General features: G+C 32.6%; 1 protein-coding gene and 1 long non-coding RNA gene across 2 annotated transcripts; both read right to left on the bottom strand.

Moving 5' to 3' along the window:
- Positions 1–16,608: 16,608 nt before the first annotated feature.
- On the bottom strand, positions 16,609–44,581 carry LOC115887574 (nuclear RNA export factor 1-like). The gene is made up of 10 exons (XM_030907034.1): positions 44,375–44,581; positions 44,002–44,285; positions 43,859–43,945; positions 43,361–43,801; positions 32,605–32,714; positions 30,662–30,698; positions 27,511–27,927; positions 27,273–27,446; positions 20,228–20,418; positions 16,609–17,157 (listed from the first exon to the last, which is right to left on the bottom strand). Exons 1-10 carry the CDS (start codon positions 44,418–44,420, stop codon positions 17,058–17,060), a joined length of 1,887 nt encoding a protein of 628 aa, XP_030762894.1. The 5' UTR covers positions 44,421–44,581; the 3' UTR covers positions 16,609–17,057.
- A 25,960-nt stretch (positions 44,582–70,541) lies between these two features.
- On the bottom strand, positions 70,542–71,345 carry LOC115887632. The gene is made up of 2 exons (XR_004051120.1): positions 70,646–71,345; positions 70,542–70,579 (listed from the first exon to the last, which is right to left on the bottom strand). It is a non-coding gene; the product is annotated as an uncharacterized LOC115887632 (long non-coding RNA).
- Positions 71,346–72,089: the final 744 nt, after the last annotated feature.

Genomic DNA, 72,089 nt, shown 5'->3' with positions numbered 1-72,089 from the left:
TATTAATTACAAAAGAAAAGTAGATACATGTCAGAGATATGGAAGTGGGAGAATGAGCTTCGACGAGTGCGCATCCAAATTTTTGTCGACGGCAAGATGGCAGACATCTTCCAGGTCTCGCTGTCACTGCCCCTCTTTAATTGACATCTGTTCTGTGATTGACATCTGTTTGTTTTGTTTTTTTTTTCGTTTGTCTAGTTAAAATTCTCTAGTTATCTAATCTAGTTAAAATTTATTATTATCTCAATTATTCTAAACACTAATTCAAAAAGGCTTGTTGTATATTGTCATAGTCATTCTAAGAAAGCTAATACGCCGGGAAAAATGATTAGTTTTCATGTGTAAGTTTATACAACATAATCGTGTTTACAGATGATCCAAAACTGTTTATTTTTAGTTTTCCTAAAGGCGATTTGTAAAAATCGTGATTGTAATTGGGAATGGTCAAAAATAAGTGTATGATGTGGCCATTTAAAGAGGATGTTTTTATTATGTGTGGAGGAAGAAGATACTTGGAATCAATGTTCGTGCTTCTGGAAAACAGTGCACTCTTATAGTGTCCATGAAAGCACAAGTTCAAGTGTACCCAAATAGTGTTTAATAGTATAAGTCTTTTATCTATGAGTGTACCAGAAATATGTCAAATAAGATTGGTCCTTACTTGACAAGAAGATTATTTGGAGGAAAAGAAAACATAAGATAGGGTATTTTAATCGAACAGCGAAAATTTAACATTTTTATTGTAAAGTTTGTTGTAGGTAGTTGTAGTTTTGTGCTACATATTTCTAACATTAGCAACAGTGTTCAGAGTGTCAAGAGGAGGAGAATTCAGTTAATTAGATTTATGCACAGTTACAGGTATGAAGGCTTTTTCAAACATAGTATCGAGTTCTATAGTCAACATTTTTAGTATTCCTACAACTGTAAAAACAAGGAACATTGGACTGAAAAAATGGCAAGGTTTATATAGGAAGAAAGGATATTATGCCAATAAGAAAATTAAATCTGTAGGCAGAAGTTTCTTATTTAAAAACTGTTATGGGGCATATATTAATTTGTATCAGTACAAATCACTGAGAAAAATCATATAATATTCATAATTGTTAACGAGATGATATTTAAAAAGTGTTAAAAATGAAACTATTAGTCATGAAGCTTACAATGTTACTTTGTTTCAATATTACACTTTTATTCTTGTAAAATCTATGATGAAGTTCAAAAGCATTTTGCAATGGCCTTAAATTGTGAGCCAGGATTTATAGCAAAGATATTTGATGCAATGAAACTTAATCAGTACCTTTCAGTATGTATTTTAGTAAGGGGATTGTCAATCCCATGTTTTTAAATAGATAAAATACAGGCCAAAGTTGACAATATTACAGTTGAGAAGAAACTATTTTATCTTAAAAAATTTTCTTAAAATTCTGAGATCATATAATCTAATTTTCTTAATAATAAATTAGGTATATGTATGTTGTACATACAGAATTTTGTTATCGACAAATAAGGATCAACAAGCTTCTTTTGTGCAAAAAATAAATGATTTTTTCTAGTATTAAGACAAACCATAATGTGTTTTACAAACTTACCGGTAACAGTTTTTTTTTATAATAAAATATTTAGGAATTATTTGGGTTGTTTATCAATATATTAATGACTTGAATTTTGACAAATTGAATTTGTATCAAATTAATTTTACGAAATATAAAATTGATGTTCTATTACAAGATTGAGTTTTTATTGTCGACAAAAACCAGGATAAATACTAAAAATAATACAATAATACCCTTAATAAAATTAATGATGTTTATGTATTATGAAAATATTTGTTAGAGGACATCACAGAATATACTAACGAAAAAGAAGCCCAAGTTCCTTGTAATAAATCGGTTCCATTTTCGTAACGCCATCTCTCGACATAGCTGACATTATAGGTTAGCAAAAGGGGTGCGGGGCCGGGGGGAATTGTAAAATACACTTTTTTATTTTAATTATTTTTATTCGCTATTTGCAATTTTATTTTTAAAACATATTATGTGAAACAATCACATAATATGTCTTAAAAATAAAATTACAAACGGAAACAAAAGGAATTAAATAATCTGAAGTTTATTGATAAAAAAGATAGGCTATGCAAATTCATAAGTATATTAAGTATAACCTCTTTGGTATAACATTGTTAAACAAACATTAACAAATCATAACATATCAGATCATAGAACTAAAAAAAGTACTATTACATAAAAACAGGTGATACAATACTTCAAAATTAATTTTAACATAATATCAAAACCGAGAAATCAAACTGCAAACACAACCACACTTATCACAACAGAAATTAACACACACTTCCGCGGCAAATGTCCAAGAAAGACTGATCATTCTGATTGGTCCTGGTCCGGTCGTAGCTCAAGTCGTATTGTCGGTAAGCAAAATCCCTGTCCAAAAATTTTGACGATCAGCGCCATCATCCGTCATAATTGGGAAACTTTTGCTGGAACCATTTTTAATATTTCACTTACATGGCCCTGGAGGACATGTTATGTAGAGCATATGTAGAGATACTACGCAAGCGCACATCGTCGATGTTGCCAAATTGCAGTTTATTTTCGAATTATTTGCAGTTGAAATTTTTTTTTGCGTGTTAATCAATAATAATACAAATTCTATAATTAATTTTATAATTTCAGATTTATCTTGATATCCAAAATTAAGGTAAGAAGAATAATGAAGATTGTGAAATGAAAGTATTATGAATATATAAAATTGTAATAATAATAACATTTATTTATATATTTACATTAGAATTAAAATTTATCATTTACTTACAAGTTATTTAATTTCTAGTTATTTACAGGCAACAATAGTTTTGATTATATGTACCTATTGATGTTTTGAAGTACTACCATGACGGGTCTTATTATAGAACAATAAACGTCAATCGGAGATAGAGGTAACATTTTACCTATTATATAATGTTACTAATATAATATACTTTGATTATAATTAATGTTTTTATCATAATTTCTTAAAAATATCAAGTTAGTGGATTTTATCGAAGAGTGTGTTGATAAGCAGTGGCGGATACAGGAGGGCCCATGGGGCCCGCCCCCTAAAGTCTGTGAATTGTGTAAAATATTAGGCTTTTGTGTTAAAAATGGCGCCCTAAAAACCATATTCTACATTGCTTTTCATTTTGCCCCCCCCCTAAAATAAATTCCTGTATCCGCCCCTGTTGATAAGACTAAAATAAGCTTTATGTTTTATCTTTTTCTTTTTAGAAGGGTTTGTATCGTAGAATACATTACAGTATTTAATATCGTGTACTTTGATATTCTTTTCTTAATTTACTGTAATTTCTTGTTTCCTATAATGCCAAATCTTGACAATTTGGTGAAGGTTGAGTTTTGATCTTATTAGTTTTATAAGAATAATAATAATAATGATAATAATAAGAAATACAAGACTAAATTAAGACTTAGTTTGTGATTTATATTAAGATCTTTCTTATAATATTTGTTATGTCTTCATCTTAATACTATATTATGCTTGGTCTGGAAAATAAATGTTAAAATATCTTAATTTTGCATATCCTATTCATCCTTCCATTAGGAAAAATATAGTTTATAAATCATATATGCTAAGAAAATCACATAAATTAGGTGTAAGAATAGAGAAATTTTAATGTAGCAGAAAAATTAATGCAATATATGTATAAGCAGAATTAAACAAGGTAACTGTTAATGTTGCTGAAGCTGATTCTACAATTTTAATTACGGAGGCTAAAAGGCCATTTAAGGCCTCCGTAGTTTTGATGGAATGTTAAAAAAAATCTATTATGAACATGACATGGAGCTACAGCATTTAAAAATTTTAAAAAAAAAGAAAAAACTTGGACACATCCCTTTTAATTTCCCAAATTTTTAATAAAGCACTTTTTAAACGTAGCATAATAATCTAGATAGGAATCTAGAGTTTTATTTCTATATAATTTTATTGACTATAAAAATACATAATAAGCGTTCACGTGTTGTGCGAAATATTAAAATAATATACCGTTAGTTATAGTGCTATGATAGCGTCAGCAATGACTATGAAATGAAGATCGCTGTCATTTTATGAAAATGTCCTCAATCGTCATTTCCCAGCCAACTGGACGCCGTTTTTTCGATCATACGGTATATATTGACAAAAAAAACACTGAAAAGCACATATTTCTTTTCTACTGAAAATAATTCCAAAATAATTCACAATCTGGCAACATCGAAGATGTGCGCATGCGTAGTGTCAGTGACTATATGCAGCAAAACCTCGTTTCAAGGTCAGCCACCGGATCCACACCCACACCATTACCAAAAATTGTTTTATGTACCTATTTCTTAATTTCCTTTCAGCAGATGCAGAAATGATTTCCACACAACAGCCACCCCCCATGACCCCATCTGCTTCATGACTAATAAAATTCCCATGTCACAGTTTTACTTACCTTTCTCATCCGAAATGGCTTGACCCGCTTGACCGATTTTGATGAAATTTTATATGTATAGAAGACGGGGTGAAAAGTAGATCTGAGAATAGGTTGTTATCTATTTTTTTATACCTTAAGTGATTAGGGTTGCTCATCCCAATTTTTTTTTGAAAAAAAAATATTTTAATTTTTTTATGATTTGACAATAAAAAAACATACAACCCTAAATCTTTAAACTTCTATCATCAACCACTATTTTTTAATAGTTTTTTAAGAGTTTTAATTACCATACTTCTCCAAAACGGTTTAACCGATTCAGTATAGTAGGTCTGAGAATAGGTTGTTATCTATTTTTTATATCCTTAAGTGATAAGGGTGGCCCACCCCAATTTTTTTCTTAATTTTTTTGAAAAAAAATATGACTTGGCATTAAAAAATACATACAACTCTAAACTTTCACCTTTCATCATCCCCTATTTTTCAAACTTCATCATCCCCAATTTTTTAATAGGGGTTGTTTTTTTAAATTATGTATGGTATGGGCGCCAAAATCTTATTAGCCTAGGGCGCAAATATGTCTTAATCCGCCACTGGGTTTTTGTAGAGAATTAAATTTAAAATATTTTACTTTACATAATTTTTTCTGTAAAGTAAATATTAATGGAGATAGAGCTATTTTTTAGTTAATATATTTGAGATTTTCCACCCCTTTTATCAAACCTGTCAACTATAATAAGGTATTTATTTTAAACGTTTCAATTTTTTTTTTCAAAATTTTCAATAGAGACAAACCAAGTATAAAATTATAAGCACTAAAAACAAAAAATAAGGATTGTTTAAAAAAATTGTTGTTATACATACAATAAAATCGGCTATGGCGTCATCATGAGCGTCATTTCACTGATCACAGTTCGAAGAACATTTAAGACCATCTATTCTTCATCGGCGTGACGACAGAACCCCTTTGCAAATGCAACAAATAATTTTAGTTGATCGGCAGGCACAACATCTGTTAATTGGATAGATACATTTTTGGACCTTCTTCCACCCATGTTGCAAAGGATCTAGCTTGTTACCAATCCATTCTTAAATCTAAAAAACACAATTTATCACATTTGCAATAATTCGTTGCATCTTTACCGTTAACTGAAAACATGTTCTGAGTAGATGGAGTTGGGCAGGATCCTCAGCTGGAGGCTAAGTAGCTAAATTATAGGTAGACTTGTCTCGATGAAATTCTGTTATATAGAGTGTATCTCAGATGACTAATACTGCTATACGGCTTGAGCAGTGACAAAAGACAAAATGGGACATTATGAAAATCACATATTGTTTGTGAAATCTTGAGAAAATAATACTGACGAAGATATGTTTCAGTTAGTATTATGTTGTATGTTAAGTCTACCTATAATTTAGCTGTTTATCCTCCAGCTGCCTACCTTGCACAACTCTTCCTACTCAGGACATATTTTCAGTTAATGGTAAAGATACAATGAATTATTGGAAATGTGATATGTTGTGATTTGTAGATCCAAGAATGGATTGGTAACAAGTTAAATCCTGTGCTGTATGGGTGGAAAATATTCCAAATGGTTTTTATTTTTTTTCCAAAAGGTATCTATCCAGTCAACAGATGTTGCACCTGCTATCTAACTAAGATTCTTTTTTTGCACTTGCAAGGAGATTCTGCATGTGCTTTAACCGCTGTTGAAGAAAACTGAGTCTCAAAGAGTCAAATTTACTTACTTAGTACATAAGTGTGGTCAGTGTTGTGGCATCAGTTGCAGAAAATTATGTTTTTTAATCGAGAACGAAAATGACGCTCACGAGGACGTCATCGCAGATTTTATGGTATGGATAAGAACATATTTTTTTAAACAACCCCTATTTTTTATTTTGTAATCCCTAAATTTATACTTGGGGATATAATATTAATACATACGATTTTACATTATCTACAGATTCCGGCTGAGATTGTGAGATTGGTTGGTAACTATTTTTTTTCCACCTTTACATAATATAATACTCAGCTAATTGTACATAGTTTAAACTAAATTAAACTATCTACCGAATTTATTTTGGAAATTATACTTTATATTTTTTAAATATTAGAAGCTAAAAAGGGGTTAAATATATCATTATTTTAATTAATAATCAGTTAAATAACAGTCAAATAAAAGACGTAACAGGTACATTTTTATTACATATATTTTGAAATAAAAGGTATTAATATATTTTACAATAGTTAAATTTTTGAGCTTCTTTTAGCTTTATAAACATTTTTAATTATTAAATTAACATTTAAATTTAAACAACATTGAAATCAACTTGTATAAAATTTACAACAAACTTTTAATTATGAATTAATTATAAATATCGGTAATATTTTTGCTCAAGCTATCCCCGGTACATAAATACAATTAATAAAAATGAATTACAACAAAAATTACCAACACAACAACAACAAATGACTAAATCGTAAAGAACGTAAGATTTTTTATTTTTAAAAAACGGTAATTTAAAATTTTAAAGATGTTACGATAATAGAGCGTATATAGAACGAAAATTGTTGACGGTTTTTGTTAGGTAATTAACCGTTTATAGGTAAATATATTCATTCAAAATATAATAAATATAATATCTGATCAATATCACATCAAAATTATTCTTCGAAATTTTAAAACCAAACGGTGAAATATACCAAATACCAACACTGCGAAAGATATAAAGAAATACAGTAATGTATGGATAATCCGAACATAAACTGGGTAGAATCCGTTCAGTTTGCCAAAACTTATGAATTATAAAAGTCATAATAAATGATATTTATAATCCAAATACGTTCGGTTTACAGATTCCTTTCTTGACCGTACAAATATGTACTTTCCTGCCACAAGAAATACATATATGTACTCAGTGGCTATAAAAACTTTTATTTATATATTGTAGGTAATACAATAAAAAAAACTTAAAATACAATAAAACAAAAATAAAATATACAAAAAAGTAACAGGTTAAAAAAAATAAAAACAACAACTAAAAACTATTAAAAAAAAGAACTAAACTATAAAATATTAAACGGCAAAAAAAACAATGCTATGAACGTATCTGTTAGATTTTAAATTTACAAATACAATATATACAATAAAACAAAAATAAAATATACAAAAAATTTAACAGGTTAAAAAAATAATTAAAAACAACAACTACAAACTATTTAAAAAAACGAACTAAACTAGAAAATACTAAACGGAAAAAAAAGCTATGAACGTATCTGATTTTAAATTTACAAATACAATATATACAATAAAACAAAAATAAAATAGAAACCACGACGACTTATGTGTATTTTGTGTTGTGTTGATATTGTGTACTGGTGTATTGTACAATTTTCGTGGTCGATTTATTGGAGATGTTAAAATTTCGTCGTCTGATATATCTGTAGGAACTGGTTTGGTTGTCGTTAAAAATTTGACCTTCGTAGATGGCGTTTAATGCGTCGCTAATTTCTTGCGCATCTTTATGGCAGCAACTTCAAACAAAATTTTAATAACAACGTTACGCGTTAGTATGGCGTTAGTTTAACTCCACCTGGACACCGAACATTAAACGCCCCTTGAATAGAGCTATTGTCTATGTTAATACGTAATTGTTCTGGTGCTCCAACCCGAGATAAAGCGGCATACCGTTGTCCATGGTCAAAGCCCGGGGTAGGAAGATGTAACCCTACCCGTTTTAAAGTTTGCCCTTGACTTTTGTTGATGGTCATAGCAAAAGCCAAACGAATTGGAAACTGCAGTCGCTTATTTATATCTCTGGGTAACGATGGGACTGTTGCGCGTATCAATACGCGCGGCAATAATTAATGGTCAATAATTCCAAAACGTTTTATGGCAGGCGGTGACAATAAATCGGCACCCATTGCACAAACCAATACTCAGATACAAATTACGTACTAACATCACAACAGCTCCTATTTTTAATCTCAGCTCGTGCGGTGGTAAATTTGACGTTTTTATGGAATTAATCAAATCAATGGGAACATGGAAATCGTCCTCGTCTTCTCCTAGATATTCGTCACAGGAATAAGAGAACATCTCACCGGGTAACTTATCTAAAATCATGTTGTTAATATAATCTACGCCAACATTTGTTGGGCACAGTAAAGCCCTATTAACCAGTTCGAGATGTTCATCTATAAGTCTGTGGCGATGGCTTAAAGTATGAATGTTGTATAAAAAAATTATCACGTCGACTAGGTCGTTGACGATAATGTTCCCATTGATTTTAATTAAGTCTAAGGGGGCGTTTGCTGAACGAATTAAAACTATTGTCAACAGGGTCAATTGCCTACAATTCAAATTGTAGGCAATTGACCTTGGCCCAATCTCAATAATCAATCGGCGTAAGATTGGGTGCGATCAGATCCACTGCCCGGTGGTTTCTTGTGTTAATGCTATATAATTTACCTAACGCCACTAAGGCGAGGCTGCCTAAAGCCCTAAAGGTGGTAATGTCTGTCTGAAGTCACCGCCGAATAATACGACTTTGCCGCTGAATGATAGATGAATAATACGATAGATTAGTAATTGTACCTGTCGACTGCTTATATGGCATATTTAGATGCCATTTTAATTTTTGATTTCGATTTTTTAGATGCCATACTAATTTCCTCCCAAACGATCAATCGCACACGAGAAATCGTGTGCGATTTAACCTATTCGGCGGGCCAGCCAACAGTTCTTCATTCAATGTTTAACGGCAAACGAAAGGCTCTTTGACTTGTTTTGCCGTTAATCAATAAAGAAGCAGCGATTCCGGTCCAAGCAACAGCTAAAACCGGAATCGATACGGGACATGACTGAAATTTGGATAGAATTGCATTGAAAAGAAATGTTTTTCCGGTTCCGCCCGGACCATCTACGAAAGTCAAATTTTTTTTCAACTAATTTACTGGATTCAGTTTGGATTAGGTTTTTAAAATAAGTGATTATGTTTGAATTAGAAGCCGTGAATAATTCTGGTAATTGTGCCCCATATGTATCAACATATGAGACATAATAAAGTAAAGAATCGCCGTAGGTGATATGGAGGCATATGAAGAGCCGCATCTGACATAGTCGATCTATATACCGAGCCGTCGTTGAGGAGTCGCAATTTGCTCGTCATTCTCCTGAAAGGTGTTCCATGGAATTCCATCGACAGTTATTAACGATTCGTAACTGACAGCACCTCGGAAGTGCTGCAGTAGAATCAAATAAAATGGATAAATAAATTCCATTTAAGGATTCTAACTGTTCGGAATTTATAGGAGACACCTCGCAGAGTGATCCCACCACTTTAATTCTACGGTCTGGGGGGTTTCCAAGAAGCATCTCGGGTTTGCCATTTAAAATGTTCAGGTATTTCAATATATTTTAAATTGTGCGCCACTACCGATGTTTTATTTAGTTCAAAATAATCGATCCATCAAAATAATCGAAAGCCATCGATTTCAATTGACGACTTAAATATTGTCCGTCCATTTCATCTAAGTCTGGATCAAAAATGATATCTTGCTCCAGAGGTAGATGAACTGGAAGACACAACCGAATGTGATCTTTTCATTAAAGGAAACTCGAATAGTCTCAAGAACGTAAGATTTTTTCATTTTTAAAAAACGGTAATTTAAAATTTTAAAGATGTTACGATAATAGAGCGTATATAGAACGAAAATTGTGATCGGTTTTTATTAGGTAATTAATCGTTTATAGGTAAATATATTAATTTAAAATATAATATCTGATGAAAATCACATCAAAATTATTATTCCAAATTTTAAAACCAAACGGTGAAATATATACCAAATACCAACACTGCGAGAGATACAAAGATAATCCGAACAGAAAGTTGGTAGAATCCGTTCGGTTGCAGTTCAAAATATCCGAATTATAGAAGTCACAATAAATGATATTTATAATCCGAATACATTCGGTTTACAGATTCCTTTCTTGACCGTACAAATATGTACTTTCCTGCCACAAGAAATACATATAAGTACTCAGTGGCTATAAAAACTTTTATTTATACAGGGTGGCGCACCTCATTCGCCTCGGTTGATTATACGAAAACGGAAAGATGTAGAAACAAAATATTTTATGGGTGTATGTGGGGAGGCAATGTGCACAATTTAAAATTATTTTGAAATATACAGGGTGTTTCAGAACTAAGATACATACCAAAGTTATATTTTTTCTTATGGAACAACCGGTATTTTATTTCAATTTTGGATTCTTGTGCCCCAAAAAAGTTATTTATTATAAGGGTTAAATATGTTTAAAATCTTTGGTTTTTGAGATATTTAACGATATTTAAATTTGCATGCTACATTAGAATAGATTATTAACACCCTGTACATTACTTTTCAGAATTAATTCTTGTGCTGAATTTAAAGGTAAAGAAATAAACTTTACTGAAAAATCGTATTGCTTCCTTAAATTTATACAGGGGTATCAAAAATTGCTGATCTATTTTAAGGATTTATTTTATACAAAAATTTCGTTATTTCAAATACAACACCCTGTATTTTTTTAAATAAACCGAAGCAGATTCAAATGATCTTTCAAACTATATTAGGGTTTCCTATACCTATCCAGCTCAGATTTTGAATAAAAAGCGATTTTAAATAAAATTGCAATCAAGATGGCTGGTGTCGCCATGGCAATTTTTTAGTGACAGTTAGTAACTATTTTCGGGCGGAGGAAATTTCGACACTAAGCAGGTAGCGACTAAAATTTAATGGCAATTTTCGACACCAGCCCCAAGTTCCGTTTTTATCTGACAGGTATATTCGACACCAAATAAATATAGCTGCGAAATAAATAAAATATCATAATTAATTTATATATTTATTTTAATAAAAATAATGTACATTTTATATTTTAAAATTAATAATATCTGAATACAATACTTATTAATAATATCTGAATACAATACAATTTATTTGGTATTATAGGAATGGTAAGACATAGCTTTTATAAAATCTAACCTACATATTTGTTGGGATCGTAGTTTATCCACCATTTTCTCCATAAATACCAATTTAGCCTTAACGGTATTATCTTTGACTTTTGCTGGTATTTTTAAACTATTTATTTTGACATAAGTCTCTACTTGAAATTCTTTTAACTTTTCAATAAAAATAAAAATAGAAGGATGCGTTGAATAAAAAGAAGTATTAAATCTTGAATGAAAGGATTCACAGGCATTCGTAGTCCTCGCAATAGACGGATTCTGATTAGACCATATGTGCGGTGGAAATAGAGCGCTATCGATTATGTAATTTTCCAGTAAATAGTCTGCATATAAATCAAGTGACGCGTTTTTAGGTTTATATGACATAAGATCATAAACAAAGCAATCTTCAACATCTACTGGATTTAAATAAGTTAAACCAAACGTATGTCTTAACCATTTTCCAATTTCTGAATTTGTATCCTTATATTCTTGTACCAAACCCAAAGATTGAATTTTTTTAAACCAGTTCTGATGTAAGTGAAAACGGCATCCACTAATTTTTACATTTGGCCACATAGACAATAAAGCACAGTGAATTGCTTTTTCAAAGTCCACAAATATTTCAGTTGGCTCTAATGATAACTCAAATGTTTCAAAAATCTTTGACTTTAATAAAGAAAATAAATGTTTGTATGTCATTGACAATTTGTCCTTTAACAAACAGTATGCTAAAGGTACATAATGTCCATTTTCAAAGCCATGTATTGTAAATAATTGGAGAAAAAATTTGGTACTGTATGAAAATGTACCATCCATATACAAAGTTTGTAGTTTACACAACAAACGAATATTTGTCTCGCATGAAAATACAATTACATTAAATTCAGGATGATTTAAAAACAAAAAACTTTCATTGCGACAGGTTTTAGGAGAATAATTACTAACCGCGTTATGAACTTCTGATATGCTTCTAGGTAACGGACCTGGTAACAGTTTACGACGACAGTTGTAAATGTTTTTTCTTATGCAAGCTATGTCAGGAACCGTTAGCAAATTGGCATCACACTCAGTAACAGCAGTTCTTGTAATTTTTGCAGGCTTTTCTGATATATCCTCTTCGGCTTTTCTTTTACATGCATTGGTAACCATCTTTACTTGAAGCTTTTTCGGATCGGCTTCATGATTATGTACCAAATCACGTCTTGTGATGGTGAGGTCATTACAGCCTATTGTAAACACTTTTGCGGAACACTTAGTGTTTCTTTGAATGCAGCGCCAAAATATCTCGCCGCTTTTTAACACTTTCTGTTTTGAGAACGAATGATTCTCCACCACTAATAAATCTCGACCACGGGAACTTTTTATCAAACTCATGTTTAAAATATCTATAAGTGCACTAGTCAACGTCAAACAATAAACTGCAACTGAATAATTTTCGTGTAAATTTAGTCACAAGTACAGAAGTGACAATAAATATTGGGGAAACCCAATTAATTACCTACCTACCTGCTTTAGGGCGCGGTGTCGAAATTTCCTATAATAAAATTTGACCCCTCGATTACCCCAGGTACAAACACAATTTGGTGTCGAAAGTTCGCCCGCGCCTATTTTCAAAGTAGACATTAGTTTTTGGACATTATTATTCATAATTTATAACAGTTTAACTTATAGTATAATAATATTATAAATATGTATAATATATATATATATATATATATATATATATATATATATATATATATATATATATATATATATATATATATATATATATATATATATATATATATATATATATATATATATATATATATATATATATATATATATATATATATATATATATATATATATATATATATATATATATATATATATATATATATATATATATATATATATATATATATATATATATATATATATATATATATATATATATATATATATATATATATATATATATATATATATATATATATATATATATATATATATAATATATATATATATATATATATATATTATATAACAATATATATATAACAATTAATAATTATATTATATAATTAATTAAGTATAACTTATAGTTACCTAAAATATTTTAATAAGGAAGTATTCATTATTTTATCAAGAAAAATAATAGTGATTTTATTTTGTGAGGAAAATTGCTTCTTGGCCCCAAAAGCTTATGCTCAAAAGTATCCAAAAATAGTAATCTTCCTGATAAGCGTTCCTTTGAAAAACTACTTGTCCTATTTCGCAGAGCTGGTAGTGTGATTTATAAAAAAAACCTGTTAGGCAGAAACCTGTCGTTGGAAGTGAAGAAAATGAATTTGCCGTAATTGTCTCTTTTATAGAAAATCCATATATCTACAAGTCATCGTAAAATAAATCAAAGAACTACTTAGGTAAATTAAATAAAAGTAAACTGGTATAAATTTAAATAAGCCCAGAAACTAATTTCGATTTTGAAAATAGCTACTAACTGTCAGTAGAATCTTTCCATGACGACACTAGCCCTCTTGGTTGCCATTTTATTTAAAATATGCTATTTATTCAAAATCTGAGCTAGATAGGTATAGGAAACCCTAATAGAGTATGAAAGAGCATTTGAATCCGCTTCGATTTATTATAAAAAATACAGGGTATTGTGTTTGAAATAACGAAGTTTTTATGTAAAATAAATCTTTAAAATAGATCAGCAATTTTTGATACCCCTGTATAAATTTAAAGAAGCAATAACATTTTCCAGTAAAGTTTATTTCTCTACCTTTAAATTCAGCACTAGAATTAATTCTGAAAATTAATGTACAGGGTGTTAAGAATCTATTCTACAGTAGCAAGCAAATTTAAATATCTTTAAATATCTCAAAAACCAGTGATTTTAAAATATTTAACACTTATAATAAATGCCTTTTTTTGGACCCAGGAATCCAAAAATAAAATAAAATACCGGGTGTTCCATAAGAAAAAATATAACTTTGGTATGTATCTTAGTTCTGAAACACCCTGTATATTTCAAAATAATTTTAAATTTAATAAATATACCCATAAAATATTTTGTTTCTACATCTTTCCGTTTTCGTATAATCAACCGAGGCGAATGAGGTGCGCCACCCTGCATATTGTAGGTAATATAATAAAAACAAACTTAAAATACAATATATACAATAAAACAAAAATAAAATACACAAAAAATGTAACAGGTTAAAAAAAAGAATTAAACCAATTAAGAAAAACTAAACTATAAAATACTAAACGGCAAAAAAACAAAGCTATGAACGTATCTGTTATTTTAAATTTACAAATACAATATATACAATAAAACAAAAATAAAATATACAAAAAATGTAACAGATATAATCAAACCAATTAAAAAAAGAACTAAACTATAAAATACTAAACAGCAAAAAAAACAAAGCTATGAACGTATCGCAATCCTTATTGGCGGATTTCGTTCCATTTGGCGACGGCGGGTACCATTATGTATTTTTACTGTCACGCTATCTACACCCTTATGAACATATTTAAATAAATACTTAATTGATGTTAATATACCGCATATTTCAGAATTAATACTACGATATACAGACGTGATTGACGTGATTTCGTACAATGAATAAATGTAAATGACGTGATTTCGCACAAAAGCTTAGGTAGAAATTCGAGCACACGCCCTCCCGCATACAACTTGCACCTGAATTCTCTCGACCGCAGATACGGTGGATATAATTGTCCGCTACGATCCCGTATAATATCGGCTCTAGTACCGGATCTGGTAATTGAGCCGATATTATTCGATCGACACGGACTACTGTATCGATTTTATCTTCCGGTCGAAAAGAAACCATAATGTGCGCATGAAGAAGGCCGCTTTTTTGAAATTCTACCACATAGAAATCAGCTATCAGATTTTTTTCATTTTTTTTTTGTTTGTAATCCAAATTGAGACGATATGACCCAATTTGGATTACATGTGAACGTTATAAATACGTCTAGTATCCTATACTTGGCAACTATGGTCAGTTAGGTTTTCCATACTTGGCAACTATGGTAGTTAACATGGCATCCATATAGAGTCGGTTTTGGCTACGAGCCGATCCAGGATAAGAAGGAATTCTATTATTAATTCAATTATTCTACCCACTTGGCAGTTTTATTCTTGGGCGCGGTGTCGGATCACGAATAGGATCGATATATAAGAGGCCGATCTTTGATATTGTTAATCGATCAGCCGTGATAACACCAAGAGGAATATCGTTCGCATGCTGATATATTTGACCACATACATTAAAGCACCAGTGAGCTAGTTCACCTTGTGCATTTGCTGTATGTGGTAGCGATGTTTGGAGGGAGAACGCATCAATATGCGCGAGTTCTCAATAGAATTGAACAGAGAATTTACAAAACGGATATTTTCTCTGAACAGAGAATATCCGTCTTGTGTTATGGATAAATGTGTATGAAACCACCTCACCGATGATTCATCTCTATTTGAATACTGTTTTATGCGTGTGTTCTTATATAGGCGGTGTCAAGGCCGCTTACTTTGTATTAGGGCATGATGGCGTCGTAGACGATTCACAACCGTTTGAATATGTCGCTCTTCTATCGTAACATCGTTAAGAAGTTTTAACTGTTTGAAACTCTAGCAAATTGATTCTCTCTAACGGTATGATTAAACCTTGGCTTATGGCTAATTGAGAATCAATTTGTTTGAGAGGTATCTGTTCTAAATTAGGTTTATCATTAACACCAATAGACTTGTTATTTGGCGGGTTGGAAGGTATATTTGTATTAACGAGTTTATTTAAAATTTGTTGTGTTGTAATATGTTTATTAGTAATTATGTCGAATTTCGGGTAAATCGATTCTCTCTAGTGGTACGACTAAATAGTATAAAATAAACTAGTCTGTTTACAATATTACATAAAATTTTAAGTTGCATTAAACAAAAACCTAAGTGGGCATATACAATATTGATTGGTCATAATACCGTTAATACCGTGATCATAATACCAATACCGTTAAAGGTTAGTTTTACATCTTTTTCCACAACATAAAAAGTTTGACTCCAATGCAGCTATGATGTTTACTAAAGCTTAAAGTTACCAGTTTCAAGATAATAAAAATAGAATTACTAAGCTCAACTTTTTTAATAAAACTTAAATACTACAAACAAAAACAGATTTACAAATATACATATAAGTTAATGAAATAAAATTAGTTATATAAGTATCTTTTACAAAAGTATATTTCTTGAGTTTTTTGAGCCTATAAAAACGATTTATACAAAATATAATATTAAACTATGATCGTAAGCCTAATGCAAAATGTATTTATTACCTAAAAACGTGTACAGCTACATAATATAGATTATCATTCTAGTTTTATTTTGTAACTCCATTTTTCTTATAAAAAATAAAATACATTACATTCTTTATCAGAGCTGCCGGAGAACGTCATTACTCTTAATATACAACATATTATATCAACAAAATACAATCTGACTATATAATTTGACAATGGAAATACGTTATCAAAAGTAAAATCATCCTAGCATATGGGGTAAAACGTAATCCTCAAATAATCATTTTACAAATGCGTCTACGGGAATACGTCCTTGGCTTTGAAGATTCTCAAAAACTCCGACAGCCCTTACGAAGTCCCAATCGTTTCCTTCTAGACACCTGTAATTAATAAATATTTTAAAACAAATATAACACTAGCAAATAATAATACAGCTACAGAAAACACACAGCTAAAGATACTCTGACTCCTTTTCAAATTCACCATTCATTAACAATATTAACAGTGAATTGAAGCGTCAATTAACATAAGTAACAAACAGGTGGTTACCATACCATTCATGGTAGTATGGTATGGCAATAATAAGCTGCCCGCCTCAGCTTCAAGGTGGCAGCCCTAGCAGTGCAATTTGCTAGGAAGGCTACAGGAAGTGAACGAAACTAATTGGATACGTCAATCAATCCTGACTTATGTCATATATACCGACATACCGACTCTTATTTTTTTTTATCTGAAAAAATAAAAATGTTCAACATTATAGGTGACGAAACTTCATTCAAAAAATTTCATTTCAACTGTTCACGTCATTCCGTTGCCGATTTAGTTTCTACTTAGTATCCTTTTCGAGTGTTTTGTTTACTTATTATATTTTCCAAGAAAAATATCGAAAATTATGGCGGCTTGGTATTTTATAGAAGCTTATCCTCAAATCTATTATTTTCTTTAATATTGAAAGTTTTGTTTTGCGCATTTTACAAAGAAAATAATAATACCGTTTATTAGGAACATATTGGGGTTAACTAAAGATCTGAACCAAAAATCCTGGAACAGGGCAGCACATGTCACTGCGAGGCTCTGGATCGCAAGCGACACTTACTATTTGAGGCTAGAAGCGGAAGAACTATGCTCCCTTCCTATCAAGGACCTGCACAAGTTGGCGCAGGGTACAGGAATAGGAAAGTTGGTGAAGACATAAAAAAGGAACAAACACAACGGGCCTTAGAGGTCGCAGTGTTTCCGCCACAGGACGACTTCTTAATATTGAGAAAAAAAGGCTATTAACTACCTTAATAACAAACACATGTTCTTTCATTTTTCATAAAAAAAATTGCATGTTCTAAAAGGTTAATCCCCTTTACACTTTTCCAAATTTCCATACCGTTTTGGAAAAAATTAAAAAAAAGCATGAATATATATATTGTTGAAGTCTAAAAATGAAAACGCGTTTCTATGGTAATAAAATTTCGTTTTCACTTTCATATGGTAATCGCAAAACAATTTTCGATGCACGTGATCAACTTTGAGAGACAAGCGATGGCGACAGCGCTCCCAGATTGTGATGGATTTATGAGATGAATCTTAATTTAAAAGTGACAAACATATTTATTATATCATTTTTTAAAGATTTTTAAGTTTAAGCAAAGAATATCTTAATACCCTAGAAGTCTCGTCTCGCATCAAAATCTGACCTGTCGATGGGGCCTCGCTTTGGCGAGCGAGGCCCCAACTTCGTGGGGCCTCGCTATTTTGCTCGGAATTGAACGAATAGACGCGCGGCGTTGCCTTGTTTTGTGTGTACTTTCTTGAATAGTTTTAAACACCATAAGTGGTAATAACAAGTAAGAGGGTGCTATAGTAAACGCCACGAATGTTTGGGAGTGATTCATCGGTCGCTACCATGTGAACTAATCTGTTCAAGGTCACATAAAACTAAATTCCAGTGCCGTGGTGTTTCAAGTCATATAATAATCAATACATAATCTGTTGTAATTTGTTGTTTTAACTGTCAAAGTCTTGTCAAAACATATATTTGGTTATAAATATAAAATGGAATGCCCCATTGGTCGCACTGCAAGCACACCAATGGACTGACGCACAAAAACGAATCAATCAAAGAAACGCGATATAGTATCGTCTTTGTCAATCACGCTAACATTTTAGAATAAGTAGGAGGAGGGCAGGCAGATGATTAGACCGGGCCTTTAAAAACCTACGTATGCGGTAAAAATTTACGTTTTTAATGTAAAAACGATAGCGCGCGTGTCGATTCTAACTTCATCAAACAAAGAATCACTCCCAAACATTCGTGGCGTTTACTATATTAATGCATAAACTAATAATCACAGAATTTAATAAAAACTAACGTAGAAATAACTTTGAAAGTGTGCTTATCAATCAAACTTACTTCTCTGACTGCAGTTCATGGTAATAAAGGACCTTTATTGTCACGTTCTCGTTCAAAATAGTTTATCAGGGAAGCTACAAGCTGTTTGCTGCGGCTATTTAAATGCGTCGGCATATTTTTATCACACAATTTCAAGAAATGCGATACAAAAACTCGAAAATTTAGTTGTTAAAGGAACTGTTTAAAAGGACAATTTTTAAAAGTCTATGAAAATAAGTCAAAAAACGAGAATTACTCACAAAGATTCAACAACAACCTGAAAACGGCGCAATGTGACCAACATAGCTATAATAAAATTCGGTTTAAACTAATTATTGCAGCTTTAATCTAAATAAAATATGTTACAATCATTTGCTCTATAAAGTAAAATAAAAAGCTGCTCGGTATCTTAAAATATACAACAAATTTAAACATTTTTGCCAAAATTTCATTTAGTCGGGTTTATAGACTTTAGTGTCAATGTCGATATGATTGATGACGTGCATCGGAAAATGAATAGGTTAGAATTTTAATTAACGTCATATTTTTTGCTTTTTAAAATGGTAAAGAAACATAAAATTTATTTAATTTAATACTACAGAAAGGGTGATAATAGTTATCGGAAAATGTGATACTTTAACACAGCAAAAAAAGATCGTAGATCTTCCTTGTCAGTCTCGCTCCTTCCTTGCCTCCAAATAAACCATATGCGAAAATGCCAAAAGTTGCCATATGATATGGTATTCTATCCAGAGTGTCATTTTTTATCGAATAAAGTAACAAAATACCGAGGGTGTCGTTTAAAAATCAAAAGGAGTAATTTCTGGTGAAACAGGAAGGGACAAAAATAACTGAATACATCAATCAATCCTAATTTATTTCATATACTAGCATAGCAAATCTCGTTGAAGAATTAAGAGTTATAGGGGTGAGCCACTTTTGAGACGCACACGGTATATAGATGGTATTTTTAGAATAACTTGAAGCCCAGTTATTTTTTAAAATAGCTTACTTGGAGAAATTAATCCTTATCACACGACATATTCATAAAATTACATAAAACTTACTTCAGTGACCACTCCCAGTTCATTCCTGTTTTCAAAGCAATTTGTTTGACCATTTCTTCTTTTGTAGATTTATCAAGTATAGGTGATACTGCCACTGAAACAGGAGGAATAATAGGGGATGCTTCTGGCGTAGATGGAGGGGCTGCTGTACCAGATGGAGGTGTTGGTAAAGATGGCGTTTTAAAAGCCTCCTGAAACAATATATGTATTGTAAGCCAAAACACCTTGGCTATCAGGTTCAGGGCTTAACCATCATTAAGCTAGTCTGATGAAACTTTTGTGTTGACAAACATATTACAAAAAAATATTGTTCTAAGTAATCACAGTACCTATGCTTATATTTTCATAAGCCAATAAAACAACAGAAAATGTCATACATATATCTCTCATATGAAGTTGATCTATATAGAATATATACATATTTATATGTTACCGGCAAAGTTTGAAATCCGACAGTGTATAGAATTTACATAGAATTATATAAAATTTCTAAAACTATCAGATATTGTATGAAATAAATTGTATTATACATGGTGGTCCGAACTGTATTCAGGAAACTTCGATAGCATATTATGCAGATAAAAATAAGTAAAAAAGTTTGTATAAATGTATGTCCTAAAATGCTTATTTTCGGAAATACAGGGTGTAGAAGTTTCATTTTTGTTTCGATTTTTTTCCAAATAATTTATGAAGAAACGTCAATATTTGAATGAAAACTGTTTTCTAGGAGTTTTTTGACATGACAAATTTGATTTTGTTGTCAATATGACTCCTACTTGTAGAGGGCGCCACATACATATTTTTTAACTGGTTTGAACAGTAATAACTTTTTGTCCGCACCTATATAAAACTAGAGTAAAAAAATATACATTTACGATGTTTTTTTACGTAAAAAAAGGCCTCTTGTTAAAAATCGCTACGAGTAATGGTTCTCGAGAAATTTAGAATCTAAATTATCCATACCTGTCATCATTGACATAAATTAAACATGATGACTAAATAGTTATTAGACTGAAATCATAAATTTGAAATGTTTTGTGCCAAAAGTTTAACAGAAACTGTTTATAGTCATTATTTCCAAGAAAAATTTATGATTAATTTAAAAAAAATAAAAAGTTCCCAAATTTATCATTTCAGTCAAATAATCTATCTACTCAACATGTTTATTTTTTGTCAATAATATGTGTTGACTATTTACATTCTAAATAGCTTGAGAACCGTTGCTCGTAGTGATTTTTACCAAGGAACATTTTTTACGTAAAAAATCGCGAAAATGTATATTTTTCCTCGCAGTAGTGTTATACAGATATGGGCAAAAAGTTGGCGCCCCCTACAAACAGGAGTCATATTGACATCAAAATCAAATTTCACCTGTCAAAAAACTCCCAGACATTAATTTTCATCCAAATATTGACGTTACTTCTGAAATTATTTGGAAAAAATCGAAATAAAAATGAAACTTCTACACCCTGTACCTCCGAAACGAAGCATTTTAGGACATCATTTATACGAACTTTTTTACTTATTTTTATCTGCAGAATATACTGCCGAAGTTTCCGGAATTCTAGGCATTTTATAGAATACCGATTTGATCATGAGCAATGTATGGAATATTATACATACAATTTGGGCACTACCGGATAAAGCCTGCCGTTTGACTCAGGGTTGTTTTGCTGAAGGGAAATTCACGTACTGCGTCACAATTCCTCTTCGATGCTCGTGCACCTTACGTCAAGGCAAAATCGTATTTTTAGAAAACACAATCACGAAGAAACAGTTTCAAACAAACCCAATCAAAACTCATTAATGTAACTAAAACTGCGGCTACATTTCAAGGTACGCGACAACCCAACCCAACCCAACCACACCATTTATAACTCAAGAACGGCTGGACCGGTTTTAATAATCTTTGATTTGTTGGATTCGTCTAATAGCAGATAACTATTAAAATATCAATTTTTATGAAAGCCATCTCATGATTTTTTGTCTTATATTTTACTAGTGAAAGAGCCATAATGTAAAGGTGCGTCCACATTGCTCGTGATCCTGCTCGCGCTCTTGCTTCTGATTGTGCTTGCGTTGCTTGCGCTTCCTGTTTGTCGTGTTTCTCAAGATCTTTCGGCTCACAAGTAACGGCGTCCACATGTAATGTAGTGCTTGCGTTCGTGCTGTTCGGACATGATGATACCGAAGTATTTTTAATAGCGGCTGCTAGTGCGATCATTATTGCAAAACGAAGGAGAAAAAGAGGAAAAAAACGGTGTTGGATGTCTAGTAATTTCAAAAGTAGATCCCAGAACAGTGAAAGAAAACATCTACCCGATTTACAAACAGACAGAATGTTTTTTTAATATTTTTATCGCATGTCCGCTACTAATTTTGAAAGAGTTATTAACTTAGTTGGGGCCCCCGTACAGAAAGGAAAAATACGACTTTTAGGAAGTGTATTCCGGTTAAAGAAAGAGTTAAATAAAAATTGGCCATAACATTAAGATTCTTTGCAACTAGAGGCTCACATACCAGTTGGGTTATTTATTCAAGTTTCCAAGCAAAGCATTTCAAAAATAATACCAGGCGTATGCCAGAATATAAAGTTCTCAATGATCAGATTAAGATAAATAGGCAATATAAATATATATAGCTAAGTATTAATAAAGTTAAATTCACTCCAGGTTTTAACCACTTCGCAGATATTTTGTTTTTAACAAAAGTTTTAGTAAATAAGAAATATATTGACAACACCGCATAGTGCTTCAAATAAAAATATTGTTTTATATGCACAATTTTATGCTGAGCTCAATTCTGTACCAAAAAGGGGAACCTAGAAATTCAGGGGTGAACGCACCATCGCCCAGAGTCCAAAACCAAAAGAACCCCAAAATGCAATTCAGGGTATTTTATATAAGCATATGCGGAGAAAACCGTAGCTGCATTGTCAAATTTAATGCCGAAAAAAAGGGGTCCGAGAGCGTCTGAAAGACGCATTTTAGCAAGCGTTATACACTCACAAATATTGTATGCAGCACGGGCAAGGCATACAGCTACTAAATGTCAAAACAGACTGGTGAAACTAAGGAGATTACAGAGGGCTCTGTGCATTAGAGTTTGCAGCGCCTACCAAACTATATCATGGGAGGGCGTTGGTGTTATTGCCGGAATTCCTCCGATTGATCTCCTGATACAAGAGAGGTATGAAATCTACAATGGTTCGACAAAAAACGAAGCGAGAGCGCAACTCATGGAAAAAAATGACAGGAAAAATAGACAGGCGGAAGCCATGGAAGGTGAATGAGATTTGGCTATTTTAAAAAATATATAACAATTAGAAAGAAAATCGACACTCCGAACTACGATTACTGTCAAGCTGAAGACGACGCCGAACACACTCTTTTCAATTGTTGTAGATGACAGAAACAATAGATAGACTTGAGTTCACACTTTATAAGTTATTACAGAGATACTTCTGACCGAAACGTTTTGTAAGCAAAATAAATAAAGACAATGGAAGTCCGAAACTCTTTTAGTTTTAAGCTCAGACCAATTATAACATACCATAAAGTACCTATATGATATAGTCAGTACATTTTACACTGTTTTCTTTGTACACGTTTAATTTTATTACGTGTTCTGGATAACTTTTCTATCAGCTATTGTTTGATAACATTTACTCTATATTATGTTACATAATATGGGAGGGAACTAAAGCGGCCCATACATTATCAAACAAATTGCGCAACGCAGGCTGTTGCGCAACGAGTTGCCAATGTATGATAGTGTTTGATGCGTTGCGCAATTGTTTGATGAGTTTCAAGAATATTTGAATTCTTTTGTGCAACAGGACTGTTTGCGCAACGCGTTGTGTAGTGTATGTGTGTGTTGCGCTTCGTTGTGCAATATTTTAGTTCTTTCATCCAAATTCTTTGTTTTCTTTTTCGTTTTTTGGTATCATCGATATCATCTAGGGTATATACGATAATAATTGACGCAATGACATGATTGTTTCTCAAACAATGCACACCTTTTAATAAAAAGTTTGATCAAAATTTTACTAATTGCATGGGTGAGGCAGTTGTGCAACGGAACGTTGCGCATCGCTTTGTTGCGCAACTTTTTTGATAGTGTATAGACCGCTGAATCAGTTGTGCAACGCAACGTTGCGCATCGCTTCGTTGCGCAATTTGTTTGATAATGTACGGGCCGCTTAAGAATTAACACTTTCTTATTATTTTATATCTATCAGTATAATTCAACTGAAACCAATCAAATTACTTAACTGAAACCAATAACAAAAAGAAGATTGAAGAAAGATTGAGTTTAGAGAATGTCAAAGCTATTTTGTGGTGCCGTAACTCTAAATTAGAAAAACGTAAATGGCAGAATAATGTTTGTGGTAATAGCAGAATTGTGTCAGTATTCAACTTTGCCATATCCTTCTTTTGACTTAAAAATATACAAGTACGTAAGGTGTTCCATTAAGAATAGCTCTCGGCTATATCTCGGAAAGCGGAAAGCATTAACCCCTTACCCCCGGTGTTTTCAGGTACGGATAGCGTGTTATAATCTGCCAGATATATTTTATTTGACAGATAGCAGAAAAACGCGTATCTTCACCTATAGATAACAGTATCTATTAGATAAATTAAACTTATCTCCCAGATAACCTATCTGGTGTCCTAACTGCCAAATAGTGCTTTATTTGTCGGATAAAAATTTGACGCATGAGCAAAGGCATGAGGAGATATTGATTTTATTTGATATTTGACAAAATTGCTTAACATAACCAAGACATTGTTATTATTGAAGATTTCGTTTATTCTAATAAATTCGTTTTTAGATTATTTGGAAAAGACTTACCTATTCTGAGTATGTAGGCTATAATCATTTTAGATCGTATGGGGTATAAACACCAATAAACACATTGAAATGGCGCAAAAAACTATTGTTGCTAGTGCCGGACTTTATAAGGACTGTTACAAAATTAAGAGAGTCTCTGTTCTGTTAGAGCATCAGAACGAAGAGAATGCATTAAGTTAGGATAATAGTGATAAAACAGTAATTTATAAATTATTTTATTTAATTCCTTTCAATTATAAACCATTACTACATATTATATAAAATGCTAATGTTTATCTGTGTCGTCTCTACTGAAGTAACGACTTGCTCTAGAAAGTTGCTTTTTTTACTAAAAGATAGTTAATTGGCTCGTCTAAAAACTGTCGTCGCCGGATTTTTTGTTTTTCATTTAATTAAAAAAAATAAAAAGTATTTTTTTTTCCTGATGTCGTGGCGGATGCGCTAGGCTTTAACTAGTTTTTAATAAAGCTCTAAAGTAGGTAAAAAATAAATAAAACTTTTTAAATCAAACTACATATTTATTTCATTTTCAATTCGCATATCTTAATTTATTAATATTATAACAGGAACCTTATAAAACCAGTTATTCAACTCACATTTGCTTTTATTTCTTTTGTGTTACAATTTTAGTTTAATTTTTTGCACTATGTACCTTATACCGTATGATCGAAAACAAAACGGCGTCCAGTTGGCTGGGAAATGATGATCGATGATATTTCCCATATAAATTTACATATGAAATGACAGCAATCTTTATTTCATAGCCATTGCTGACGCCGTTTTTTTCGATCATACGGTACATCTCTTCTCCATGCTGTTTTTTAAGTAACTCTCTAGCTAAACCTTGCTAAAACATCTGTATTGTGGTCCTTTGAATTCCAGTTAGTTCAACTTTGTTTAGACAAGATTTTTCCTTTATTTTTTGAAGTTCCATCACTTTGAGTTCTTAAAAATAAAAGTAATATGACAAAATTGTTTTTATTTAATTTTTTTTATTAAATAATTTGTACATATAATGTGTAAATGTAACAATTATTATAGGTACTATTCATTTATTATTATTAAGACAAAAGTATAAGTGCGTTTATCTATTTTATAAAATAAAAACTCACCTTAATTACTATTGTTGATGCTATCCTACCTATTTTTTTACTATGAGAAGCCCTAGAACAACATTTGTTATTACTAACAGTCTTATGCTATTTTTAATTTTCAATATTAATAACTTATCAGATGGTGGTTTTAGGATTGGTTTATAAATCTCTGCTTGCACTTCACCAGCTTCTTCATATTTTCTATTATCAATTGTACTAAAATGTTAATATAATAAATATAACAGTAATATCATGTAATTAAACTATAAATTACTTACAGATTATTTTTTCTTGTTTTAATTTCTTATAAATCGCATTCCATCAATAGATCTATTGCACCACCACCACTGCTGAAATTGAATTATCTTTCCCTTTTTCCATAAAAGTAAATTTAAATAGCCTATACCATAATAGGACTAGTTGGAGTTGAACTAATATATATTTTAGTTGAATTTTATTGTTTTTATTTTCATTTTGACGATCTTTTGACAACTGAACAATAACCTCACTTTTTAATCTAACGATTTGAAATTCCGAGTTTCTGTCTCTGTCTGTTGTATCGACTTTTCATATATAACCATCTCAATTTCATATATCTTATATTGGCAATACTTTCTCTACAGAGTGTCTACCGGTCCGTAGGCGGCCGTCCTCCAAATTGTTATCTATTGGATTATTTTGTATGAAAATACCCAAATGTTATATCCTATAGATATCAGGCTCTAGATTGTTTATCTTTTAGATGGTTATTTGTTAGATAAAAGTTATTTATTTATAACTGAAGAGACCGCGCCTTAGTATTATAAATTATTAGATCAACATTTTGATAGTCTTAGTAGCGTTTTTATCCTCTCTAACTGCCGTTCTACAAACTTAAAAATAATTTTCAGCAATTTCTTATAGCCTCTTTAGTTAAAAATATTTTTTTCCGTAGGCCCTATGGCTAATACTTTCCGAGATACAGCCGAGAGCTATTCTTCTATCCGTGTACAAAATGGTTAAAATAATAGTTGAAACAAAAAACCCGGAATTTTCTGAAGATTATGATGCCATTATTAAATTACATGATTTAAAACAAATGTTCATTAGATATTTACCTTTGCTTGATCTGGAGTGGCATTACTAACATGAAGTAGATCATTGGCGATACAAAATCCTGTTCCTGCAGGTACTATAACCAGAGTTCTGAAGAAAAATCTGGTTGGCGGTATTTTATGTCCACTTTTCAGTTCTTTATACATGCCAGATATGGTTAAGGAAATCATGTGTGGCTGAAAAAGAAAATAAAAAAAGTAATGCAATTAATTGGGCAATAAGAAATATATTTCAACTTACTGTAAAAATTGTCAAATCAACAGTAAAACTATGAATGTCATGCTTTGTCTGCGGCATTTCTTGCAAATAAGATACTACTGAAAGATGTCCCTGTCTCAACAATTTAAATCTTCTGTCCCCATCAGTGAGTTTTAATATATTTCTATTGTCTGTATTGTACCAGTTCAGCCAAGATACATTCTTTTCTTTTCCATATCCATAGGGGTATGCCATTGTTAATGAAAATACAGCATGTTCATGATATGCTTGTAAAAGCGGTTGCCTATTTTCAGTATCATAGATTTGAAAATATTGCTCCAAAAACTGTCGCACAATTACTTCCCCTTCAGAGTTGCAGAGGAAAGTTTGTTGCCCATCAGGTAGATGCGTTTCTTCTGAGATGTCAAAACTTATCGGTGGAGGCAGGTCAATTCCATCCTGACAAAATAATACTATACTTAATATACAAGGTGATACCGTATGATAGTCCAGTTGGTTTGGCGTCCAGTTGGCTTGGAAATGACGATCGATGACATTTCCAATATAATTTAACATATAAAATGACAGCGATCTTCATTTCACAGCCATCGCTGACGCCGTTTTTATTCGATCATACGGTATTTAGGTACATTATTATTATTATTTTAAGTACATTTTATTATTAGCTAAACTTCAGGAGGTGATTTTAAGATAAAAATTATATATGTTACAGTGAGTCGGAGATTCAGTGATTGTTAACTTTCTAGGAAGTTTCTAACTAGGAAATGCTAACAATTACGCATTTGACCAATGAATGTCGTTTTTTAAAAAGAATTGTCTGCTTTTACTAGTAATTTCTACCATTCATTAGTGAAAGCAACATTAACTAAAGGTTGCCAATAAAAGATTTTCTATTGTACAGGGTGAGTCAACAATGCATTAATGTTCATTATCTCATTTGTTTTTCGAGTTAATTAATTAAATTAATTAATCATTTGTTTTTCGAGTGCTAAAAATAAATACAGAAGTTTCAGACGGTGTTAAAGTGCATAATTTAAATTATTTTTAATTGTATCGAGTGCTCCAAAATGTGTGGCAAACATAAGTTTTATTTTAAAATAACGTTGTCAAGGATTATTATCTTTCCATATAGTGATTAAGCGCAAAGATGGGAAAAAGGGCTTACAACTATCAATTGCAGGTATATTTGCTATTGATCTGATTGCTTTCTTTTGCTTAATACACTGTTTAAGAAAAGTGCAAAATAGTATGCAATACGACTTCAGAGATATGTTATTATTGTCACCTGTTGCCTTACCGTAAAGCCAATTTTCCTAATTGCAAACAAAGCCGACGAAGGTCGTTCATTTGATTTTATTTTATTATGTGTTCTTGCCAATCAAGTGAGGTGTCGATTACAGAGTGCAGAGATGAGGAGAAATATCTCTTATACGACTTTATTTGAAAAAGTGGTCACAAAAATGGGAAGAATAAGGGTTCACCAAATAGCCACAGTGGCGCTAACGACGGGTAAATCTAAAAAATGAAAAGTAACCATAGATAAGAGAATAAAAGTAACATAACCAAACATTACCCAAAAAAACTTTGTTTTTATTTTTTAGAATATAAAACAATTATTTTTATATATTAGAGGCCCAGTCTATTGCTGCTGAATAAAAATCGATAATTTATTTCATGTAACATGAAAATAAAATTTGTATTTTTTTGAAACCCGCGCCTTCACGTCAAATATTTATCTCTTTTGAATCATTTCCTGTTCTAAAAATTTTCGGCGCACATTTTAAATTTTAGGTTTTTGCTACAGCAGCGCCATATTAAGTCTTCCTTTTTTATGACCATTTTTTAATGCACGAAGATATTTATCCTTACGACTCCATAGTGTCGATATAATCACCTAGAATTTTTTTTCAAACCAGATAACTTACAAGGCAAATACGACGAAGCACGTCTTTATCTCACTTCTGTTAAAATAATTAAAAAATCCTTGAAGGCCAGGTTTTCAACAAAATGGAAACTATCTCGCAATGGATGTCTTTTTATAATACCACTTATAAGTTATTTCATACAGAGTCAAAAGGCATGCGAGGCATCTTGGACACTTAAGAGCATATATCAAATTTCGGAATATTTTCATTTTCTCGGCATATACTGGATCAACTTTTAAATTTAACTTACAACTGGGAACAGAAAATGTAGCGCAAATTATCTTCATTTCCCTATATTATAGATATTATACATAGATAACAAGTACAAATTATTTAATCCACAAAATTTTCGTTTGAAGCATTGGTTTACTTATTTACGAAATATATTTGATTTTTAAAAGATTCAATTATGTTTACAGTGTATTTTTTTTAATTTTTCCTGGAGAATATAATTTAGGATATTTTTGACAAATCTATAGAAGAAAATCATAATTTATTTGTCATATTGTGATATAATTTTGTATTTTTGTATCTCTCTCGCATAACTTGAAAACGAATTCGTATAAATTATGCAAAATAATTTGCTTCATTTTAAGTTTTTAAAACTGTTTTTTATTTCTAAGTACTTGAAAAAAGTTTCAAATAAGCCTTTTTCCAAAATAAAACTTCTATTGTTCATTTTTAAAATTTACATGGATTTCCCATGTTCACGTGGGCGATGCAGCACATCCAGAAAATTACGAGAAACCAATTACTTTTTTAAAGTTTGACAACCATTATTGGAAATAAAGTATTCCTGCATCAATATTTATATCGCTCAAAGAATCACCTCCTCAGGTTTGTCTATATACAATATGAACGAAAAAAAAACAGCATAACCGTAAAATTATATGGTGAAACACCGATCGTCATTTTCGCCGCGCCGCGCTGCCCACGTTTTCTTTCGATCATACTGTACTTAAATAACACTCCGTAAAGTGTTAAGTATGTAGCAAAATTTTTCAATATTGTAATTTATATATTAAAAGTAAATTAATTCTATGCTTCAAATATAGTCTTAGTTTTTAAAAGGTAGTTAAAAAATTCTAATTACATGTCCCTATGAGTTACATTTCGTGTAAATATTAATGTTATTTTCCAATTTAAACAAATTAATTGAGGTAGGCTACAATTTTAAAAATAGTATTTCATTAAATTTGAAATAGGTCCTAAAAACTATAATATGCTATTACTAGTTGTATGCTTACCAATTTTATACATTTGGGAAACCTTTTACGGACTTCACTGCAAATAGAAAACGGTGAGCCAAATAAGGCTCAACAATAGCGATTAGATGGTCAATAGAAACCTGCAACACTCGCTCAGAGCATAGATTATATCAACAAAATATAACAATTAAGTTCTATTGCTGCGTCTCCAAATCCAAACGCATTTTTACTATCTATACTATCCAAACACATTTGTACTAGATCTTTTATCAAAATCTAACAATAATCTTATTAATAATTCAAATATAAGTTATAAAACAAAATGAAAAGAACTTTATTGCATTTTACAAAAATACACTTTAGGAATACAACCATTGTTGTCATAACAAAAATTATCCGTTTTAAGTTTTACATCTAGAACACTCTTATTGTCACTCAGAACTATATCTATAGTTTGTCTAGTTAATAAATATATGAGAGTGACTTTTTTCTGTAATTTTTAGTAGAGTATTTTTTTCTGAGAGTTTTTTGATATTTGTCAAAACTATCATATATTCTTTTACTGGACAGACTATAATCCTAAAGGCTGTATAATCATCTGCTTGTAGATTTATTAACTTGTACTTTACTACACTAGAATGACATAAAAGAGTTCTAGTATATCATTTATTTTGTTTATTAATCAAATTTTATTTGATTACTCATCCATATTTAAGAATATAAGAGATAACAAATGCTGAAAACTTTTATATAATAATAAAGTAACTTTGGATAATATTATCGAATGAAAATTGTTAAATTTGCATGTGGTAATTTTAAAAAATGACAACTTTTGAAGTTACATATATAAAGCCTTTTGGAGAAAATATGGAGCTTTAAATATCAAATATAATATTAATAAAACCCCATACTATATAATATATGCAGGCTGAGTCTCTACTGCAAGTGATCATATATCATATATATTAAATATTTTTATTTTTTGAGCACTGTCTACCTTAATCATTCATATATTACCTTACCAGATAGATAATATATGAAATAAAATCAAATAGCAAAAACCTTGTACTTCAAAATGCAATAATAATTTCATGTAATTCAACTATTTAAAAAATAAAAATATATATAAATATATTTTATATTATACATACATTTCTTACACTTCTTTTTCATTTTTTTATATATACAAAAAATTGCATAACCAAACTTCTTTTTAGGACTTTTAGGAAGTAGTGGAAGGGAAATCATATATTTTCTGGCCATGCTTTATTTCAACAGTGAAACATATTGGTACATTTTTATTCCAACTCCATACCTCAACAAAAGGTTATAAGGAGTTTTTCTGGAGCAGTTCCAGTATTGCCTTATTTTCATATAAAAAATATATATTTTTTATGTGATAGTGCAAAGGCAAACGTAACCACTGTACATAAAAATATGTTGTGTACACTGTCTACTAAAAGCTTTGAGCCTGTACTGGTGTATTTTTTTTTAATTTATAAATATAAGAAGTCTGGTATACATATATATTTTCAGTTCTTCAATGTAATTATATGACTACTATGATGTTTCACTTATGAATACATGAAATTAAAAGCAGACTTTCAATTAATAACCTTTGCAAAAAATAGTACATCTTAAAATGTTCTCATGTTATGTCCAACAAAATATATTACTTTATTACATATTTAGTTAATATTGAAATGAATAATCAAAACATTTGAGTTTACAAGTAACAAGTAGCAGATTTTATTTAGATATGTAGATACTTGTTTTGTTTCATAGACAACAAACAGTATGCAAATTCTTCACATTTTGATTTCTTGATATATAACAGTTTTATATTTTAAATGTAGTAATTAAAGTATCTAGAACATGAATATGTTTGGACAGACCTTTTTTATAAAAATAAATTAATTAATATCTTAAATTTGTCAAGAATAATTAAAAATCTAATAAATCAAAAAACCTGAAACACATACCTTATATAAGTATCTTTATCTCTGAACTTATTACATAACGGGTTCCCATCTAAAACAAGATCTATTACTGGTAGCTTCATTAGAGCATCCAAATTTGCAACATCTCTTATCTGAAAAATTATAGATTAAAATTACCATAATGAGTATAGTAAAGACCATAATAAACGAAAATATGGCGTCGCACCTATGCGATTCTTGAAATGAATATTGATTATTGTTACGTACGGGTCCGCAACATTATTATTTTTGACCCCTCATGTGATTTATTTAATTGAAAAAAATGTAAAAATATGTCAATCTATTAACAGATAAAAATATTTCTTGGATAGAAGCATTTTCGGGCGGGTCCATAATAAAAAATAAGTGAGGGGTTCTTGCAGTATCAACATGTAATATTTAAATAAAAATGTTTCTTGCCTTGTAACTGCTGTTTTGTAAAATTTTCAGCTTCCAAAAATAATGAAAAACGGAAAATAACAAAAAATTATGTTTGTTTGCCGTTATGGGGAAACCAACCACCCTCTCGTTACCGGTTTCGGGGCCTATACCCCATCATCAGATGAGCTAACCAGGCTGGATTTCCCAGAACGGCAAACAAACAAATTACTAAGGTCCGACCGAACCTGGATTTTTAGTCTCGACCGAGACCGAGAAAAAAATAAATTCTCGGCCGAGAACGAGACCGAGACACGATGCAAATATATAATAGTTTATTATATGAAAAAAATTTGATAATAATGTAATAAAAACGTTATTTTCATGCAGAAACGGTTTTATTGGGATTTAACACTATAAAATTACTAATACTAATAAAATTACTTTTTTTTAGTCTATGTTACAGGCTAAAAAAGTAATTGTTCAGCATTGCATCCTTTCAAATTACGCAGTGTTTCATCATATTCTTTCTAAATAGTTGTTTGCTAGTGACGCTTGTTGGCGGTGCAGACTAGAAATTTATAAGCTGCTGGTTTCAGAACTCTGTACAGGGTGGCTCGAATTCGACGCTCATCATTGGGATTTCGGAAACCGTAAGAGATACAGGATCGGTTAAATGGAGGCAAAGTTGCCACAATTTGATGCTCAATAAAATGCCGTATTGCATTTTTATTATTTTTTTTTTGCATAAAATATTCTGGTTATGGAATTTTCTGTACGAAACGTCGGCAAATATCAAAGTGACTATATATAGTGTTTTAAGAGTGATGAAAGGATTTAATTAAATTGAAAAAAAAAATCAGGTCCATATTTAAAAAAATTAAGTTGATGATGGTCGCCAGAAGCCGAAACGTCAGAGACAATATTTCATCACACAGAGATATAGAGCAGAAAAAGTGGCCATAAAAATGTGTTTTTCATTTCATTATCTATTATCCTTAAAGTCACTGAACACTGAATTTATTTTTTCAAAATACAAATTCGTAAATAAATTATATTAAATAAAAAATAAAACAAAATTCAAAAAAATATTAAACAAATAAAAATATTATATTCTTCCGTATTACACGTGCGGACACAATCAATGCAAATACGTATGTGGTCCCAGTCCGCATTTTCTTTTCGAAAAATCGCATAAAAAGAGGGAGTAATTTAATTTTTCTATGAAATATATTTTTCTTCAAATGGCATCGGCGGCGGCGGTCCGTGTGTGATATCAAAGCGCGTGCCGAAGTCAAAAGGTGCCGACCAGATATAAACTAAACAAGTTATATTCGGAAGTGCACATCTAGACAATGGAAATAATTTTTGTATAATTATATTCTTCACTTTTGAAAATTTCCGAGCCGTTAGGCTTTTATATTTTCCTATAACTAAAATACTGTGTTTTGTAATATCAAACTCATTATCTTATAGGTATAAAAATGTGTGTGAAACACAAAAAAATTATATAAACAGCAGTACAGCAGTGTGAAGCAAAAAAATATAAATAATTACTATATCAATAGGTATATACCGTATGATAAAAAAAAACGGCATCCAGTTGGCTTGGAAATAAACATCAATGACATTCCCCATATAATTTTACATATAAAATGACAGCGAACTTCATTTCATAGTCATCGCTGACGCCGTTCTTTTTTCGGTCATATTGTATCTTTTAAAAGATTTAAATCTTTTTTAAAATAACTTAAGTCGTTAAAAAAAGATTTAAGTATTTTAAGTCATCTTTCGAAATAAATGAAATGACTTAAGTCATTTGATTTATCGACTTAAAATCAAATGACTTAAGTCACTAAAATGATTTAAGTCAAAAAAAGACTTAAGTTTTCTGTGAGCTTGCAGCTCTGCTAGAGATGCTTTGCCATACTGAACAACACCATAGACAAGAAAGATAAACAACACACTAAAATAGGTGCAAAAACACGAAATAAAATTTAGTATGAAGTGCAGTTTTACACGGAGCGGAGCATTCGCTCAAACCGTCCGCGCTGATCGTCCCTGTTGTGCCGTTTCACATGGAGCGGGCCGTCCGGCGTCCGCGCGGACCGTCCGTTTATTGAAGAGGTACTATGAGCTTGTATGAGTATTTTGACATGGGCGCGGATGGTCCGCCCGTATGATTTCGTCCAACAGCCATCCGTCGATCCCTTGCTTCGACGGATCATCCGCGCCTATGTGAAAGTATTCATACATTCAATACTCATGGTACTTGTTCAACCAATGGGCGATCTACAGGTGAAAGTACTCCGTCAATTCTTAAAAATACACACAATGGTCCACGATGGTCCGCACGTCCGCTCCATGTGAAACAGCACTCAATACTCAATAGTATTATAAAAACGTCCCTTCGATAGTACATAAATACGGCAGCGCGCAGAGGTAAAAAGAACCATTTTCTTATCGTCTATCGAATCTACGTATTATTTTTTAGCGCAAAAACGGGTTAATATTTTATAGCTTTTTTGCCCTGAATATTTTGTCGAACCATTTTTGCGCTGATTAATATTCGATTCACTTTTGCCCAAAGTTGTGATGTATATGCTATTTTTGATCTTAGAGAAAATTTAAACCCACTTTTGCTTTGAACAAAATTTTATCCCACTCTTACTTTCGACCTCTCATATATGGATCAGATATGATCCATTCTTTTTTTCTACTTCGGAAGAGTATTTCCACAGTATGATCCACGCATCGATAGGTGGAGTGATGCGCTCAAAAATAAGCTAATTTGACGATCGTGAGCAGTCTCGGCCGTGGCCGATAATCTCGGCCTTTTTATGCCGAGACCGAGACCGAGATCTCGGTCGGACCTTACAAATTACTATATCATCTGGCTACTTAGTTTAGTGTTGGTGTAATAACTCACCAATATATCTAATAGCGCCAGTACACAGATTTACTATTAATATATTATTTACATGTGGATGACTGCCTGAGCTTTTTACTTTTTTCATTTAAATATCCTTTTTTTTAATTTCTCGTCAAATTTAATAAACACATATACCGGGTGCGTCTCTAAAGTGGCTCACCCCTATAATTTTTTTATTTTTTCAAATAAAAAAAAACAGATTTGGTATGTTAGTACATGACATAAATTAGGATTGATTGACATATTATTCAATTGAGCGTCCGGATTGCACAACGACCTTAGTGCGTGGCAACGGGCAGCCCAGTAGGCAAGCGAGACATCGACGCTTTGCTGCGCGCCGATTTAACAAAATAAATAATTTTAAAACTGCCGTCATTCCGTTAATAGTTATCGTATCGTGCTGATTTTTGCATAGAAATACTCATGAGTCTTTAGCGCTTCCGACAAGCCTAAATAATTGGATTATTTTTTATATTTTTGATTTGTTTACATTATCCAAGCATATTATAACTTTGAGATATAAATCTCTGTTATAAATTTTAAAACTGGCAAATATGAATACTACCATTTAATTAGTTATACATTTAGTTACAACATATTCAAAATTTAGGTCTATCGGTTTATGCTAGCAGTAATAACGAGTATAAATAAAAAAAAAATGGTCAGTACGCTCGCCGTTTTTAGCGCACGTTCAGCTTTGGTTTTAGTTTTATCGCTATTTTTACAGAAAATAAATTCTGAACTTTGATCAAATGACAAGAACATTATCATTGCCAATATCTTCTGGTTATATTGTAGTTCTTTTTTCAAAATATTGCATTGTTTTAGCTTAAAAAAAACTTGAATTATGCGGCTTTTTTTGTGAGAGCTACCGGAGCTGCGTTAATAAAGAGATATTAAAGTTAATAAAGAGATATAAAAGATACTAAAATCGAAGCTAAACGTGCGCTAAAAATGGCGAGCGTTGTACTCACCATTTTTTTTATTTATACTCCTTATTACTGCTAGCATAAACCGATAGACCGAAATTTTGAATATGTTGTAACTAAATGTATAACTAATTAAATGATAGTATTCATATCTGTCAGTTTTAAAATTTATAACAGAGATTTTTATCTCAAAGTTATAATATGCTCGGGCAATGTAAACAAATCAACAATATAAAAAACAATCCAGTTATTTAGGCTTATCGGAAGCGCTAAAGACTCATGAGTATTTCTATGCAAAAATCAACACGATACGATAATTATTAACGAAATGACGGTAGGTTTAAAATTATTTATTCTGTTAAATCGGCGCGCACCAACGCGTCTCTGTCTCGCTTGCCTACTGAGCCGCCCGCGGCCACGCGCTAAGGTCGTTGTGCAATCCGGACGCTCAATTGTTTTCGGTCACTTCCGGTTTCACGGGAAATGACTACAACTTTTGATTTTTAAATGGCACCATCGATATTTTTTTACTTTATTCGATAGAAAAGGACACTCTGAATAGAATGACATATCATATGTCAATTTTTGACATTTTCGCATATGGTTTATTTGAAATTATAACATGCGGTTCATATCGACAATTTGACTTGAAATACCAAGTGTGTGGTATCAAACTATTCGTAAAAAATGCTTTTTTCAAATATTTTTCAAATATGCTAATGAGCCACCCTCGTTTCGTTTGAAAAAATTTAAATATGATTAAAAATACGATATGGGCATCTTTTAACCGGCCAGGACAAGACACTAAAAACATTATGGTACGTATACATTGGTGCGCTGCGCCGCAAACGCGCTCATCGAAAAAGCATTTTTTACGAATAATTTGGTACCACATACTTGGTATTTGGAGTAAAATTGTCGTTACGTTTATTTATGGCCATTTTTAAATTGAAAATGTCAGAAATTGACATATACATATAATATATCATTCTATTTAGAATGTCATTTTCTATCATATACTGTAAAAAAATACCGAGGGTACCATTTAAATCAAAAGTTGTTGTCATTTCCGGTGAAATAGGTAGTGACCGAAAATAAATGAAAACGTCGATCAATCCTGATTTATGTCCTATACTAACATACCATATCTCGTTTTTTATCTAAAAAATTAAAAAAGTTATAGAAGTGAACCACTTTTCAGAAACACCAGGTATATTTATTTCTAAAAATGTAATGGTAAAATTTCATTTCCGGTGTCAAACTTCCTATTAAGTAGTAATTTTTAATTTCAGAATCCAATAATAATTCCGGTTTTTAATAAAAATAATCATAAAGGTCTTTATTAACAAAAATGAAATTATATGGACGAAGTCTAGCTACATAGCTTTTTACTTTAGATTCACACTCAACCCACAATAAAATTAAAATTATAAAATCTTTTCTTTGTGTAAACAAATTAGTTGTAAATGTTTTTCACGATCCCAGTCAATAACTGCGTCTCCCATTTTCGAATACTCGGTAAAAAATAAAAATCACAGATGGACGCCCGAAATTAAATGAGACCCTTCCAAGTGTCTGGTACAATGTCCGCCGAAATGCACGCCGTTCGCTCCTTTTGATTTACCAACACCCGTCGGAAAAAGAACGCGCGCGCTCTAGCATAGGCAGACGCACGCTCTGGCGTACAAGCTAGCCGTTCGGCGCTCCTTAATAGGCCTAGGCTAGCTGTACTTGTTGGCTTTATTATTTATAAATCTACCTATCTCACAATTTTCACTTGGTATCTGTTTAATTATATATGTTCGCGAACATTTTGTTCGAGTAGCTTGGACGCGGCTTTAGACGATCAAATCTATTTTTCCAAGGCTCCTTGATTAAAAATTAGTGTTTTTAACACAACCATGGCACTCTAGATTGAAATTTAAAAAACAATTTGTTTTTGAGTGAATATGTTAAAACTTGACATATGATATGTCATTCGATTTCAAAAAATACGAAAGATGCCATTTAGAAATCAAAAGTTGTAGTCATTTCCGGTGAAACAGAAAGTGACCGAAAACAGTTGAAAACGTCAATCAATCCTAATTTGTCATATACCAAACCAAATCTCGTTTTTTTATCTGAAGAAATAAAAAAGTTATAGGGGTGAGCCACTTTTGAGACGCACCCGGTAGAGTACTATACAGGGTGAGTTTCCTACGATGTTCTCTGGAAACTACTGGAGATAGAGTCGGTTAAATGGGAAAAGAATTGCAGTTTTGTGGGGTCATAAATATGCGCCTTTCAGATTTTTGAAAAAGTTCATGGCTTACTAGATATTTCGAAAAAAACAAATTTCGGTTATTTTAAAAATTGTCCCTAATTCCATTATAAGCTATTTTAGACAAAAAGTTTTCAGATATAAGTTGTAGATAATCACATCTTTAATAAGATTGTGTCCTCCGTTTTTTTCTAAAGCCTGTCATTTTTGACATATGGCACAAACATATGTTTTTTTAAATGGAAACCATAATAGGCCACGACTTCATAAAAAGCGCCATTTTCTAAGCTTTTCAGCGATATAAGCTATAATATGTTTTCTTCGAAAAATTACTGAGTTATAGTTTGGTTATAGCCAATTCTTATCATTTTTAAACAATTTCACTTAGTTAGCCATGGAAACAAGTTTAATCGTCTTTGCTCTCAGAAATGTGAAGCTGTCACATGCAAACTTTGTAAATTAAAATAAGCAAAAATTGTAAATATGAATTTTTCAAATGAAGAAAAGCGTGTAGGATTATTGGTTCAACTTCTCTTGACCATACATTTTCGAGGATACGTTAACCGGTGAATGTTACGTTTTTTAGAGAACGGTTTTCAAGACATGTTAGAAAAGTTTAGTTATAGCCAATTCTTATCTTTCTTGACTAATTTCAATTAGATTGCATGGTATTCTTGTTCTGTTATGATTTATAACTTATAAACAGTCAGAATATATTACTAAACGGTTCCTTACAATTTACATTACACAAACTAAAACTTACATAATAAAAACTAAAACTTAACATAATATCACTGCATAGTTATTTTAGAAAATGTTCGAAAAATCCGCCCTTGTTTTGAGAGTTGCATCTTTTTAAAACTGAATTACTACCTATTCTCACAGAAGGACCGGTCGACTTAATTAAACTTCTCTCGTACCGACACTTCGAGTGCTACTCTTAATTCATAAGTTCTTTTGTAAACCTTATTGTTAACCATACGGCATAAAAAATCTAAAGTGGATAGGTCAGGTGATCGAGGAGACCCATGCAACTGGTCCACCTCTTCCTATCCCTGAGTTTGCATAATTATGATATTAATAATTTTTAACATTTCTTTCATTGTGGGGGGTCATAATGCTTTCATTATGACCCCCCCCCCCAAAATGAAAGAAATGTTAAAAATTATTTATATCATAATTATAATGTTGGAACCACTCTATTGATGCGCGAGTATCTACACGCTTTTCCTCATTTGAAAATGCATATTTACAATTTTTGTTTATTTTAATTTACAAAGTTTGGATGTGACAGCTTCACATTTCTGAGAGCAAAGGCGATTGAATTTGTTTCCATGGCTAACTAAGAGAAATTGTTTAAAAATGATAAAAATTTGCTATAACTCAGTAATTTTTCGAAGAAAACATATTATAGCTTATATCGTTGAAAAGCTTAAAAAATGGCGCATTTTATGAAGTCATGGCCAACTATAGTTTCCATTTAAAAAAACATATGTTTGTGTCATACGTCAAAAATGACAGGCTTTAGAAGAAAACGAAGGACACAGTCTCACTAAGGATGTGATTATCTACAACTTTTATCTAAAATAGCTTATAACGGAATTAGGGACAATTTTGGAAATAGCCGAAATTTGTTTTTTTCGAAATATCTAGTAAGCCATGAACTTTTTCAAAAATCTGAAAGGCGCATATTTATGAACCCACAAAACTGCAATTCTTTCCCCATTTAACCGACTCTCTATCTCCAGTAGTTTCCGAGGTACCCATAGAAAACATCGTAGGAAACTCACCCTGTATAATATGTATATTATCATCCACTTATTCATTTCCTTTTATCTTATCGGTTGGGTGGGTAGCAGCCACCGCTCTAAAAGACAGAGATACGCGCCCACCCAACCAATAAGATAAAAGGAAATGAATAAGTGGATGATATATATTTTTACATTACATATATATGTATATTATATATATATATATATATATATATATATATATATATATATATATATATATATATATATATATATATATATATATATTATTTTACTTTATCACAACAAAATAAAACACTAAATCACAATACACCAAAACACTTTTAGTTTTACACTGGACGCGTGTTTTGCTAAAACTAAACTCAGTTTCAGTTTTAATCATCTGCTGATGATGCTAACATGATTAGCGAAACGCGCGTCCAGTGTAAAAGTGTTTTGGTGTATTGTGGTAATTTAGTGTTTTATTTTGCTGTGTAACACAAAAGGTTCCAACCCCAAACCACGGCATATAAATCACACGGCAGGCTAACTCTCTTTGGCGGGAACGCTACGCGCATACCGTCGCGCACGCCGCCATTAGGGTTTCCATCAACAGAAAGTAACCAGTGTCGTAGTTTCTTTCATCGACTGCGCACACTTTCGGCTGATTCGAGTCAGTAGCGTACGGATTAATTTATGTTGCTTATTTCTTGAGTTATATTTTATAGTTGTTGTTTTATTTTTGTTTATTGTGTTATATATTTGGTTTTTCTAGTTTATTTTCGTTTCTTGTGTTATATAATTTATTTTTGTATTTCTGAACATTTTTAAATCTTTAATTTTTACGTGTTTTTAAAATGCCTGGGCGAAGTTGTGCAGCAAAAAACTGCCCGAGTAGAGGACTAAACTGCAATAAAAGTTTTTCTGTTTCCTAGAGATCCGATTAGGTATGTATATACATATGTGATTAATTATTTTAACATATTTTTAGTTAAAAAAAACAGTAGTATACATATTAGGACATTCAGCTAAATAGAAAGATCTAATTAAAAATATACAAGTTCAGCATCTATATTAAATGTTAACAAACTTATATACAGGGTGAGTCTTAAATAAGTGCAAATATTTTCAGGGCTGGCAGATCTCGATAAAAGAAACATATTTTCTCCTTACTTTTTCAGATAAATCCAAAATAACCGAGATATTTAAGTTTAAAAAAAAATGTTTTTTTTTTAAATGTTGAGTTGAGAGCCACCGGATTTTTTCTGTATTTGCATCCCTTTTAGTGCCGCAACCATAGAGTAAAGCCGTAACTATGGTAATATCAGAGATTAAGAAATTATACCGTGGGAAAATTTGCGGTGAACAGGCAGTTCTAAAAAGTTTTCGAAAAATATACAGGGAAGTTAAAAGAAAATGCACGATTTTCAATATCTTTTTTTAGCGAAAAAAAACTCATAAACGTGTTCCTGGGGTCGAAATATACCACCCCTGAAAATATTTGCACTTATTCAAGACTCACCCTATATGTATATAAAATATTAGCAAGATTAAAATGTTAAATATTTAGTAAAATTTAATGTTGTATCTAGACATTCAACATTAAATTTAAAAATAATTATATTATTAATTTAAATAAAATTATAAAAATAAATAAAATGAGTATATCGAAAATAACAATAGATTAGTAACAAGTTAACAATACATTTTTAGGGCAAGAACATGGGCAATTGCAGCTAATGGAGAAGACTTGATTGAAGGTATAAATAAGGCCCACAAGTACAGGTTGTGTTCTGTTCACTTTGAATTTAAAATGTTTACCAATTCACTTTGTAACCGTATAAAATACAATGCGGTACCTACTTTGTTTCCTGCCATGAAAAAAATAGAAGTTTCTCAAAAAAAATTATGGATTTATTAATTTGTGAAATTTGAATATTAATAAAATTTGCTACGCCCATTGATGGGCATAATTTGTACGTAGCCTCTTTATACTGTTCAATAAATATTTTATTGGTATTTTTTTAATTCTTGTTTGTAACTCCTGGTATGTTTTTGTTAGTTGCAGGTTTTTAATTTGAATTGTCTATTCTCTACAGTGAAATATTTAATTGATTTTTTCATTTTTACTTTTCGAGAAGTATGCGCGGTTAACAATTCATTTGTTTGGACAAAAGTATTGTAAATAAAATTCAGTTTCAGTCAATTACAGTATTTTTTTAATACGACCCTGTCGTATTTTCTGATAAATTTTTTAATACGTTTTAATCCGGCCCTGACTAGGAAACCATAATGGCGCCGACAAGGTCAAATTTTCTAGAAATTTTAAACAATGGAATCTGAGTAGAGTTGGCGTGCCGATTGTTTTATGTGCCGTGCCCAAACTGTAATCACTTTATCACAAACAAAATTGAAAACTAACTAACTGATAAGGGAACATTTAGTAACTGATAAGATTTAAAGTTTAGTTATTGTTTTGATTTTTTTTCAATCAATATTGTATATTTACCTTATTATTAGCTAGGTGTAAAATTTTCACATGAGGAGTCTTCTTAAAACCATTTTTCAAGGTCTCTAAATTCATTAGTCGATTATTATTCAGGCTAATTGCTTCCAAATCAGGAATATTTTGTGCTACAATATCCATAACTGTGCTCAGAATGATGGGTTTATACAAAGCAAAACACATATCTTGTAGCTCTGGATCTGCATGAAACTTGCTTAAATCGAGAGCTTTATTATTTGTATTATATCTTTTAGCCAATACAAGTTTTAATTTCTCTTTTGAATATTCCAGGTCCTGATAAGATATATTTGGAGATCCTGGATGAACTTTTACAATTAATCTATATCCAGTAGGCAGTTGTACTTGTTTGTCTAAACTGAGTAACTTCTCAGCTACTTTATATTCATCTACATAAAAAATCACAGTGGTTCCATTTGTCTGCCACTAAAAACATTAAATATTTTTAAAAAATACTACATCAATAAGCATCTCTAAACCTACAGCAATTGGCCAGAATGATAAAGGTGCCACCTTATCCAAAAACAATTTCTGCAAAAAACTTTTTTCTTGGTTGCCTCCATAAGGTATCTAAAATAAATATAAAAATTAAAAACGTCTTTTTAAAGAACAAAAATAGAGCTTACAGAAACTTTATACCATCCGGATTGACATTCAAGCAACTTTCTGTAATTACCAGGAGTTGGTGATCCTCGGTGCCCCTTTCCTTTTTTATAACCACCACTTCTACGAAAGTTTTTTCCAGATACGGAACCTAAATTCATGTCAATATCTTCTTCTTCGAGATGATCCCGAATGGCATTTGACAAATCCTTATTCTTGTATTTGTTATTAAAACCTCCATGACCTCTTCCTAGTTTGAAAGTAACTCTTCGCTGTTCATAATTGCCGTGAGTATCGATAGCTCGATCTCAACAAACAAATAATATTAGTCGAAAGTAAAATTAACTAAATGATAAGATTTGATGGTCAAGTGCTAAATTTATAAATACGACTTACCATCATGTTCACGCTTCCATTGCTTTTTGAAACCTGGTTTTGGCATATTTGATTCGATTAAAGATGATCGTCAAAAAAATGTTGTAAATCAACACTGGTATACCCAAAATTTGTTGATTTTGTCCGTGCTTTTAATGGACGTTTACACGACACTTCCAAAAAAGATTTGCAAATGGCGATGTGATGGCGATGGCTAAACATGGGTGGAATACAGTGTTGCCAGATGAAAATATGTAATATCCGTATTTTGTTGGTTGAAATCAGGTTGAAATCATAGGTTGAAATTAGTAGTGGGAACTATCGAATGAATACTATCGAAACATTCGATAGTTGCAATTCATGGTTGCAATTCATTTGAATAATTCGATAGCTAGTAAGAAAACATTCGTCGAAAACTATTCGAATAAATATTATCGAATAGTAATTCGGCAGCAAAAACCATTCATTTATAAAATTCATTCATTTATCAAATTCATTTATTCGTCGGGATCGATTTTAATAAAATATAAACTGGATTTTAGTTGTCGTCCGGCGACGTAGGTTTCTTTCCTAGAAACCCGACAGCGGTCGGTGGCAATGCTATGAAAGAAGCCGGCATCTTTGATTTTTTGCGGAGTCAAATAAAATAATGACACATTATTTTTTTTTTATTGAGGTGCTAAATATTTACCTTAGGTATTGGTTAATAGAAAATATATTATGAAGGGCGCTGTTTGCCATATATTTGTATTAGTTGGTATTAGCAAAGAATATTATTCTTTTTAGCATTAGTTAGTTAGGGATAGTATGTCTATATGTTTTGCATTTTTTATGGTAAGGTGTGGATCCGGTGGCTGACCTTGAAGCCCATATTTGCTGGATTTGATCATCGATATTACGCAAGCGCACATCGTCGATGTTGCCAAATTGCGGTTTATTTTCGAATTATTTGCAGTTGAAAATTTTTTTTTTGAGTGTTAATCAATAATAATACAAATTCTATAATTAATTTTATAATTTCAGATTTATCTTAATATCCAAAATTACAAAGGTAAGCAGGATAATGAAGATTGTGAAATGAAAGTAATATGAATATATAAAATTGTAATAATCACAGATGAGATATGGAAGTGGTTGAATAATAATAACATTTATTTATATATTTACACGAATTTTTTCTTATTAGAATTGTTTTATTTCTTTCCAAGTTATTTAATTTCCTAGTTATTTACAGACAGGCAACAATAGTTTTGATTATTTGTATTGATGTTTTTGAAATACTACCATGACGAGTCTTATAGAACAATACACGTCAATGGGAGATAGAGGTAACATATTTTACCTATAATGTTACTAATATAATATACTTTGATTGTAATGTTTGTATCATAATTTCTTAAAAATATCAAGTTAGTGGATTAATAGCAATTTTAGACCTGTTGACATATATTTTATCGAAGAGGTAAGGATAAGACTAAAATAAGCTTTATGTTTTATCTTTTTCTTTAGAAGGGAGATGGTTTTGTGTCGTAGAATACATTACAGTATTTTAATATCGTGTACTTTGATATTATTTTCTTAATTTACTGTAATTTCGTTTCCTATAATGCCAACTCTTGACAATATGGCGAAGGTTGAGTTTTGATTAGTTTATACCTGTGTTTATACAAGAGAAAATTAAGACTTAGTTTGTGATTTATATTAAGATCTTTCTTATAATATTTGTTATGTCTTAATCTTAATACTATATTATGCTTGGTCTGGAAAATAAATGTTAAAATATCTTAATTTTGCATATCCTATTCCATCCTTCCATTAGGAAAAATATGGCTTATAAATCATATATGCTAAGAAAATCACATAAATTAGGTGTAAGAATACAGAAATCTTAATGTAGCGGAAAAATTAATGCAATATTAAGCAGAATTAAACACGGTAACTATTGCTGAAGCTGATTCTACAATTTTAATTACAGAGGCTAAAAGGCCTTTTAAGGCCTCCGTTGTTGTGATGGAATGTTAAAAAAAACCATTATGAACATGACATGAAGCTACAGCATTAAAAATTAAAAAAAAGAAAAAAACTTGAACACATCCCTTTTAATTTCCCGAATTTTTAATAAAGCACTTTTTAAACGTAGCATAATAACACAGATAACACATGTGTTATCTGTGATAATAATCTAGATAGGAATCTAGAGTTTTATTTCTATATAATTTTATTGACTATGATAATACATATGTAATAAGCGTTCACGTGTTGTGCGAAATATTAAAATAATAATATAAATAATAATATACCGGCGTACTATGATTGAAAAAAAAAATAGCGTCAGCGATGACTATGAAATGAAGATCGCTGTCATTTTATATGGGAAATGTCCTCAATCGTCATTTCCAAGCCAACTGGACGCCGTTTTTTCGATCATACGGTATATATTGACAAAAAAACACTGAAAAGCACATACCTATTTGTTTTCTACTGAAAATAATTCCAAAATAACTAGTGCAATCTGGCAATATCGATAACTGTGCGCATGCGTAGTATGTTCAGACTATATGCAGCTTAAAACCAGGTTTCAGAATCAGCCACCGGATCCACACCATTACCTTTTTTATTAATATTCTGTTGTTACACTGCTATAATACTTTTGGTAAAGGTGTGGATCCGGTGGCTGACCTTGAAGCCTATATTTGCTGTATTTGATCAACAATACTACGCAAGCGCACATCGTCGATGTTGCCAAGTTGCAGTTTATTTTCGAATTATTTGCAGTTGAAATTTTTTTTTAGTGTTAATCAATAATCATACAAATTCTATAATTAATTTTATAATTTCAGATTTATCTTGATATCCAAAATTAAGGTAAGCAAGATAATGAAGATTGTGAACTTTGATTATTAATTTACTTTGATTATAATGTTTGTATCATAAATTTCTTAAAAAAAATATCAAGTTAGTGGATTAATAGCAATTTAGACATATATTTTATCGAAAAGTGTGTTGATAAGACTAAAATATAAAGCTTTATGTTTTATCTTTTTCTCTTTAGAAGGGAGATGGTTTGTGTCGTAGAATACACACAGTATTTGGTAATCACCAGTATTTAATATCGTACTTTGATATTCTTTTTCATAATTTACTGCAATTTCTGTTCCCTATAATGCCAAATCTTGACAATATGGTGAAGGTTGAGTTATGATCTTATTAGTTTTATACTGTGTTTATACAAGACAAATTGAGACTTAGTTAGTTTGTGATTTATATTAAGATCTGTCTTATTTTTATAATATTAGTTATGTCTTATCTTAATATTATATTATATTTTTCTGAAAATAAATGTTGTATACATCTAATTTGCATCCTTATTCCATCTCTTCCATTAGGAAAATATGGTTGATAAATCATATGCTCAGGAAAATCACATAAATTAGGTGTAAGAACACAGAAATCTTAATGTAGCAGAAAAAATTAATGCAATATAAAAGCAGAATTAAACAAGAGTAACTGTTATCAGTTGCTGAAGCTGATTCTACAATTTTAATTACGGCGGCCAAAGGCCTTTTAAGGCGTCCGTAGTTTGATGGAATGTTAAAACCTATTATGAACATGACATGAAGCACACATTTAAAAATTTAAAAAAAAACTTGACACAACCCTTTAAGCACTTTCACGAATTTTTAATAAAGCCCTTTTTAAGCTTGTAGCATACCCAGAGCAACAATTAATTATAGAAATCTAGAGTTTTATTTATATTTAATTTTATTGACTATGATAATACATATAATAGCAAACATTGTGTTGTGCGAAATATTAAAATAATAATATAAATAATATAATATACCGGGCGTACTATGATGGAAAAAAGCGTCAGCGATGACCATGAAATGAAGATCGCCGTCATTTTACTTGAAATGTCCAATCGTCATTGCCCAGCCATCTGACGCCGTTTTTTTCGATCACGGTATAGCTGACAAAACACCGCGCTGAAAGCACATATTTGTTTTCTACTGAAAATAATTCCAAAATAACTTGCAAACTGGCAACATCGAACATGTGCGCATGCGTAGTGTCAGTGACTATATGCAGCAAAAACTCGTTTCAAGGTCAGCCACCGGATCCACACCATTACCATACTTTTTATTTTGGATGTAGGAAAATGATTTTTAATGTTTTTAAGCAAAGACTGGTTTAATAAATAATAATAACAGTAATAATTTGTTATACCTATTAACAACAAAATTTACAATCATTTAATAATATAAACATTTGTTGGTAATGGTGTGGATCCGGTGGCTGACCTTGAAACGAGTTTTTGCTGCATATAGTCACAGACACTACGCATGCGCACATCTTCGATGTTGCCAGATTGCAAGTTATTTTGGAATTATTTTCAGTAGAAAACAAATATGTGCTTTTCAGTGTTTTTTTGTCAATATATACCGTATGATCGAAATAACGGCGTCCAGTTGGCTGGGAAATGATGATTGAGGACATTTCCCATATAAAATGACAGCTATCTTCATTTCATAGTCATCGCTGACGCTATTTTTTTTCAATCATAGTACGCGGTATAGTATTTATATTATTATTTTAATATTTCGCACAACACGTGAACGCTTATTATGTATTTTCATAGTCAATAAAATTAAATATAAATAAAACTCTAGATTCTTATAATTAATCTAATTGCTCTAGATTATTATGCTACGTTTAAAAAGTGCTTTATTAGAAATTCAGAAAATTAAAAGGGATATGTCCAAGTTTTTTCTTTTTTTTAAATTTTTAAATGCTGTAGCTCCATTTCATGTTCATAATAGATTTTTTTTAACACTCCATCAAAACTACGGAGGCCTTTTAGCCTCCGTAATTAAAATTGTAGAATCAGCTTCAGCAACATTAACAGTTTTACCTTGTTTAATTCTGCTTATACATATATTGCATTAATTTTTCTGCTACCTTAAGATTTTTCTATTCTTACAACTAATTTATGTGATTTTCTTAGCATATATGATTTATAAACTATATTTTTCCTAATGGAAGGATGGAATAGGATATGCAAAATTAAGATATTTTAACATTTATTTTCCAGACAAAGCATAATATAGTATTAAGATTAAGACCAAATATATCAGATCAAAACTCAACCTTCACCATATTGTCAAGATTTGGCATTATAGGAAACAAGAAATTACAGTAAATTAAGAAAAGAATATCAAAGTACACGATATTAAATACTGTAATGTATTCTACGACACAAACCATCTCCCTTCTAAAGAGAAAAAGATAAAACATAAAGCTTATTTTAGTCTTATCAACACACTCTTCAATAAACTATATGTCTAAAATAGCTATTAATCCACTAACTGGATATTTTTAAGAAATTATGATACAAACATTATAATCAAAGTATATTATATTAGTAACATTATAGGTAAAATGTTACCTCTATCTCCCATTGACGTGTATTGTTCTATAAGACCAGAGAAATAGAAGGGATAGAGAATGAGCTTCAACATGCGCAGAAGGTCTAATCAAGTTGGGCGCCATATTCCAGGTCTCCGTGTCATTTTGTATATAGGTGGTAATCTATAAGTAATCAAATATCAATTTGCTGTTTTCAACCATACGGGGGGCAATTTAAATTTAGTGAAATTCTATCGTTTATTATGGTTAGCTAACATTAATATGATTTATTTAATTATCAGTTTCAAAACTGCGTACAATATTGGTATATAATACACTACATATACGAATATTCTGACAAAAGACGCTACGGACAGATGACCTTTTCGTCGTTAAACACTCGAAATGCCATTAAATAAATATTTACAATTATTTCATGTTTACTTGTACAGAATTACGCGTTTCAATTTAAAATTTTTCCAAATTTGGTAAAAATTGTTCTAAACAACTTTTTGTTCAAGTTGTATATTCATAAAAAAACATTTGGTTCATAATTATTTTTGATGATTACTTACCTTGTATTTTTAATATAAACCTAGAAAAAATATGTTTTTGTTTTATTTTTTTTTATTCGTCCCTTCAAATTGTGTTACAAAAACTGTTACATAACATGTCCTCTAAATATTTTCATAATACATAAACATCATTGATTTTATTATGGGTATTATTATTAGTATTTATCCTGGTTTTTGTCGACAAAAAAAACTCAGTCTTGTAATAGAACATCAATTTTATATTTCGTAAAATTATTTTGATACAAATTCAATTTGTCAAAATTCAAGTCATTAATATATTAAAACAACCCAAATTATTCCTAAATATTTTATTATAAAAAACTGTCACCGGTGAAGTTTGTAAAACACATTATCGTTTGTCTTATCACTACAAAAAATAATTTATTTTTTGCACAAAAGAAGCTTGTCGATCCTTATTTGTCCATACCAAAATTGTATGTACAACATACATATACCTAATTTATTATTAAGAAAATTAGATTATATGATCTCAGAATTTTAAGAAAATTTTTTTAAGATAAAATAGTTTCTTCTCAACTGTAATATTGTCAACTTTGGCCTGTATTTTATCTATTTAAAAACATGGAATTGACAATCCCCTGATTAAGTTTCATTGCATCAAATACCTTTGCTATAAATCCTGGCTCACAATTTTAAGGCCATTGCAAAATGCTTTTGAGCTTCATCATAGATTTTACAAGAATAAAAGTGTAATATTGAAACAAATATTGTTGTAAGCTTCATGACTAATAGTCTCATTTTTAACACTCTTTAAATATCATCTCGTTAACAATTATGAATATTATATGATTTTTCTCAGTGATTTGTGGTACAGATACAAATTAATATATGCCCCATAACAGTTTTTAAATAAGAAACTTCTGCCTACAGATTTAATTTCTTATTGGCATAATACCCTTTCTTCCTATATAAATCTTGCCATTTTTTCAGTCCAATGTTCCTTGTTTTTACAGTTGTAGTGAATACTAAAATGTTGACTATAGAACTCGATACTATAAGTTTGAAAAGCCTTCATACCTGTAATTGTGCATAAATCTAATTAACTGAATTTTCCTCCTCTTGACACTCTGAACACGGCTGCTGCTAATGTTAGAAATATTTAGCACAAAACTACAACTACCTACAACAAACTTTTACAATAAAAGTGTTAAATTTTCGCTGTTCGATTAAATGCCCTCATCTTATGTTTTTCCTCCAAATAATCTTCTTGTCAAGTAAGGACTAATCTTATTTGATATATTTCTGGTCACTTGAACTTGTGCTTTCATGGACACTATAAGAGTGCACTGTTTTATAGAAGCACGAACATTGATTCCAAGTATCTTCTTCCTCCACACGTAATAAAAACATCCTCTTTAAATGGCCACATCATACACTTATTTTTGACCATTCCCAATTACAATCACGATTTTTACAAATCGCCTTTAGGAAAACTAAAAATAAACTGTTTTGAATCATCTGTAAACACGATTATGTTGTATAAACTTACACATGAAAACTAATCATTATTCCCGGCGTATTAGCTTTCTTAGAATAGCGGCGGGTGTTTTTGCGATGTAGATAGAAATAGACTATGAATATACAACAAGCCTTTTTGAATTAGTGTTTAGAATAATTGAGATAATAATAAATTTTAACTAGATAACAACACAAACGAAAAACAAAACAAAACAAACAGATGTCAATTAAAGAGGGGAAGTGACAGCGACACCTGGAAGATGTCTGCCATCTTGCCGTCGACAAAAATTTGGATGCGCCAAAGACATTATAAATATAGACCGAACATCTCATTCATAAATACTCGTTGGTAGTGTACCATAGTAGTGTATCAAACATTCCAATGTGTCAGACAAGGACAGAAGAGACAGAGAAGTCTAAAATTTCCGACCCCGGCAACTAGGCCCATTTGGATTGAGCCAGTGATCATGGCCAGTGGCGTATCGTTTTTTGGCACGAATTTAATTAGTGAAGTAAAAGTAAAGTAATTAGTAAAATTTTTACTCCATATTAATATACTACATTAACACTTTTTCGTCAGATGAGTTTTGTTATAAGGTCTAATATAATAATATAATTAATATCCCACATATACTTATGTTGAAACGTTAGTAGGTAGTTTTCGAAAATTCTATAAAAATAAATCTAAATATATAAATCTAATATTCTAAATAAATATAATTCTATATAAACTTTCAGTTACTTTTGAATATTTACAGGGTGACTCAGGCTTCCGAAACAGTTCTATATTAGTTTTGTGGTTGGTGACTTTTCTTTCAATTTTTTCTTCAGATAATGGAGGCAATAGTAAAGCACATTTTAGACATTTTTGTAAACATAGGTGGCCGGAACATATTTTCAAACTAAAGTTGTAGATTTGCCATTAAATTTCCATTCCAGAAATACCTAGGGTTGCCACCTGTCCTTTTTTGAAAAGGACAGTCCTTTTTTGGAATAACTTGTATTTTTGACTTTTTTTTGACTTAAAAAGTCATTTTTATTTACGTATTTTCCCTGAGAAAATTACCAAGGCAATGTTTAGAATAGGCAACATTATTTAGAACTTCCCGTTTAATCCGAAATGATAGTTTAGGTTTTAGTTTTACCATTTTTGATCTTAAAAAGAACTTCAAAATTAGTAATTAGTAACGATTTAGTTAGTTCGCAATCGATAGCTTCATGTGAAGTACTGTGTAATAGTTGTTTAATCTTGTATTATTAATAACTTCCTATACCTAAAATCAATATTTAATGAGAAAATTGAAAATTGATTCATTAAAAGTATCAAACCTAAAGGGCTACAGTATGGGATTTCTGTCGCATAATAATGAATTACACGTTTGCTTTATCTACGTTACCGTAGATGGAGCTCAAGGCTTGGTAGGATTTGTATAAATAAACAAAATACAAGAAGCAAAAAATTATTAAGGCCTAACCCCTACATATATGCTATATTCTCTGCATTAAGTTCATCAGACTGAAGGGAACAGCCATTCGACGACCGGTTTCGGAGATTTATCTCCATCGTCAGGCCGACTTTGCTGTAACCCTCAATTCGACAAACGAAAAGCATAAAAGCAGAAAATAGCATTTGAGTACAAAACGTACTACTATGGCGAGTGCTAGATGGCGAGAGAAGCTAGTAGTAATAGGTAAAAAGCTTTTTTGGAGGCCTGGGTCACTCTGTATATAGATATGTATAAAACTAGTAGCCTAAGAATTATTTACTGTTCGTCCCATTCTAAAAAAAAAAGGTAAACACACCGTACAAATAACTCTAGGAAGAGGTATTTGTACAGTGGTAAAAAATTGTCTAAACAACGCCGAAGGGGCAGATATAATAAAGCAATAAAATGTAAAAAAGGTCGGGTAACACCTTTGTTTATTTGTTGATCAAAATTCCTTTAGAATATCGTATAGAGTAATGACCAGAAATGACACAATTTTTAAGAAAAAAAATGTCACTTTCTGGCTTATAATAAAATTTCAAATGCAACGTTTATATTCAAATTTGTTATGATCTACAACAGTTAGGTAGTCATTGAGATTTGAATTATAATTCAATTACTGACACATGTTCTTGTTTTAATAGATTAATTACAAATATAATTAGAAATTATTTTGATTGTGAGAGGCTCCCTTATGGGACGCCTATGTACAATGACGAAAACAATACCTACCTGTGAAAAGACAAATTCGGGTAATTTGAGATTATTTTTCCACACACTTGACACTGTCGTACCATACTGAATTCGCAGATTCAAAAGTACGTTAAACAAAAACAAAAACCACCGAAAAAACACTGAAAGTTCACTTTCGTCTTGATTCCGACTTCAAACACACCGCAAGCTAAACGTAGTACGCTATAACGGACCAATGGCCGTCGCGAGGGGTGGTGGGACGGACGGCTCATTTCATTCTGGAAGACTAGCAGCGACGTTGCCAATAGTTCGAATTCGAAATAATAATAAGGTAAAGGCAAAGAGTAGATAAGACAAGAGGCGACAGTTCGCGCGGTACCTTTCATGTTTGAGTGGTGGGGAGAGTGACCTCGTCTCGCTTGTCCCTTTAAATTTTCGTAATTTTTTCGCGGGAAATTTGAAATAGACTATTATAAAAACTTGCCTGTATAGCTTATCAATAATTACTGTATGGGTAAAGAAATAAATAGAAACAAAAAAAATGAGTTTTCTAAATATTATATAAAATAAATTATAATTAGAAACATATTTGTCGGGGAATAAAGATAATAAAAGCAATATTTTGTATATCGTTGGTAAACAAGAGAAAGTGACCAAGTCGATTTGTAAGAAATGTTTTATTTACGTGCATTTTTTTTACATATGGACTTGAACAAGTGTAATATCACAATGTGGAATTTATGTACAAAAAAATAGAGTTGCTCAATTTTTATTTAATAAATCCTCGCGATTACAAGCTTCTAACCATGTCTTCGATCTATGGATTACATTTAGTTTAATAACATAATTATATACCTAGTATATTTCTATAAAAATACTTTTTCAGGATCCTTTTGGAAAGGAGGAAATATTATGTTTGTCGAAGAACAAGACCTATTTTTTGCAGTCTTTATAAGCACACACATTGCCACCATCTCGTCTTTTTCCTGCTACTGGTGTCCTGTTCAGTATTCATATTTAACAATAATTACAAATTAGTACGCAATAAAAACGATACTAAAATTAAACCTTAAAACTCTCAAAACGGTAATATATCGAAAAACTCTGAAAACACACTTTAAAAAGGCAAAATGCAAGAAAACAACTAATCAGATTTGTTTATGTTTAAGCCTGATTAGCACAGCTGATTAGCGTCCTAAAATCATAGGTTAGAATAAATAAAATACGCCGTTGTCAGATTTTCAGATTTTATCTGTTTATCTTTGAAATCGATCAACTTAAGTGTGCGAACACAGTGCAAGCAGGTTTGCCGCTTACTGGTAGTCAGCGCCAATCTGGGCACCTATTCTTGACATCGTTCGCAACTTTGCGTATACGCATCACGTGTATTGTTATAAACAGGGTATCCCAGAAATAAGTGCAAGTATTTTAAAGGGTGGTAGATCTCGATAAAAGAAACATATTTTCTCTTTTATCGTTTTTCAAATAAGTCCAAAATAATGGAGTTATTTTACTTTTTGAAAATTTCCAAAAAAAATTATTTTTTGCTAAAATTTTGAGAACCTTCTTCTTCATGTGCCTTCTCCTCATCGGAGGTTGGCGACCATCAATTGGAATTCCTCCCTGTCTTGAGCCAAACGGATAATTGCACTGGCCTCTCCTATATTAAACCACTGGCGCAAATTCCGCAACCAGGAAAAACTGTTTACGCCTCGATGCCTCGTCGTCCTTCAATCTTTCCCTCAACGATCAGCTGTAGGAAACTATATTTGTTATTTCGAAAAATATGACCAAAATATGCTGCTTTCCGTCGTTTTATTGTAGTCAATAGTTCTTGGTCCTTACACATTCTTTCCAATACTTCGAGATTTAACCACTGGATCTTTTCTGGATTTTATTTCTTGTAAATTTAATCTACTACCTATGTTGCCATATTATCAAGAAATTATTTTTTAAATAAAACTAAAAAATTGCAAAAAATTCAAAAAAAAATATTTTCAAAAAATTCCGAATTTTTAAAAAAAAAAATATTTAGAAAAAAACCTCATAGGCGTGTTTCTGGGGTTGAACCATACTACCAGTTGCTAAAATACTTTGCACTTATTTCTGGGACACCCTGTATATGATTACATAGTAGCGCCGCGCCACCTGCCTCGCGCTTATAACCTTGAAAATTAAAGCGTGTTATCAAATCGGCTAGTTCACAGTGAAAGCAGGCAGGCACCGTCAACCAGCATTCATCGGCGTTCTCGCTTTTACTGGAACGAAAATTTATTTATTTCATTTTTGCATCGCGCCGACGGCGCACAGGGGGTATTAAGAACTAAAAAGTTGGCCAAAAATTATGTTTTATGATTTTTTGCTTTTTTGCTAGTAATATTATTATTAATTAGAGGAGAGGTTGCTAATATGGAACCCCATTTTGTTTTTCCTACCAATATTTTTTCCTCTACTCTGAAACCCTTTCCACCGATCAAATAGGGCCATTCTGTGCAAAACCAAGCAATTGGATGAGGATGCTAGAACAAGAAAGTAATTTGTATATTATAAACGATATTTGAGCCAGGATGGGTGTTAATAGGGTAAAGACTATTTCCTTTGAGAATCTATTTAAATTAATGTTTTTTTTGGAAGTGGCAAATATTGGCAAAATTTTTGTGCATATTCCAATGCTGGAGACTTTAAGCATTGAACGGATACTAATTTCCATGCGGAATATTGCCGAATAGTCTTACACCTTATAAAAATGCCACTGATTTTTTAAATATAAAACATAAAAAAATAGAATAGAAGGAAACGTTTCAAAATAAAAATATGGCATAAAACAGAACAGAGCAAACAAACAAAGCTGGCTCTGTATCCATCATGACAGTTATTATGAACAATTTGCACACAAAAAAGCACTACAAACAATTCCACTATTTTTATAATCTTAGAAATATTCAGAATACACTCAAGATAATTCATACTTTTAACTGAAATATATTATTTATTTGATAGTCAACTTACGACTTAAAAAAAGCTAATAAACGTGCTTACATTTAGTATTTATAGATTTGTATTTGTGTTAAGATAAAAATGAAAATAAAAAATATCACTTTTTGGCCAGGTTTTATAAACCAAATACATCTATGTGCGGCCCCGGCGAGGCGGGGCGCGGCATTTGAATATGGTTTGGTTAGGTTAGGTTAGTTAATCAGGTAAATTTCCTCTTAGTTATCTACTTCCTCGTATCCTTCTCGCATCTCCGAAATAGCCATATACAATACACGTGATGCATATACGCAAAGTTACGCATCTGTGTATTGTTATATGGCTTTTTAGGAGATGCGAGATGCGAGCGATATTTGAAGATGCGAGTGGTCAAGAATAGGTCCCCAGAGACGGCGATGGTTGCCGGAAAGCAGAAACCTGCCTCCACTATGTTCGTACCCTAAGGGTACGAACGAATGTATTGTATATGGCTATTTCGGAGATGCGAGAAGGATTCGGAAGTAGATAATTAAGAGGAAATTTACCTAATTAACTAACCTAACCTAACTAAACCATATTCAAACGCCGCGCCCGCCTCGCCGGGGCCGCACATAGATGTATTTGGTCTATAAACCTTGCCAAAAGTGATATTTTTTTATTTTCATTTTTTATCTTAACTGAACACAAATCTATAAATACTAAATGTAAGCACGTTTATTAGTTATTAGCTTTTTAAGTCGTAAGTTGACTATCAAATAAATAATATATTTCAGTTAAAAGTATGAATTATCTTGAGTGTATTCTGAATATTTCTAAGATTATAAAATAGTGGAATTGTTTGTAGTGCTTTTTTGCAAATTGTTCATAATAACTGTCATGATGGATACAGAGCCAACTTTGTTTGTTGGCTCTGTTCTGTTTTATGCCATATTTTTATTTTGAAACGTATCCTTCTATTCTATTTTTTTATAATGTTTTATATTTAAAAAATCAGTGGAATTTTTATAAGGTGTAAGACTATTCGGCAATATTCCGCATGGAAATTAGTATCCGTTCAATGCTTAAAGTCTCCAGCATTGGAATATGCACAAAAATATTGCCAATATTTGCCACTGCAAAAAAAACATTGATTTAAATGGATTTTTAAAGGAAATAGTCTTTACCCTATTAACACCCATTCTCGCTCAAATATCGTCTATAATATACAAATTACTTTCTTGTTCTAGCATCCTCATCCAATTGCTTGGTTTTGCACAGAATGGCCCTATTTGATCGGTGGAAAGGGTTTCAGAGTAGAGGAAAAATATTGTGTAGGAAAACAAACAAATGAGGTTCCATATTAGCAACCTCCTCTAATTAATGAGGTTCCATATTAGCAACCTCCCAATTCATACCAAAATTTTATATAAAAACATAATTTTGGCCAACTTTTTTAGTTCTATTTCTTCTGCAGCCGTCGGCGCGTGCAAAAGCAGAAATAAATAAATTTCGTTCCGGTAAAGCGAGAACGCCGATGGTGAACGCTGGTTGACGGTGCCTGCCTGCTTTCACTGTGAACTAGCCGATTTGATAACACGCTTTAATTTTTCAAGGTTATAAGCGCGAGGCGGCGCGGCGCGGCGCTACTATGTAACCATATACAGGGTGTCCCAGAAATAAGTGCAAGTATTTTAACTTAACTGGTAGTATAGTTCAACCCCAGAAACACGTCTATGAGGTTTTTTTCTAAATAATTTTTTTTTGAAAATTCCGAATTTTTGGAAAATATTTTTGGAATTTTTTTGCAATTTTTTTTAGTTTTTATTTAAAAAAAATAGTTTCTTGATAATATGGCAACATAGGTAGTAGATTAAATTTACAAGAAAGAAAATCCAGAAAAGATCCAGTGGTTCTCAAACAAATCTCAAAGTATTGGAAAGAATGTGTAAGGACTAAGAACTATTGTCTACAATAAAACGACGGAAAGCAGCATATTTTGGTCATATTTTCGAAATAACAAATATAGCTTCCTACAGCTGATCGTTGAGGGAAAGATTGAAGGACGACGAGGCATCGGGCGTAAACGGTTTTCCTGGTTGCGGAATTTGCGCCAGTGGCTTAATATAGGAGAGGCCAGTGCAATTATCCGTTTGGCTCAAGACAGGAGGAATTCCACCGCTGATGGTCGCCAACCTCCGATGAGGAGAAGTCACATGAAGAAGAAGATTCTCAAAATTTTAGCAAAAATATTTTTTTGGAAATTTTCAAAGTAAAATAACTCCATTATTTTGGACTTATTTGAAAAACGATAAAGAGAAAATATAGCCAAAGTGCATCGAGATCTACCACTCAAATAGCTTGAGCCTATTTTCTGGGATATTCTCTTATAACAATACACGTGATGCGTACGCATCACGTGTATTGTTATAAACAGGGTATCCCAGAAATAAGTGCAAAGTATTTTAAGGGGTAGATCTCGATTAGAGGTGGGGAATTTAGTTCCTTGGGAGGAACTAGTTCCTTAGTTCTAGTTCCTCCAGAAGAATAGTTCCTTGAACTAGGTCCTTAGTTCACAATAGTTCCCGACTAACATTGACATCCCCGTTGCTTGCTAATGGATTTCGTTTTCAGTCAGAACTATTCACCCCCCAGTTTACTATTCAAAATTATACAGATCATTATAATTTTTATAATATACGAAATATAAGAAGACGTGTAATTGCATATGTTAAAAACATATAGGTAAGTTTTATAGCAGATAAAAAAATTAAAGAAACTCAAATCAGAGTTTAAAAACTATATCACAAATCAATTGGAGGAAATAATACGAAAAATGTACAAAAAAAATTATTTTTCCCCACTTTTTGTCTAAAAATTCAGAATATCTACTTCATTTTATAAGATAGGCCTAATCCATCGTCGTCTCCTTGTATTATATCGCGGATCTGCCGACTGAATAGATTCCCGTGAACTAGTCTTTTAACAGTTCCTCTATGTCCGGATCCGATAACATACGGCTGGCACTCCCCACTCCTGCCTAGCATCTATCGTGCTGGCCCGATCCGTGCGTACGTAAACTAGTCTTTTATTTTTTAGTTCCTTTAGGTCCGGATCCGATAACGTACGGCTGGCACTCCCCACTCCTGCCTACCATCGGGCTACGCGCGCTAGCCGATTCGTCGCCGTCGCATATTATTCTATATGGGTCACAGTCTCGATCCCGGAACAGGTCCTGAGGAACTAGTTCTTTGAGAAACCAGGAACTAGTTCCTTTCATTCCGGGGTCGGAATAGTTCATTGGAACTAGTTCGTTCACGAATTACACACCTCTAATCTCGATAAAAGAAACATATTTTCTCATTATCGTTTTTCAAATAAGTCCAAAATAACGGATTTACTTTACTTTGAAAATTTCCAAAAAAAAATTATTTTTTGCTAAAATTTTGAGAACCACTGGATCTTTTCTGGATTTTCTTTCTTGTAACTTTAATCTACTACCTATGTTGCCATATTATCAGGAAATTATTTTCTTTAAATAAAAACTAAAAAAAATTCCAAAAAAATTTTCAAAAAATTCCGAATTTTCAAAAAAAAATATTTAGAAAAAAACCTCATTGGCGTGTTTCTGGGGTTGAACTATACTATCAGTTAAGTTAAAATACTTGCACTTATTTCTGGGACACCCTGTATATGGGCACACCGTAGCGCCGTGCCGCGCCGCCTCGCGCTTATAACCTTGAAAAATTACAGCGTGTTATCAAATCGGCTAGTTCACAGTGAAAGCAGGCAGATGGCAGGCAGGCACCGTCAACCAGCGTTCATCGGCGTTCTCGCTTTTACCGGAATGAAAATTTATTTATTTCTGCTTTTGCACGCGCCGACGGCGCACACTTATAAAGAACTAAAAGTTGGCCAAAATTATGTTTTATGATTTTTTTGCTTTTTTGCTAGTAATATTAATTAGAGGAGAGGTTGCTAATATGGAACCCCATTTTGTTTTTCCTGCACAATATTTTTTCCTCTATTCTGAAACCCTTTCCACCGATCAAATAGCAATTGGCTGAGGATGCTAGAACAAGAAAGTAATTTGTATATTATAGACGATATTTGAGCGAGGATGGGTGTTATAGGGTAAAGACTATTTCCTTTAAGAATCTATTTAAATCATTGTTTTTTTTTGGCGGTGGCAAATATTGGCAAGATTTTTGTACATATTCCAAAGCTGGAGACTTTAAGCATTGAACGGATACTAATGTCAAGGTGTATTACTGGTTGCATAACTGCATACTGCTAAAAAAATCGCAAAGTGCATTGAAGAACCTGGCGCATTCGCCAGAAAGTAAAGAAAATTATAGAATTCTTTAGAAAAATCTAGAAACAACCGCCAGGGGGTATATAAGGCCCGCGCTTTGACAGTTGGAGAAGTTTGAAGTTTGAAGTCTAAAGTCTGAAGATAGTCTGAAGTTTGAAAATACCGCGAAATACCGTTAGAGTAATAGTAGTTGCATAAGTTGTGTTGTAAATAGTATAAGTTGTGTGTACAGAGTGAAACAAATAAATTCGTTAAGTATTTTATCGTGAGTTTAAATAGTGGACCCACGAAATCCGTAACAATTGGTGTCGGAAGTGCGATTCAAGAAGATTTTAAGAAGAAATTAAGTGGATTGGAAGATTTTTGGACCGGATTAGAGTATTTTTATGGTTGGTACAAGGGAACAAGCGAAGAAAATGGAGGAAGTAAGCAAATTATTGGGCGATTTTATGGAAAATATGAGAAGAGAGAAGGCAGAAGAACAAGAAAGGCTACGTAAAGAACGAGAAGAAGAGCGAGCCCGATTAGAAAGAGAGAAAGAAGAGGAACAATGCCACCTTTTGAAAATACTTATGGAAAATCAAGAAAAAATCTTAGAAGGTTTAGAAGCGCGTCAAAAGAAAGAAAAACAAGAAGAACAGGACCGGCTTGAGAAAATTCTGGAAGGCTTAGAGGCGCGTCATCAAAAGAAAGACAAGAGGAACAGGACCGATCGAGAAAATTTTACAAGGTTTTGAAGTGCGTCGACAAGAAGAAAAACTTGAAGAGCAGGACCGTATCAAGAAAAGTTTCGAAAAAATGGAAAAAAAGCAACAATCAATGTTGGAAGTACGTTGCCAGGAACAGCAGAATCACTTCCAAGAAGCTGTAGAAGATCTGGAGAAGCGCCTTCAGAAGAAGATAGAAAGATTGGAGATGGACCTACAGAAGACCAAGGTACAAGTAAAGTCACCTGGCGTTCAAGGAACATCGAACCTTAAGGCCCCGACCTACGATGGACAAACGACATAGACAATGTACCACCGTCAGTTTGAAGCAGCCGCCGCTGCCAACGGATGGACTGACCAGGAGAAAGCAGCGGCACTTGTCATCGCGCTGCGTGGCCCTGCCCTGGAACTGTTGCAAACTATTCCTGCAGCCCAACAGCAGGAATACCAAACTTTGGTCGCTGCACTGGACAGAAGATATGGCGACCAACATCGACGCCAACTTTACCAGGCCCAGATCAAGACACGCCTGCAGAGGTCCGGAGAGAGTCTGCAGGAATTTGAAGCAGACTTACGTCGGCTGGTACACCTAACGTATCCTGAAGCACCGTAAGGATTTAGGGAGGAACTCGCTGCTCAGTGCTTTATCAGCGGACTGAGGGACAACGAATTACAGAGGGCGCTGCAAATATCCCGATTTTCTACCAGCAGCGAAGCACTGGTCAGGGCGCTGGAAATCGAAGCTGCTTTTAGCGCCATCCCTAGACCGAAGATAAGATCGGTAACGGTAGAGGAACAGCCCGAGAGTACCCACAGAAGTTTGGAGGAGATGTGTAGAAAATTCGACAAACTATGTGAGCTACTAATAAACAAGGGAATCAACAATAACCAGACAGAGAACCAGAGAAGATCCCAGGACATAAGGTGCTATAGATGTGGCAGGAATGGCCACATCAAACGGGATTGCCGCGTTCATGCGATCCCGTTCAGCATCCAGAGAACGTAGGCACCAGGAAAACTAAAATCAGTCAATACTAAGGGGCGAGTATTGACTGGGGAGAACAGAGCCCCCAGGATTTTTTCCATTAGGAGTCTAGGAACAACCGCTGACAGCTTGGTGATCGACGGGAAAGTCAATGGAAAGGGAATTCGAATGACTGTGGATACTGGCGCTATGGTATCGTTGGTGCGGGCTAACTCAGTGCAAGGATTGAAGCTGATGTCTCTGGGAAGAAGAGTGTGTTTACGTACAGTTACGGGGGAAATGGCCGTTGCACGGGGAAAGGCTATCGTCGAACTGAAGTTAGGAAATTTGAAGTTTCAGCATAGCGTCTTAGTGGCAGATATTGAAGATGACTTCATCTTGGGCATGGATATGATTCGTCAACATGGATTTTCGTTCGATCACCAGAGAAATATCTTAAATATTGGATATGAAGAGTTCATGTTATCTCCAGACGAGGGACCAGGCAGAATGGATGTAAGATCAGCGGAAACTGTGGTGATACCTGGTAATACCGAGAAGATCGTATTCGGTAAAGTGGAGAAAATCGCTGGGTGCTGTGTTGGACTGGTAAAAAGTGGCGACAAGAAACAAGATAGGTACTTAGTAGGAAAGTCATTGGTGAACACCGACAAGAATATACCGATCAGAATTGCGAATGTTTTCCCGAATTGTGTCAAGATTCAAAAAGGTGACAAGATAGCCATCTGCGAACCTGTAAGAAGTGTCACCCGATGTGATGAAGTGTCGTCAGCTGTTACACAAATGGCATCCAAAGAAACACTAAAACATCTAGAACAGCCATGGGATCACCTAACATATGAGGAGAAACAGAAGGCTAAGCAGTTCCTGCGAAAGCATGGCGGTATTTTTGAGAAAAATAACAGTGGAAGAACGGATTTTGTGAAGCCCGGATTAATACTGGTCATGCTCAGCCGATTCGACAACGTCCTAGAAGGGTGCCCTTTCCAAACAACAAGAAATGGAGACAATGGTAGATAAGATGTTAGAAGATGGAGTAATCGAAGAATCATCAAGTCCATGGTCATCTCCTGTTGTTTTGGTGACGAAGAAAGATGGTAGTACACGATTCTGCGTGGATTATAGGAAGCTCAATGACGTCATTAAGAAAGATAGCTACCCACTGCCACGTATAGATGACACATTAACAACTCTGGCAGGTTCGTGCTGGTTCTCCACTCTCGACTTAAAGAGTGGATACTGGCAAGTTGGTCTAGATGAGGAAGACAAAGAAAAGACGGCTTTTCCTACAGGAAACGGACTATATCAATTCAAGGTCATGCCGTTTGGATTATGCAATGCTCCAGCCACTTTCGAACGTCTCATGGAGGTGGTGTTAAGAGGATTAACTTGGAAAACGTGCTTGGTTTACCTCGACGATGTATTGGTTATGGGAAGAACTTTTGAGGAGCATTTGCGAAATTTAGAAGAAGTCTTCGGCCGCAGGAATGCGCACCTGTACTTGAACCCGAAGAAGTGTAGCTTATTCCAGCGACAAGTGGAATTCTTGGGTCATGTAGTTTCGGCAGACGGAATTTACACCGATCAGAAGAAAATCGCTGCAATCAAGGATTGGCCTAAACCTCGCGACAAACATGAACTTAGAAGTTTTCTGGGTTTATGCACCTATTACAGAAGATTTGTCAAGGGATTTGCCAATATAGCTGCACCCTTACATAGACTTACAGGTGATGAAGTCGGCTACGAATGGAACACCGATTGTGATGTAGCCTTTGGAAGACTTAAGGCGGCTTTATGTTCAAGTCCTATTCTAGCCTACCCGCAACAACAAGGGAGGTATATCCTGGATACCGACGCCAGCAATATCGGCATAGGTGCAGTGCTATCACAAGTGCAAGATGGCGAAGAACGAGTGATAGAATATTACAGTCGAGTTCTATCCAAACCAGAAAGGAATTACTGCGTTACCCGGAAGGAGCTGCTAGCAATTGTGAAGGCAGTTGATCATTTTCATAAATATCTGTACGGCCAAGAATTTTTAATTAGGACAGATCATGCGGCTCTCAAGTGGCTTATGGAGATGAAACAACCTGAAGGTCAAATAGCACGATGGCTCGAGAAGCTCCAACAGTATCACTTTACCATCCAACATCGTGCTGGAAAAATGCATGGTAACGCAGACGGTTTATCCAGAAGACCCTGTCAAACCGATTGTAAGCACTGCTGTAAAACGGAACAACGTGAAGGCACTGTCATGATAAGGAGTTTTAAACTTGGAACCGATGAACAGTGGACGACGACACAATTGAGGAAAGATCAAATGGAAGATCCAGACATCGGAGCAATACTACGGCTCAAGGAAGGTAACGGCGAGAGACCACCGTGGCAGGATATTGCGGACAGAGGGCTCGTTTTCAAAGCTCTCTGGGCTCAGTGGAATTCACTGGTTATTGAGAATGGATTGTTAAAGCGCACATGGGAAAGTGCGGATGGCAGCACAGTAACAACTCAGTTACTGGTACCAAGGAAGAAAGTTACCCAGGTATTGGAAGAAATTCACGGTGGTAAAACTGGAGCCCATCTTGGGGTAAACAAGACCTTGAGCAAGCTGAGAGATCGCTTTTACTGGGTGGATTATTGCGAAGATGTCAAGAAATGGTGTCGACAATGTAAAATTTGTGCAGCCAGCCAAGGACCAAGCACTCGATCTAGGGGAAAAATGAAACAATATAACGTTGGACTGCCATTCGAAAGAATCGCTGTTGACATTGCAGGCCCATTCCCTGAAACGCACAAGGGCAACAAGTACGTTTTAGTGGCGATGGATTATTTCAGTAAATGGCCAGAAGTTTTTGCCATTCCAAACCAAGAAGCATCGACTGTAGCTGAAGTATTAGTCATAATGTCTTCAGTAGATTTGGAATTCCTTTAGAGCTTCACACTGACCAAGGAAGGAACTTCGAGTCAAGACTGTTCCAGAAGATGTGTGATCTGCTTGGTATTCACAAGACTAGGACAACAGCTTTACATCCGCAGTCTGATGGGATGGTCGAGAGATTCAATAAGACCATTGAAGAACATCTCTCGAAAATGGTGGATGAACATCAAAGAGATTGGGATCAGCATATACCACTATTCCTAATGGCATATAGAAGTGCAGTTCACAACACCACCGGACTTTCACCATCGAAGATTTTATTTGGTCGAGAATTACGGTTGCCTTGTGACTTGGTGTTCGGATCACCAGACGACAGCACCACGAACGTAGAGGACTACGCGGATGAACTGAAGGAAAGGTTATTGGGAATTCATAAGGCCGTGAGAAGTAAGATTACGCTAGCCAGTGACCGGATGAAAGCTCGTTACGACCTCAGAGCTAATTCTACGGGATTTCAACAGGACGATATGGTATGGTTATATAACCCACAGCGCAAGAAAGGGAGGTCCCCAAAGTTAACTCCAGCATGGGAAGGTCCTTATACAGTCATCAAGAGGATAAATGATGTTGTGTACCGGATTCAACGCAGCCCTAGAAGTAAGATGAAAGTAGTTCATCTGGATCGATTGAAGAGATACCAGACAGGAAACCTTGATCGGGACGATCAAATTTGAGAAGGGGGCAATGTCAAGGTGTATTACTGGTTGCATAACTGCATACTGCTAAAAAAATCGCAAAGTGCATTGAGGAACCTGGCGCATTCGCCAGAAAGTAAAGAAAATTATAGAATTCTTTAGAAAAATCTAGAAACAACCGCCAGTGGGTATATAAGGCCCGCGCTTTGACAGTTGGAGAAGTTTGAAGTCTAAAGTCTGAAGATAGTCTGAAGTTTGAAAATACCGCGAAATACCGTTAGAGTAATAGTAGTTGCATAAGTTGTGTTGTAAATAGTATAAGTTGTGTGTACAGAGTGAAACAAATAAATTCGTTAAGTATTTTATCGTGAGTTTAAATAGTGGACCCACGGAATTCGTAACACTAATTTCCATGCGGAATATTGCCGAATAGTCTTACACCTTATAAAAATGCCTCTGATTTTTTAAATATAAAACATTATAAAGAAATAGAATAGAAGAAAACGTTTCAAAATAAAAATATGGCATAAAACAGGACTTGCCAGCTGGCTCTGTATCCATGATGACAGTTATTATAAACAATTTGCAAAAAAAAAGCACTACAAACAATTCAACTATTTTATAATCTTAGAAATATTCAGAATACACTCAAGATAATTCATACTTATAATTGAAATATATTATTTATTTGATAGTCAACTTACGACTTAAAAAAAAACTAATAAACGCGCTTACATTTAGTATTTATACATTTGTATTCAGTTAAGATAAAAAATAAAAATAAAAATATTTCACTTTTGGCCAGGTTTATAGACCAAATACCCCTATGTGCGGTGCCGGCGCACGGTGAGCTATTGACCCGGTTTAGGTGGTCAAAAATATCTGAGGATAGTGAAGTAACTAACTTTGTTGGTTTTAACCAGAATTGAATGTAAGAGCCAAAATTTTTGCTGTTTTCAAAGATCTCACTAACTTTTTAAAACAAAAATGTCGAAAAAATAGATTTTAATAAAAATATATATTCTTAAGGAAAATTACAACTACAAATTTAATCCGAACTTGGGGAAAACCACGAATCTTCATCTGATGAATGTTTTTCTTCACTATGACCTTCGTCGGAAGACGATTCGTTTCTAAGGGTTGTGCTAGCCAAGGGATCATCTGGAAGAAGTAATTCTAAAGTTTCTTTTAGAAAAGGTTTAGTCTTTTTCTTTGGTTGTGATCTTGTCATTGATAAAAATGGATCGGAACTTAAAAGCAAACGATTTAATATATCCACGTTACAGGATTCTCTAGAAAACTTTCTGGCAAAGTTTTGTCGATATAATCTAATATGTTTATTTCTGGCTTCTGCAGCCTCCTCAAACAGCTGTCCGATGGGAAGAATGGCATGTTCTATTACCTCTACACCATGCAGAAATAATTTGTGCATAGTAGGTGTCGTTGGATGCCAAGGATAAAGTGCTACAGATAGTTCGGAGGTCTCTCTTGCAAAACAGGCAAATTTTTGTGTATTCACCCTATAGCCACTAGAAATGATTTCAAGAGTTACTTTAAACCGATGAATAAGGGTTATATCAATTCCGGTAATTTTAGAGGAGACTTCTGGATCGGCAAAAAACCTGCGACTGGTGTTTCCATCGTTTGTATTTCCAAAACCTTGTTTTGACATTCTATCAATCTTTCTTTAAATTCGGCTTGCAAACGTGAAAAATTGTGCTTAATTTCTCTTTTTTGATCTTCAGAAAAAGCATCATATGTAAGAAGATAATTTTGCAAAAATGCCAATTTTTCGTCAAATATTTTCAAATTTTGTTGACTCATCAGATTAAAAAGTTGATTTCGGGTGAAGATCTTATCTCCAGCAGGTCCTTAAATGCAAAAATACCGAATTAGATGTACGTCACAAAAAATAATAAACTGCGCTAGTTTTTAAAAACTAGATTTTTTTCAAAAAGTGGCGGCATTTGGCGGCTACTTAATATCAAGTTTTGTAGAAGAGGAAAGGCTTTTTTTAAATGATCAAAGTTTTTTGTCGGGAAATGCAAGGAACCACATAACAACTTTAGACGTTTAAAAAAAAGACTCAAAAAAAGTTAATATACCTTTAACTAGGCGTAGCTTTAAAAAACCAACGAGATTAATTTGATTAAACATGAAAAAGTCCTATATTTACCTGCTTCATCACAATTCATATTCACTTTTGGAAACAAATATATAAAAAATAAAATTTATTAATTTAAAATAAAGCAATTTTTAAGCGGAAAACACTCTGCTTGTGAGACAGACAAATTGGAACTAGTTCTAAATACGAATACCTGTTTGTATGGCAAAAAGCAAATTATTTTTAGATGCCTTATCTCCTGGGCTTCAAGATAACATTTTTCGTTGGTCATAAAAATTAATTTTTAAAAATGACCTTTTGGCCGGCTAAAATGAGCAAATATATCACCGTGCGGCGCGGCGTTTGAATATGGTTAGGTTAGGTTAGTTAATCAGGTAAATTTCCTCTTAATTAACTACTTCCGAACCCTGCTCGCATATCCGAAAAAGCCATATAACAATACACGGCATATACGCAAAGTTACGCATCACGTGTATTGTTATATGGCTTTTTCGGAGATGCGAGATGTGAGCAATATGTGGTCAAGAATAGGTCCACAGAGACGGCGCTGGTTGCCGGAAAGCAGAAACCTGCCTCCACTATGTTCGTACCCTAAGGAAGGAGCATAATGCTATCCATGTATTCATGCATGGTGGGCGGAAAAAGCACTATAAAAGCACTCTAGGGTGGGGATTCTTGACAGTTCTGTTTGACGATTCATTTGACACATTTGAATTTGATTTGAAATTTTGTGGATTTGTCAGTCTTTACGGAGCTTATTTTATGTTATTTATTATTTATTCTACTACTGATAGTTGTATAAAGGTAGTAAATCTAGATGGAAATTGTGGCAGAACTTAAATTAACAGTGACACTATCGCGATTTATCAAAAAAGAATCTAAAATAGTTGGTTGTGTAGCGTGCGGTAGATCTCGGCAAAAATTGAGTGAAATAATGGATCAACTTTTCGCTAGTAAGTGACTTTATAATATACATACGTGTAGTAAACCGATCATTTATGAAATTCACTTAAATTAACTAAATTATATATTTTTCTTGCATTTTAGCTTTTATTTATTACTTGTCAAAGAATTTAGATACGTTAATTTGACTTACCTGCTTCAGTAGCGTATCGGATGTTTGTGTTAATAAATACTTATTATAACTTATCTATTTTTATTACAATTATATATTTTTATAACAATTTTAATAACTACCAACATTTATTCACACCGTAAAATAAAACAACAAATTATTGAGTCTACCCCACGTCTACCCTACATCATAGTTTCACATTTTTTAAATAAAATTAGAACGACACTGATAAACCGGAATTTAAGTCGGCCATATTTGAGGCCCATCGCGGTGTACCTAATAGTGGTGGAGAACTATCGATAGTCACGGCCATCGATAGTTATCGATATTGACACATTCGACTATCGATAACTATCGATTGTTTTCGATAGTTTTGACTAACATAAATTTGTTAGTTATCTATGTGGTTATCTATGAAAAGCAGTACGAATTCCGTACTGTTTTATTGAAAAAGGTAATTTCATACCGTTTTTAACAAACAATACGAATTTCGTACAGTTTTTTATAATTAAAGACAGTACGAATTTCCTACCGTTTTTAATTAAAAAATAGTATATAAAAGTATCGAAAATTAGCATCTCTATTAAAATTATTTGTTTTTTTTAATAAAATAATGGATTTATAAAATAATCAAAACCAATATTTTTATTTAACTAATTATTTACATTTCCGACTATACATTCATTCTTGTTCAGAAATGTTAATATATCAACATTGTTTGCCTTTAATCTTGATCTTCTCTCTGTTATTAAATTGCCTGTGGTGCTGAAAGTCCTCTCAGATTCCACAGATGATGCTGGAATACACAGGTATTTTTTGCTACATTCTTCCAGTGGGTGTAAATCCCTTCCATTTACCTGTAAAAAGTAAGAACAAAACGTTTTAATATTATGACAAAAAAAAATATTTTTATCAATAGTTACCTTCCAGAACAGAAGAGGATCATCATTTTAAGTTGCAATTTGTTTCTCAAATACTGACGTTTGATGATGAATGCATCTGCAGTTATTGATTTAATTTTCCGGCAAATTCTTTCTTCAATAAAAGAAAATAATAGATTTCCACTGCTGCTGGTGGTAGTAGTGCTTGTAGGTACTGCTCGTAGCCGGGCCTGTCATCTCTAAATCTGGATTCTGCGGGGTCTGCTTTCTCCTCTTTTTTCAAAATCTGGACCATTTCCTGCTCCATTTATGCTGCACATTCTGCATTCTCATTGCTTCTGAAACCTTCCTTTTTAAATCGAGGATCCATCAAGTGCCCATTTGAGTTACTCTTCTTTTTTCATATGGGAAATGGGAACAACCTAGCTTGAACATATTCAATTAACTTCGGGGGGATTTAATGCTTTTAGAAATGCATTATGTTTTGTTTATAAATTTTACTTACTGCTACGACGACTGCTCGGACTGTCTTCCTTTTTCCTTTTTATGTTTAAAAAGTTATCCATTTTAAACTTTCTTTATGAACAAACAACACATATTTATAACCATTTATAACCTCAATCTAAGTAGAAATGTGTTCCAAACGAACTATCGCAAAATATCGATAGCCTCCAAATACTATCGATTGTTTTCGATAGTGAAAAATATCGATAGTTATCGATAGCGCCATCGATAGTTCTCCATCACTAGTACCTAGATTTTTGATATGCTCCTTCCTTAGTCAACTGTAACAGTTTAGCAGTCGTACGATAAGGTTGTGTTACCGTTCGTGCGTTTTGTCTGCCGGTTATTGAACGTTTGTTTTGTTTTGATTTGACTTGTTTTGATTTGTTTTTGTTCCTGACCCGAAATCAACTCTAAGTTCACTGTTCGTTTAAACTTGACTTTGTTTATTTGTGTTAGTTTTTTGCAACCTTAATTGATAATTTTTCGGCGTACTTATTTCCGCTGTGCGTGAGTTCTAGCTTGTTTATACTTCCGAATTTTATTCAGCTGTCATCGACTTTTATTAATATTATTAATCATTTACATTATTATGGCTGAATTTAAGTGCGATTCTTGTCAAAAAATCCAAAAGGACAGTTATAAGGTTCGCTGTAGTGGAGAGTGTCGAAGAAGTTTTTGTATGACCTGTACAGGACTGGATAAGGCAACAACAAAGGTGCTATGTCAACAAAAAGTACCACAATGTTAGATTTTTCTGCACTGTCTGCGATTCCCCTACATTAAAATATGTTCATGATAGAATTACACAGCTTCAAGAATGCCAGGTCCAACCAGAAATCATCGAAGCACTAGGATTCTGTTTAAAAAACATATGGACATTTTTCCAGTCAAACTGAAATGTATGACATGCTGAGTGACAACGATTCCACGAAGTGGAAAATTTTACTCAAGAAAATTGATGACATATCCAGGATATCAG

The sequence above is a fragment of the Sitophilus oryzae genome, unplaced genomic scaffold, assembly GCF_002938485.1.
Source record: "Sitophilus oryzae breed Bouriz unplaced genomic scaffold, Soryzae_2.0 scaffold_578_pilon_pilon, whole genome shotgun sequence".
Classification (NCBI taxonomy): Eukaryota; Metazoa; Arthropoda; class Insecta; order Coleoptera; family Curculionidae; genus Sitophilus; species Sitophilus oryzae.
This window is presented reverse-complemented; position numbering and strand designations above follow the sequence as displayed.

Bases quoted from the DNA above. Each gene is read 5' to 3' on its own strand.
- LOC115887574 (XM_030907034.1), bottom strand. From the start codon at position 44,420: ATGCCAAAACCAGGTTTCAAAAAGCAATGGAAGCGTGAACATGATG. The intron at 44,286-44,374 runs GTAAGTCGTATT...TTGTTTGTTGAG, and splicing joins ATGGAAGCGTGAACATGATG to ATCGAGCTATCGATACTCAC. The intron at 27,447-27,510 runs GTAAGTTGAAAT...TTTCTTTTTCAG, and splicing joins TTGATTTGACAATTTTTACA to CCACACATGATTTCCTTAAC.